The sequence below is a fragment of the Cervus elaphus genome, chromosome 25 (genome assembly GCF_910594005.1).
Source record: "Cervus elaphus chromosome 25, mCerEla1.1, whole genome shotgun sequence".
Taxonomy (NCBI): domain Eukaryota; kingdom Metazoa; phylum Chordata; class Mammalia; order Artiodactyla; family Cervidae; genus Cervus; species Cervus elaphus.
This window is the reverse complement of record NC_057839.1, coordinates 60,382,351-60,454,439: the sequence shown is the minus strand read 5'-3', so window position 1 is coordinate 60,454,439 and position 72,089 is coordinate 60,382,351.

Genomic DNA, 72,089 nt, shown 5'->3' with positions numbered 1-72,089 from the left:
ATTTTATTCATATTTCATGAAACTTTATTCATAAAATAAAAAGCAGAGCAAGTGGGACTGAGCCTGTGGGCTCTACTTGGCTATCCCCAATCCATGGAAAATTTTCCAGAGCATACTATTAATACCAAACAACATGCTAAAGTTATGCCTATGCTCATCACCAAGGAGTCGCATATGATAGATTTAAATATTCATGATGCTCTTATTGGCACCACTCACCATAATTCTGTACATCTCTACTTAAAAGTCTAAAGCAACCCCAGAGACCACATTATTTGTCCTTTTTCTTAAAGGAAATGAGCATCAAATCTTAGTTTTATTCTTTCACTTTACTAGAGAAATACTATAACTGAATAAAAATGCAAGTTTCTGAGAAATTTTTAGAACATCGCTGTTCAGACAGTGGACTTCCTGAGGGTGAATGACACTCTGGTTTGCTGCTGTTCTGAATACTGTTTACGGTACAGTGTTGCTCACCTAGCGTATAACTGGGGTAAAAAGACGGACTCAGTCAGACATGACTGAGCAACTAACATATGCACGAAGTGTACTTTTAGCTATTTCCTCACAATAATCCTGTGAGTTAATCAAAGCAGTGTTGTTACCCACAAACAGCTGACATTTTTTTGTCTTCATATAATCCAGTCAATCAATCATTAAGGGATAAAATGGAGACTAAGTGTGCTTAATCTAGACTAATCTATGGATCTATACTTTATTGTATGTATATTCATTTTTAAGCTTTTTAAAGTGTGTTGTTTTGTTTTGTTTTGTTGTTTGGACTGGGACATTTCCCTGGTGGCTCAGATGTATAAGAATCAGCCTGCAATGAGGGAAACCTGTGTTTGATCCCTGGGTCAAGAAGCTCTCCTGGAGAAGGGAATGGCCACCCACTCCAGCATACTTACCTGGGTAATCCCATGGACAAAGGAGCCTGGCAGGCTACAGTCCGTGAATCACAAAGAGTCAGACACAACTGAGTGACTAACAAACACAGTGTGTTTTTAAGTGTTTTCTCACAATCAGCCTGTGTTAGCCAAAACAGTGTTCTTACCTCTCAAATTTTAAAAACTCAAAATCAGATTCACAAAGTTTGAAAATCATATACCTAGCAAATAGCACCGAAGAATTGATATTTTTGAACTGTGGTGTTGGAGAAGACTCTTGAGAGTTCCTTGGATTGCAAGGAGATCCAACCAGTCCACCCTAAAGGAAATCAGTCCTGAATATTCAATGGAAGGACTGATGCTGAAGCTGAAACTTCAATGCTTTGCTTACCTGATGCGAAGAACTGACTCATTGGAAAAGACCCTGATGCTGGGAAAGATTGAAGGCAGGGGGAGAGGGGGATGACAGAGGATAAGATGATTGGATGGCATCACTGACTTGATGGGCAAGAGTTTGCACAAGCTCCAGGAGTTGATGGTGGACAGGGAAGCCTGGCATTCTACAGTCCACAGAGTCTCAAAGAGTTGGATACAACTAAGTGGCTGAACTTAACTGAGCAAATAGCAGAGCTGAAATTTAAATTCATGCCCTCTGCAGTACTTCACTGGTAGTAGTCTGATCTGAATTCACCACAATCTTGATCTGTTTCTTTTTCTGGCCTGGGGAAAATCTGGGAGATTTGCAGAATGATCCAGTTGACATTAGAATGTGTTTTTAAAACATCCTTCCAAAAAAACAGACCTCATGTTAACTTTCAGATAAGAAGCCATTACTGCAGAGTTGGAAGGAGTGAACACAGTTCACTGATTCTCTCAGCTTCCAAGGCAATGTCTATGAAGTTAAAATCATCATCCAATTATTTACTTCTAACTAGAGTAATTTTACACATAGTTTCAGCTACAGTCTATTCCACATATTAGATTAAATAACACATCTCTTCTTTACTCTGTTGTTGTTCAGTTGTCTGTTGTGTCTGAGTCTTTGTGACCCCATGGGCTGCAGCATGCCAGGCTTCCCTGTCCTTCGGAAGTTTGCTCAGATTCATGTCCGTTGAGTTGGTAATGCTATCTAACCATTTCATCTCCTGCCGCCCTCTTCTCCCTTTGCCTTCAATCTTTTGCAGCATCAGGGCCTTTTCCAATGAGTCAGCTCTTCTCAAGTGGCCAAATATTGGAGTTTTGGCTTCCACATCAGTCCTTCCAATGAATGATCAGAATTGACTTCCTTTAGGATTGACTGGTTTGAGCTCCTTGCATCCAAGGGACTCTCAAATTTCTTCTACAGCACCACAATTCAAGGATATCAGTTCATCAGTGCTCAGCTCTTCTTTCATAGTAACTCATAATTCAATCCTTTCCACTTCCACAAAAGTTGTTTAAAGATATGGAATATAAATCTCAGAAAAATTAAAATGAATAGTAAGTAATCTCAATCTTACTTACTTGATGGCAAGTAAGTGATGGTGACTACAGCCGTGAAATTAAAAGACACTTGCTCCTTGGAAAAAAGTTATGACCAACCTAGACAACATATTAAAAAACAGAGACATTACTTTGCCAACAAAAGTCTATCTGATTATGGATTTTCCAGTAGTCATGTATGGATATGTGAGTTGGACCATAAGGACCAAACTGACCACGAAGAACTGATGCTTTTGAACTGTGGTGTTGGGGAAGACTCTTGAGAGTCCCTTGGACTGCAAGGAGATGCAACCAGTCCATCCTAAAGGAGATCAGTCATGAATATTCATTGGAAGGACTGATGCTGAAGCTGAAACGCCGATATTTTGACCACCTGACGTGAAGAACTGACTCACTGGAAAGACCCTGATGCTGGGAAAGATTGAAAGCAGGAGAAGAAGGGGATGACAGAGGATGATTTTGTTGGATGGCATTACTGACTGAATGGACATGAGTCTGATAAAGCTCTGGGAGTTGGTGATGGACAGGGAAGCCTGGCGTGCTACAGTCCCTGGTTGTTGCAAAGAGTCGGACACAACTGAGCGACTGAAATGAACTGATAAATAGTTTGCAGCAGTCATTTCCATAGGATCCATGCAATACATATTTGTTACATGATGAAGGAAATAAATGATTTTTATTTAATATGCTGCTGCTGCTAAGTCACTTCAGTCGTGTCCGACTCTGTGAGACCCCATAGACAGCAGCCCACCAGGCTCCCCCGTCCCTGGGATTCTCCAAGCAAGAACACCAGAGTGGGTTGCCATTTCCTTCTATGATGCATGAAAGTGAAAAGTGAAAGGGAAGTCGCTCAGTTGTGTCCAACTAGTTGCAACCCCATCAACTGCAGCCTACCAGGCTCCTCCATCCATGGGATTTTCCAGGCAAAAGTACTGGAGTGGGGTGCCATTGCCTTCTCCATTTATTTAATATGAATGGAGACAAAAAGAGCACAACATTTTAAATATGATCTTATGTTTGAAAGCAAACATTGGAAGGAGTGATGGCAATAAGAAAGGAAAAGAGAAAGTGAAGAGTGAAGGAAAGAAAATACATGCATTAGAAAAATGGCAATAGGGAATATAACAAAATGCTAAATGTCAAAACACTGTGTGGTGACAATGAAAGAGAACATTGCTCTCTTTCTTATGGTTTTCTGTATTTCTTGTTTGTTTGTTTTTTCCTGATGTCTTTTTTTTTCTAATCACTTTGCATTTAAAATTTTAAATATTTTTCCAACTCTCACAATCAGTATAAGTTTCACATATATGTGTTAATATGTGATATTTGTTTTCTCTTTCTGACATTTCATCCTGAGTGACAGTCTCTAGGTCCATCCATGTGTCTGCAGTTGGCACAATTTTCCCGTTTTTACAACTGAGTAATATTCCATTATATGTGCCACATCTTCTTTACCCATTGACTGTTTAGCACAAAGAACTCTACTCCGTGCTCTGTGTTAACCTAAATGGGAAGGAAATCCAATAAAAGAGGGAATATATGTATATGTATAGCTGATTCCCTTTGCTGTGCAATAGAAACTAACACAAGATTGTAAAACAACTATAGTCCAATTAAAAAGTTGTAATTAAATATCAAAATTTTCAAATTGAAAAAACTCAATATAAATTTTTGAAGACTAGTTTTGATTGTCAAAAAACAACAGCAACAACAAAAATTTTATTATTTTTATTATCTAAGTATCTGGCATGCTGCTGCTGCTGCTGCTAAGTCGCTTCAGTCGTGTCCGACTCTATGCGACCCCATAGATGGCAGCCAACCAGGCTCCCCAGTCCCTGGGATTCTCCACACAAGAACACTGGAGTGGGTTGCCATTTCCTCCTCCAATGCATGAAAGTGAAAAGTGAAAGGGAAATCTCTCAGTTGTGTCCAACTAGTTGCAACCCCATCAACTGCAGCCTACCAGGCTCCTCCATCCATGGGATTTTCCAGGCAAGAGTACTGGATGGGATGCCATTGCCTTCTCTGAAGTATCTGGCATAGCCAGAGGCAAATAGAATCAGTTTTACCTCTGTGACTCTGTAAATAAATCACATTTTTTATTCCACTCTGCTGGCTGTTTTCCCATAAATTTAAAGAAACATAATAGCAGCTTGCTTGTTATATTGATTTTACAACCTTGAATGTGTTTTTAACCTTGGAAAAAATAAACCTTCATTAACAAGTTGTCACTTTCACAGCAGATAATTTCTAAATTACAAGATTTCATTAAGAAAGGAAAATATCCCTTTCCAATAATATGAAGTGATTAAATGTTCTTTGTGTAGACTGATGAGTTTTAATTTTCTAAAACTAAGCATTTAAGAAGTTTGCTTATTTGCATTACATATTTTTGGAGGTTATTTACTTGAAATTCATGTTTACCTATATGTGCTCACTGAGGAAATCATGCCTTTTATCTTCATACATTAAGTCAAGAAACAGTTACAATAGAAATAAGGGAAAATGGCAGAGTTGCATAAATAAAGGATGCATTAAAAGCGTAACTTCATAGGGCTGAGTCAATTAATCCTTTCTGATTTAGATATGCTATAAAATACTAGTCATCTAAAGAAAGCTTTTTCTAATTCTGTCCTTGGCTTTTTCCTACTTTAACCAGATATCTGTGTGGCTCAATTAGATCAGCCATTCCTCAGTATCCAGGTAACAGGATTCATCAATGTTCTGCATCTACTGAATGGACTATGACTGGGTAGAAAAAAACTGCTAAATTCAGCCTTGCCTTAGTGTTATTAATTCAAAGACCAAAAAAAAAAAAAAAAAACACAAAGAAGAGGAAAAAAACAAACAAAAAAAAGGTTATACTCTCCCTCACAGAAAGCAAATGCCTTCTAGAGAGGCTGAAATTCACTCCTATCATCAAACATAGTTTAGGATACCAAAACAGTTGTTACTAAGGAATGTTCCTGTCCTAGAATTTTGGAAAATAAGATCTGAATCATGGAATTGGATCCTGAACTATTGTTTTGATATCTCAAATCATGGTTGATCATAGGAAGAGAGAATTTCAATCTTGCTCCATGATATAAATGAAATTTCATCCAAAATTGTGTTTGGAAGGCAACTTTTTGAAAATGCTAAGCTGTGCATTTATTTCTATTCACTGTGAACCAGTTACCTGGGTGGCCATCCCACATTACACACCAGGGAAAGAGGTAGAGAAAATGCCTCTTTGAAGATATGAAAGCCAGGTCATGCCAGACCGAAAGAGAACCTAGGGACAGGGAGATCAACACAGTGGCCGGGAACAGCAGACTGCAGTCACAGCTCTTCAAGCTGTGGCCCTGGATGGTGCAGTTGAGTTAGGATGAAAGAAAAGCAAAAAAGGGAGGTGGTGAGAGGCTGAGGGTTCTCTATTCCCTAGACCCTATCATTCACTCACACATATACATTTTGTTTACCCAAAACTGCTATAGGATATCAAATTGGCAAGGAATCTGGAATAATTAGACAGAAGGAGAATCTGATTTGGGCTTCTAAGGATTTTCTTTGGGTTCTATGTAGAAAGGAGGATACCCAGGAGCTGCATTCCCCCAGCACTGTGAGAGGAACCTAGAAGTTACTAAAGGTGCTGACTGCTGAATTTATCAGGGATGTCATGGTTGGATTTGAGTGATGTGAGAACTGGGGCAGCAAGACCAGAAGGTAGGAGTATGCCCAAGGCCAGTGATACTAACTGGTCCCTGGGCAAGTGACAGATGGTAAAGGGAAATCTGACAAACCAGACCATCTGAAAGAGATTGAGTCAATTAGTAAAATGAACTCAGTTTACTGAGTAAATATTTCTCAGCTCCTTGTTTAGGGGCTCCTGGGATGGGATAGAAGTAAACAAATGAACATTTAAACTGACATGTCTTTGTATGTGTGAGTGTAAGTGTGTACTTTTGTCTTTACACTACTTTTCAAATAAAGGCTGGCTCAAAATTTTCTTTGGAATAAAGTTACAAATTCTAGACCATCTGTGTACCACCACTTTAGGATGTGGAAGAGCTGGTGAGATGAAATAGATTAAAATAATTCTAATCCCTTATGTGGATAAAATAAAATATGTGAATAAGAAATTTAATTTCTAATACTTTGAACTAATACATCCATGTTATGAATCAGCTCAAACAATTTACAAGACCACTAGCATTTTTACTAACAGAAAAAGATTATATCTTTGAGATAATTTTAAGTAAAGCTGAAGGAAAACATTCTTGGTTGTACCTTAATGTTCTTAGACTGCATTATCTTTTAAGTACTCACTGGAAGAACATAATGGAATAATTATTTCTCAAAAAGAGGACATGACTATTTGGGTAAAAAAAAAAAAAGAAAAAAATGAATGTTTGGGGAAAGCATCCTCAAGAGTTATTTTTGTTCTTTTATAAAGATAAGCACTGTGCTTGTCAGTATTCACGTAAAAGTATTTCATGACTATTGTTGATAAGGGAGGAAAATATTTCTGGGATTTTAATTCTTTAGAAGACTGAAAGAACTTTTCAAAAATAATTCTGACTGTATTCGGATCCCAGAATCTGGATGCTGGGCTGACATGTGTTATCTTTCATGAAAACAGTTTAATTCCTTAACCAAATAATTATTTCCCCTATTAGAATATTTTATATCTAACCATTCATGCTGATAAGTGATAATCTAGCATAATAGGAAGTATGTACAATGAGATTTAAATCACAATCATATAGCACCTACTTTCTATATCTCTGTGTTTGCATTAAGGGTCAAACAGTAAATGTCATACAGAGCTTTCTAAGTATTCCTTCCCTTGAACTTCCTAAACCCTTTCATGATTTATGAAGAGCAAATGCTCAAAAGCATAGTCTATTTTGCTACAAATACTGCAGTATACAAAAGGGAAAAGCAATAGTATCATAAAATTAAACCATGATCTATTAAACTATGTCTATCTAAAGAAAGAACTTGCCAGTGTAATGTAATAAAGTTTAGCATTTTTAATTGAAAGAGCAATTTACAAATGAAGATGTGTGCAAAGGTAAAGAATAAAATGCTACTTCAGTACTTGTCCCAACTTCTCTCTGGTATTCAACATTTCGTTGAAACTTTCCATAGTTGTAGAAAAGGCCCCAAAAGCACCACAAAAGAATGAAGGCAGATAGGATAAAGATGAAGAGTACGTTTTATTGTTTCAAAGTGTTTATATTAATAGCATACTCTTCAACTCTTAAATCAAAAAGGAAGCTCCATTGCTTAAAGATTTACTATTATTAACAAGTTATTACTCACATGTTTATAAAACAAAATTAAAAATGACATACACATTTGGTGCCAAAGTTGGCACATCCAGACTAATGTCAGTACAAAAATAAACATTCAAGTTACATGTGTCTTTATAAAAGGAAAGAAAGAGAGAAGGAAGCTGCTTTGACGGTGACCAGTAATTTTTTAAGCTTGAACCCTGAAGAAAAACAGAAACTGTTGTTTGTCTTAACTCCAAATATTATGTTCATTTCTTTTTGGTTTTGATTTTGGGTATAAAGCTAGCAGAAAGTGATGGTACGAAGAGAAAACAAAATCTCGTGCGACATGGCATTGGATTTCAAATCTGACTTTGTCTATTACTAGCCATTGACTCTTGAGACAATTATGTGAGGCAATCCTGCAAGCTGTGTTTCTCCCAATTTCCGTCTGCAAGCTGGAGACCCAACAAAGCAGATGATGTAGTTGGAAGACCTGAGGGCAGGAGAGTCAATGGTGTAGATTTCAACCTAAGTCTGAGCCTGAGGAACAGAACTGAGGGCGGGGGAAGGTTAATATCCCACCTGAGAAGTCACAGAAACTTCTTCTGCCTTTTCATTCTATCCTGGGATCAAGAGGTTGCATCAGGCCCACACACATGGGCAAGAGCCACCAGCTTTATTCAGTCTATGAATAAAAGTACTAAGGAGCACCGTCAAAGACACACCCAGAGATAATGTTTAACCAGATTCTTAGACATTCCATGAACCAACCAGTTGGACACATGAAATTAATTTTCATTTTCACACATGAAATCAATTCATTCCTGTAATTGTTGGTGTCACGGACAAGCAGGTCTAATCACACTGACTCTCTAAAGTTGTGAACTTCAATATTTGTTCAAGAGACAGATGTGACTGCTCACATTTAAAACAGAATTATTTTTTTGTTTGTTTGTTCTTGATGGATTTGAGTCCTTGTTTGTTTTCTACTTATTGGGCATATAAGGTGCATGGACATATCAAGACTGACCCCCATCAGTCCACTGAGGTTAGACATACTCTTCCTTACCTCCATTGTACTGGACCTGGGATTGTTCCTACAGATGACAAGCAGAGGAGCCGAAAGTCACAACATAGTGATGCTAACTTTAGTTTTGGGGAAACATTGGCTCTGCCGCCAACCCTGCCCTGGTAGACATGCTCTCACACAGCCCTCAAGCACCAGAACAACTGGCGGAGAACCTGCAGCATATCTGGCACAAGTGAGTAACTGAATGGTGATGAGAAGGTTTACCCTCTGTCCACACTTTGGTTATTGGAGCTGCTTATTCTAGACATTGACAAACAGAATTCTATACTAGATTTTTGGTCACAGTATCCCAAAGGGTGGAGCTCGAACCATTGCAGTGTGTTGCCCCAAACTGTCGTCTCTGATAAGCATTAAATAAACCTTTCCATTATTCTGCATGCTGGATCTCTTCCAATGGACACCTACCTGTATTCCACTGATTCAGAGTTGCCGTTGGAGAATGGCCTGCAGAAACAGAGGGGGAAGGGGAGGGTGGAACTAACTGAGACAGTAGCATTGGCATATATACATAGCTAGCTATGTATGCACTATGATGACCTAGCGGGGTGAGATGGGGGTGGGGTTGGGAGGGAGACTCAAGCGGGAGGATATATACATTTGCCTAGAGCTGATCCACTTTGTGGTATAGCAGAAACTAAAAACATTGTAAATACATTATATTTCAATAAAAATGACTCATATCATCAGAGAAGTTATAAATTAATTAAAAAAAAAACAAGAGTTGCCTTTGGGAGCATAAAACCTCATGCACTTCTGACATGTGCATAAGCATGGCTGTCCAAGTATTTATGGCTTTGCATATAGTCCTGGGTCACTCAAACAAGATTGCCTATGGTTGATGTTGGAAACTAGCTAAGTAAACAGAATGTTCCCATAGAGCTGACCTGAAAAGTGGTAAGCCCCAAGTACATGAAAGTGTGTGTCAAAAGTGCTTTTATAGTATATATTTATTTTGTCTCCTCCTCTGAATATAAACCTCACTGTCTTTATCATGCTCAGTATTACACCCAGCAAGTACCATGCAGCTTGGCAAATGGTAGCTCTCCAAGAGGATGTACCCTTTTCAATGCATCAATGAAGATGCATCAAATGTATGACTAAATGAATGTGTTTATTTGGTGAATAAGTATATGACTCCCCTTGGAACCAGCACATTATTAAGATTATTAAACGATCAAGTGTAACCTCTCCTAAGGTAAACATTAACATTTTATTAAATGAAAAGTTAATAACGTTGTAATTCACTTCACTAATTTATCCCCAATGATACTTTTCTTTCCCAGCAGTATATAGGAGGGAACATAAATATGGGAGTTCATATTTATGAAATGGAGTTTAGCATTAACCTTAAGTTTATTGGTAGATTTAGATGCTTTCCACATAATCAAGAAGTAGATAAATAATAAATAAATAAGTTGCTCAGTCATGTCCAGCTCTTTGTGACCCAATGGACTATACAATCTACGAAATTCTCCAGGGAAGAGTACTGGAGTGGGTAGCCTTTCACTTCTCCAGGGGATCTTCCAAACTCAGGGTTCGAACCCAGGTGTCCCGCATTGCAGGGAGATTCTTTCAGTTCAGTTCAGTTCAGTTGCTCACTCGTGTCCAACAATTTGCAGCACCATGGACTGTGGCAAGCCAGGCCTCTCTGTCTATCACCAGCTCCCGGAGCTTACTCAAACTCATGTCCATCGAGTCAGTGACGCCATCCAACCAACTCATCCTCTGTCATCCCCTTCTCCTCCTGCCTTCAATCTTTCCTAACATCAGGGTCTTTTTAAATGAGTCAGTTCTTCACATCAGGTACATTTTGAAGTTTCAGCTTCAGCATCAGTCCTTCCAAAGAATATTCAGGACTGATTTCATTTAGGATGCACTGGTTGGATCTCCTTGCAGTCCAAGGGACTCTCAAGAGTCTTCTCCAACACCGCAGTTCAAAAGCATCAATTCTTCAGCACTAGCTTTCTTTATAGTCCAACTCTCACATCCATACATGACTATAGGTAAAACCATAGCTTTGATGATGTGGAACTTTGTTGGCAAAGTAATGTCTCTGCTTTTTAATATGCTGTCTAGGTTGGTCATAGCTTTTCTTCCAAGAAGCAAGTGTCTTTTAATTTCATGGCTGCAGTCACCATCTGCAGTGATTTTGAAGTCCCCCAAAATAAAGTCTCTCACTGTTTCCATTGTTTCCCTATCTATTTGCCATGAAGAGATGAGATGGAACCAGATGCCATGATCTTAGTTTTCTGAATGATGAGTTTTTTTTTTTTTTTTTTTAAATTTTTTTATTAGTTGGAGGCTAATTACTTCACAACATTTCAGTGGGTTTTGTCATACATTGATATGAATCAGCCATAGATTTACACTTATTCCCCATCCCGATCCCCCCTCCCACCTCCCTCTTCACCCGACTCCTCTGGGTCTTCCCAGTGCACCAGGCCCGAGCACTTGTCTCATGCATCCCACCTGGGCTGGTGATCTGTTTCACCATAGATAGTATACATGCTGTTCTTTTGAAACATCCCACCCTCACATTCTCCCACAGAGTTCAAAAGTCTGTTCTGTATTTCTGTGTCTCTTTTTCTGTTTTGCATATAGGGTTATCATTACCATCTTTCTAAATTCCATATGTATGTGTTAGTATGCTGTAATGTTCTTTATCTTTCTGGCTTACTTCACTCTGTATAATGGGCTCCAGTTTCATCCATCTCATTAGGACTGATTCAAATGAATTCTTTTTGACAGCTGAGTAATATTCCATGGTGTATATGTACCACAGCTTCCTTATCCATTCATCTGCTGATGGGCATCTAGGTTGCTTCCATGTCCTGGCTATTATAAACAGTGCTGCTATCTTTGACAAAGGAGGCAAGGATATACAATGGAAAAAAGACAACCTCTTTAACAAGTGGTGCTGGGAAAACTGGTCAACCACTTGTAAAAGAATGAAACTAGAACACTTTCTAACACCATACACAAAAATAAACTCAAAATGGATTAAAGATCTAAATGTAAGACCAGAAACTATAAAACTCCTAGAGGAGAACATAGGCAAAACACTCTCTGACATAAATCACAGCAAGATCCTCTATGACCCACCTCCCAGAATATTGGAAATAAAAGCAAAACTAAACAAATGGGATCTAATGAAACTTAAAAGCTTTTGCACTACAAAGGAAACTATAAGTAAGGTGAAAAGACAGCCGTCAGATTGGGAGAAAATAATAGCAAATGAAGAAACAGACAAAGGATTAATCTCAAAAATATACAAGCAACTCCTGAAGCTCAATTCCAGAAAAATAAATGACCCAATCAAAAAATGGGCCAAAGAACTAAACAGACATTTCTCCAAAGAAGACATACAGATGGCTAACAAACACATGAAAAGGTGCTCAACATCACTCATTATTAGAGAAATGCAAATCAAAACCACAATGAGGTACCATTACACGCCAGTCAGGATGGCTGCTATCCAAAAGACTACAAGCAATAAATGCTGGAGAGGGTGTGGAGAAAAGGGAACCCTCTTACACTGTTGGTGGGAATGCAAACTAGTACAGCCACTATGGAAAACAGTGTGGAGATTCCTTAAAAAACTGGAAATAGAACTGCCATATGACCCAGCAATCCCACTTTTGGGCATACACACTGAGGAAACCAGATCTGAAAGAGACACGTGAATGATGAGTTTTAAGCCAACTTTTTCACTCTCCTCTTTCACTTTCATCAAGAGACTTTAGTTCTCCTTCACTTTCTGTTGCTAAGTCGTGTCCGACTTTTTGCAACCCCATGGTTGCAAATGAAGAATTATTGTGACAGAGGCAGTCCAATTAGGCAACTTAAATATGCAAGTCATAACTCTGCTTCATTTGGTCATTAATTTCATATCACTAGTTGAAATACTAAATATCCTCAGTTCATTAAATCTTAAGTTTAGACCCATACAGAATTATTTTCTAAAAGACTTATCAATGATCTCTATTTTCAGCTCTTCGATAGACACATTGAATTTCCAGTTCGGTATATACATAATTTTGGGGGTGTCACAAAAAGACCCTAATTCATTTATCTTTGGTTCAAGAATGGGAAATTGAACTGTAGTACCAAGTGACTGGAATTTATGATGTAAAGATGGATTTGTTGCATCTCATCTTGAAATGGCATTGAACTATATTCACCCTTACAAGCATCTCTACTTGCTCACAAATATGAACCAGTCACATATCTCTTCTCTGACAACAAGAAAGAATGAGATACAGCAATAATCGTAATGTACAAGCAGCAGTTGCTTCTGAGCCAAGAAACACATATATAAAGTAAGCCTTTTCTCAGAGGTTTCTTTCTCATAGCCTTCTCTCATACGCTTCTAGAATTTCAGAGTTTGATTACCCCAGTATATATATATTTCTACTTATTTTTCATCTTTCATAGTGGTTATTTGTTCTTAAATAATATACTTCTAGTATAATTATTACCTACCTAGGAATGACATTAAATGATTTCCAGTAATGTTGCCCTTCATTTATCATATAATTTTATACATGTGTATAAATGCTTTGAAAAATTTATCTCTAGAATTGGAATTTATGTTTGAAATATTCATGCATTTGTCATTTTAATACAAATCTCCAAAATTTCTTAGAAAAAGACTTTGCTCATGTGCGCATTCACCAGCAACATATGAAATTCTCATTTCCCCAATACCTTGCCGATACTAAGCATTGTTGAGCTCATTTAAAATGTTGGTTATGTAATAGGTTAAAAATATAATTTAAAATAAATTTAATTCCATTGATTAATGTGTAACTTTAGCACATTTTTCTAGTATTATTGGTGGTCACTGTGACCATTCAGTGAAAAACTGTTTTTTTACGACATTTTTACAGACTCTAAAGTATACAGCATGTTTATTTTTCCAGTACAGTACCTGGAATGTATCTCAGTCTGGTTTTGTTTTGTTTTTGCTGGCACTTTTACTTAATTCAAATTCTTCTCATTTCCTATACTCTTTAGCTGTCACTTCTGTCTTCTCTATGGTGACCTGACTACTATTTTTCTCAAATTAGGAATTATAGTAAGATGGTAATGTAAAATTTCATCTCTGAAAACTGATTTCAAATGAAATTATCAAAAGATTTTTTTGACATACCAGAAATGTCAACATTTTAGCCAAATATAGTACAAGAAGTATCATACTAATGAAAGAACAGACACATGTTATTTTGCTTTTCTCTGAAAATTCAACATGACTCTGCTACATCTAAAGAAAATTAATATAGAATCTCTGAGTGGTCTGAATAGGAAGCAAGACAAGATGTGAACATAGTAGGAAAGAACTTCATGTCCTCTAATGCCACTAGTTGCCCCCATCCACACAGTTTCCTCCATTATCAAGATCCCCTAACAGAGTTGTACCTTGGTTACAATGGATAAATCTACAATGACACACAATTTTCACTCTACATCCAAAATTCATGTTAGTGTCACTTTAGTGTCATACAGACTATGGATCTAGACAATTGTAAAATAGTATTGACAATTATAGTATCATACAGAGTGGTTTCACTGCCCTAAAAGTCTTCTGTGCTCCACACATATACTCCTGCACCATCGATCAAGCAACCATCGATCTTTCTATCATCTCCACAGTTTTGTCTTTTCCAAAACGTCATGTGGTTGGAATCATACAATGTGTAGCCTTTTCAGATGAGCTTATTTCACTTAGTAATATGGATATAAAGGGTCTCAATATCTTCATTGCTTGATAGTGTACATCTTTTTAGCACTGAATAATTAATTTTCTGGATGTACTACAGATGATTTATCCATTACCTACTGAAGTACATGGGATTCCCTGATAGCTCAGTTGGTAAAGAATCTGCCTACAATGCAGGAGACTCCAGTTTGATTCCTGGGTTGGGAAGATCCCCTGGAGAAGGGAAAGGCTACCCACTCCAGTATTCTGGCCTGGAGAATTCCATGGATTGTATAGTCCATGAGGTGGCAAAGAGTTGGACAGGACTGAGCAACTTTCACTTTCAGTTTACTGAAGTACATCGTAGTTGCTTCTAAGTTTTAGTAATTATGAATAAAACTACTGAATATCTGTGTGAACATATGTGGACATAAGTTTCAACTCCTTAAGGTAAATACCAAATTGCTGAATCCTATGAAAAGAATATGCTTAGTTTTGTAAGAAAATGCCAAAATCTCTCCTAAAGTGGCTGTCCCCTTTCGCATTCCCACCAGCAATGAATTAGAGTTCCTCTTTCTCTACCTACTTGCCAGTGTTTGGTATTGTCCGTGTTCCATATCTTGCCTTTCTAAGAGGTGTGTAGTTTTAGCTCATTGTTTTAATCTGCATTCCTCTGATGGACCTATGTTTATTTGCTATCTGTATATCTTCTTTGATGAGATGTCTGTTAAGAACTTTGGCCCATTTTGTAATCAGGTTATTTTTCTTATTGTTGAGTTTTTTGTGTTCTTTATATATTTTGCATAGCAGTCCTTTATTATATGTGTTTTTAAAAATATTTTCTCCCAGTCTGTGGCCTATTATGTCACCTTCTTGATTATTTTGTAAAATAAGTGACAAAAGAGATTGCAATACTTCTCTAGGCCATTGTTAGCATTGTATAACATGCTGTAGAATTTCTGGATAATGCAAGAACAGAGGAAAAATTAAGCAAACTCTATTTTTTTTATTTTTTATTGGTTGGAGGCTAATTACTTCACAACATTTCAGTGGGTTTTGTCATACATTGATATGAATCAGCCATAGAGTTACATGCATTCCCCATCCCGATCCCCCCTCCCACCTCCCTCTCCACCCGATCCCTCTGGGTCTTCCCAGTGCACCAGGCCCAAGCACTTGTCTCATGCATCCCACCTGGGCTGGTGATCTGTTTCACCATAGATAATATATATGCTGTTCTTTCGAAACATCCCACCCTCACCTTCTCCCACAGAGTTCAAAAGTCTGTTCTGTACTTCTGTGTCTCTTTTTCTGTTTTGCATATAGGGTTATCGTTATCACCTTTCTAAATTCCATATATATGTGTTAGTATGCTGTAATGTTCTTTATCTTTCTGGCTTACTTCCCTCTGTATAATGGGCTCCAGTTTCATCCATCTCATTAGAACTGATTCAAATGAATTCTTTTTAATGGCTGAGTAATATTCCATGGTGTATATGTACCACAGCTTCCTTATCCATTCATCTGCTGATGGGCATCTAGGTTGCTTCCATGTCCTGGCTATTATAAACAGTGCTGCGATGAACATTGGGGTGCATGTGTCTCTTTCAGATCTGGTTTCCTCAGGGTGTATGCCCAGAAGTGGGATTGCTGGGTCATATGGCAGTTCTATTTCCAGTTTTTTAAGAAATCTCCACACTGTTTTCCATAGCGGCTGTACTAGTTTGCATTCCCACCAACAGTGTAAGAGGGTTCCCTTTTCTCCACACCCTCTCCAGCATTTATTGCTTGTAGGCTTTTGGATAGCAGCCATTCTGACTGGCGTGTAATGGTACCTCATTGTGGTTTTGATTTGCATTTCTCTGATAATGAGTGATGTTGAGCATCTTTTCATGTGTTTGTTAGCCATCTGTATGTCTTCTTTGGAGAAATGTCTGTTTAGTTCTTTGGCCCATTTTTTGATTGGGTCATTTATTTTTCTGGAATTGAGCTTCAGGAGTTGCTTGTATATTTTTGAGATTAATCCTTTGTCTGTTTCTTCATTTGCTATTATTTTCTCCCAATCTGAGGGCTGTCTTTTCACCTTGCTTATAGTTTCCTTTGTAGTGCAAAAGCTTTTAAGTTTCATTAGGTCCCATTTGTTTAGTTTTGCTTTTATTTCCAATATTCTGGGAGGTGGGTCATAGAGGATCTTGCTGTGATTTATGTTGGAAGGTGTTTTGCCTATGTTCTCCTCTAGGAGTTTTATAGTTTCTGGTCTTACATTTAGATCTTTAATCCATTTTGAGTTTATTTTTGTGTATGGTGTTAGAAAGTGTTCTAGTTTCATTCTTTTACAAGTGGTTGACCAGTTTTCCCAGCACCACTTGTTAAAGAGGTTGTCTTTTTTCCATTGTATATCCTTGCCTCCTTTGTCAAAGATAAGGTGTCCATAGGTTCGTGGATTTATCTCTGGGCTTTCTATTCTGTTCCATTGATCTATATTTCTGTCTTTGTGCCAGTACCATACTGTCTTGATGACTGTGGCTTTGTAGTAGAGTCTGAAGTCAGGCAGGTTGATTCTTCCAGTTCCATTCTTCTTTCTCAAGATTATTTTGGCTATTCGAGGGTTTTTGTATTTCCATACAAATTGTGAAATTCTTTGGTCTAGTTCCATGAAAAATACCGTTGGTAGCTTGATAGGGATTGCATTGAATCTATAGATTGCTTTGGGTAGAATAGCTATTTTGACAATATTGATTCTTCCAATCCATGAACACGGTATGTTTCTCCATCTGTTTGTGTCCTCTTTGATTTCTTTCATCAGTGTTTTATAGTTTTCTATGCATAGGTCCTTTGTTTCTTTAGGTAGATATACTCCTAAGTATTTTATTCTTTTTGTTGCAATGGTGAATGGTATTGTTTCCTTAATTTCTCTTTCTGTTTTTTCATTGCTAGTATATAGGAATGAAAGGGATTTCTGTGTGTTAATTTTATATCCTGCAACTTTACTATATTCATTGATTAGCTCTAGTAATTTTCTGGAAGAGTCTTTAGGGTTTTCTATGTAGAGGATCATGTCATCTGCAAACAGCGAGAGTTTCACTTCTTCTTTTCCTATCTGGATTCCTTTTACTTCTTTTTCTGATCTGATTGCTGTGGCCAAAACTTCCAACACTGTGTTGAATAGAAGTGGTGAGAGTGGGCACCCTTGTCTTGTTCCTGATTTCAAGGGAAATGCTTTCAATTTTTCACCATTGAGGGTGATGCTTGCTGTGGGTTTGTCATATATATAAGCAAACTCTTATAATATCAAAACGATGTCTTAATTCAATGAATGTGTGCATTTATAACTACACGTGCGCTTGCTGAGTCACTTCAGTCATGTCTGACTCTTTGTAACCCTATAGACTAAAGCCCACCAGGTTCCTCTGTCCAAGGGATTTTCCACACAAAAATACTGGAGTGGGTTGTCAATCCCTCCTCCAAGGGATCTTTCTGATCCAGGGACCAAACCTGCATCTCTTGTGTCTTCTGCATTGGCAGGCAGGTTCTTTACCACTAGCACCACCTGGGAAGCCCTATTTATAACTAGGGGAAATAAAGTAAACCACAATAGGAACTGCTCTGCCTTCAGTGTCTCTCTACATGAAGAAGCTGTTCTTTATCATTAAAATAATGGTTAACAGGAATATCGAGTGACAGTAATTATTTTACAATTGAGAAAAATCATTCAGTTTAGAAACAAGATGGAAACAAGAAAAGAATGGAGGTAGAGGGGATAGTTGTAAGAGCATCTACATAATTCAATTGATGTAATAATTAGTAATTATTTAAAGGATTAATTACATTATTTAAATAATCACAAGACCAAATAAAAGCATTAACTCTGGAGATGATTAAAAATAGATAAAGTTAAGAAATAGTGAGACATTTGTATCAAATGATTTTGTGTGTATGTGTATGCTCAGACTCTTTGTGACCCCATGCCCACCAGGCTCCTCTCTCTATGGATTTTCCAAGCAAGAATACTGGAATGGATTTTCGTTTCCTCTTCCAGGGGATCTTCCTGAACTAACGATCAAATCTGCATCTCTTGCATTGGTAGGTGGGGTTAACTGGTAAATAGAAATGCAGATTTCAATTATTGGTGAATAGAAGTACAGTTCACAGGGTCACAAAGGGTCAGATCTGACTTAGCAACTGAACAACAAATAGAAACAAAGGAGAAAAGGAAAAGGAGGAAAGAAAGAGAGAGAGGAAGTGAAAGAGAAAGAAAGAGAAAGAAAGAAAGGTGAAAGGGAGTGAGGGAAAGAGGGAGGAAGGAAGAAAGAAATCTCCCCAGTGTTTTTCTCAGGTATTTGAGAACATGGTATTTTCAGTTGCAGAGATAAGATGAGAAAAAGAAAACCATTTAAATGACATTGATAAGTTAAATGGGAATGTGCAGCATCACAGAACAAATGAAGATATTAGAACTGTAATAAGGTGCAATGATGCATGGTTTGAAAGGTATATGGAAGAAACACTAGAAAAGAACTCAGTAGAAGTGTTGGTGTGTCTTTTTGTGAATTTCACGTTTGGTCTTAAAGATATCAAGTAAACTTTTCAAGTTCTGAAGAATAATTTATTGTCACATGTATACAATCCTCATTGATCTTTTGTAAAAGAGTTGACTTCATTAGTGCTATTATGAGTTAAAATGTATATTCTAGGGTCTGTGGGTCAGAGGTTGAGGTGTAACCAAAACACCAGATGCCTGTTTTAGTTCAATGAATAATTTGAAAGACAGAAACTAAGAAAATTATACCTTGTACTTCTAAATGATAATAAAGTAGCACATTAATATAAATGAAATTTAAGGGTGATCAGAAACAAACAATGAAATTTAGCATTTAATGATATTTTTGCAGCAGCAGCCTTGCATTTTAAAGGCAAATGAACCTAGACACGTGAAAAATATTCTGACATCATTAAGACATAAAATGTTTTAGAATGTCTGTAGCTAATATTGCTTCTTTTTCAAAGTAATATGTTTACAGACTGACATTTTGTACTCATGTTGCAATAACTTTGGGACCAGGAGGTATGAACGTCACACTACTTTCTAAATGAATTTTATAAACACAAATCCTTGGGGCAGAGGGGATCCAAAACAGCCCTTACTCTATATGTCAATCTTGATGTTCCAGTAAATATACACTTCTCATGGAAACCCCAGTGACCTAAAACGTGTCTTTCATAAAAGAATTCTATAATGAAATCTTTTGAAGTTGAACATGATGAAAAACTCAGAATCATATTAAAAACAAATTCGATTTAATTTAGCAAACATCCAATGCACAGTATCAGCTACCAACCGCTATTTCAGGTTTCAGGAATAATTAAGCAAGAAGCAATTAAATATAAAATAATGAGACAAAAACACAATAGTGGTATCTATAATTTGTTATGAAGTGGTTATTTATGGAAAGTTGCTGGGAAATTTCTTCAAAATTGTATGATTTTTACAGTATGCATGAAAAAAAATTATCTGTATTATCTGCCTCCAGGGGCAACTTTTTTGAGTTAGCAATAGATTGTCAAAAGCTTTGCACTGATTTGTAGTTTGGATCCCAGAGTAATTTTTCAGAGCCTTTGAAGATGATCTCTCTACTTCCAGAAGACCCTTTATAAACAAGTAACAGCTGCTCCCAACTCTATAGAAATGAGGGTGGCTGAAATAGACCCAGATTTTCTCAAATGCCTCAAGATGTCTAATATGGTACACTCCTCAGAAACCACAGTAGTCCCCACTTAGCCTCTGTTTCTGTTTCTGTAGTCCCGGTTAGACTCTGTTTCCTTTTCTGAAGTTCCTGTAAACTGCAGCCAAGTGAGGTCCAAAAATAGTAAATAAAAATTCCAGAAACAAACAATTCAAGTTTTAAATTGTGTGCCATTCTGCCGGTGTGATGAAATTTTAAGCCATCCCACTCCATCCCACCCTGGATCTGAATCATCCCTTGATTCAGCAAATCCCACCAACCACTTAGTAGACACATGGTTATCAGAGCCACTGTTGTGCTTTCACAGCTTTTGTGTTCAAGCACCATTGTTTTACCTAATATCCATCCCAGAGTGCAAGACTGGTGATGATTATGACACTTTGGATATGCCAAAAAGAACCCATAAAGTGCTTCCTTTAAGTGAAAAAGTGAAAGTTCTCAATAAGGAAAGAAAAAACTCTACTATGCTGAGGTTACTAAGATCCATGGTAAGAACTTTTTTGTGTGTGTTAGATTCGGGTGTACGACAAAGTGAATCAGTTATACATATTTATATATATCTACTCTTTTTTAGATTGTTTACCCATATAGGTCATTACAGAATATTGAGTAGAGTTCCCCATGATTTAGAGTAGGTCTTTAGTAGCTATCTATCATATATATACCAATGCACATATGTCAACCAATTTCTTACATTATCAGCCTCCGCCTCCTTTCCCCTTAGTAACCATAAGTTTGTCTTTGTTATATCTTGACTCTATTTCTGCTTTGCAAATAAGTTCATTTGAACCATTTTTTTAGATTCCACGTATAAGCAATTTCATATATGTGTCTTTCTCTGTCTGACTTACTTCACTCAGTATGACACACTCCAGGTTCATCTGTGTTGCTGCATATGGTGTTATTTTGTTCTTTTTTCATGGATAATTAACACACACACATATATATAATATTAATATATATAACTTTGGGGTCACAAAGAGTCAGACACGACTGAGGGACTGAACTGAACTGATATATAATATATATATACTGCATATCTTCTTTATCCATTCCTTTGCTGATGGACGTTTAGGTTACATCCATGTCCTGGCTATTGTAAATAGTGCTGCAATAAACTTTGGGGTGCATATTTTTTCTGAATTATGGTTTCCTCTGGATATATGTCTACGAGTTGAATTGCAGGATCATATGGTAGCTCTATTTTTAGTTTTTAAAGAAATCTCCATACTGTCCTCCAGACTGGCTGTACCAATTTACATTCCCTCCAATAGTGTAGGAGGGTTCCCTTTACTCTACACCCTCTCCAGCGCTTATTGTTTATAGGTTTGGTTTTTTTTTTTTTTTTTTGATGATGGCCAATCTGCCCTGTGTGAGGTGATACCTCATTATAATTTTGATTTGCGTTTCTCTAACTATTAGTGTTGCTGAGCATCTTTTCATGTGCCTTTTGGCTCTCTGTATGTCTTCTTTGGAGAAATGTCTATTTAGATCTTGTGCCCATTTTTTATTAGGTTCTTTGTTTGCTTGTTTTTTCATATTGAGCTGCATGAGCTGTTTGTATATTTTGGAGATTAATCTTTTGTTGGTAGCTTCATTTGCAAATATTTTCTTCTGTTCTATGGGTTATCTTTTTGTTTTGCTTATGATAAGAACAAATCTTAGTCTATTCAAGAAATCCTGAAGAGGGAGAAATAAATTTGTACTAGTTTTGATGTCACACCTGCAACTGCAGTAATGACAGTCACAGCACGTGATAAATGCTTAGTTAAAATGGAAAAGGCTTTAAATTTGTAAAACAGCACCTTTTGAGAGACAGAGAGAGAGATTACATTCACATAACTTTTATTACAGCATTGTTATAATTGTTTTACTTTATTATTGGTTATTAAAGTTTTACTGGACCTGATATAAATCAAATCTAATCATAGGTACAAATGTATAGGAAAAAACGTAGTGTATATAGGATTTGGTAGTACTCACAGTTTCAGACATACACTTGGAGTCTTGGGACATATGCCTCTTGGATAAGGGGCGGAACACTGTCTCAGCATCATTCCTGAGTGATATAACTTTCATCATAATCATACAGGATGTTTTTTTCCTAATTTACTTGTTACAAAGTTATTTCCACGCTCTCATGAAGTTCTAGTTATAAACATTACAAACCATATAATATCATATATTATACAATAAGATCCATCTGTAGATACATCCTTGAGAAACTGGTATGTGTTTTATTTTAAGTAATGGTTGAAGGAAACCATGTCATAAACTTGGCGTTTTCTACATATGCAACACATATAAATTCTTGAGTATAGTAAAAGGAGGGGAAAACTGCTAATAACCATTTACCTTCACTGTAGCTTTAAAAATGTTTAATTATCCTTATGTAATTATTGCAGCCTGAAAAAAATAATTCATCATTTTTTAAAGTTATTTTTTTGTTTGGGGATTTAGGGTAAAAGCTTAACCACTAAAGGAATCATATACTAGGACCTAATTAGTTATTACACTGGGACCCTTGGTAATTTTCATAGTTTAACCATAGGATAGAAACATAGACTTGGTCCCTAGATTACGAATAACTCTTCTTCCTCCCAACATGAAGTCAATGGGAAAAAATTTTAACATAGTGCATGTGACAGCGGCTAGGGAAACTGTCATGTTTATAAGCAAGTCTTGAAAGCAATTCATGCAAATTGCATAGCAGATTATTGTCATTGTATCTTGCATGCTGTGGGCAAAGAGCTCACAACAATGGAACTGACAGGTTGCAAAGAAAAAACAACAACAAAAAAAGGGACAATAGGATGAAAAAAAGTATTTTAGAGAATAAAAGTGTAAACACATTTAGAGTTAGACAAACATAACTTGCTAAAAATAATTTCAGTCTTCCAAAAAACTAGAAAAACACATTCATGAAGTGATAGCTGCTGGGCAGATAAAATTTAAAAATTAAAAGTAAACAAGAAACCTTATCTACATGTAGAAGAAATGATCAGAAAGGATTATATGATTAGTGAAAATGTGGTGGGGAAAATCTTTGAAATTAAAATGAATGTGAAGGTTTAAAGGCTCAATAAATTAATCCATTATCTGCACACTAAGTAAATAAGCCATGAACTTAATCATTTATGAACATAGTTGTCATAAATTTATATTTCACTGTAACTCACTGTAATATCTCTGTTTCTTTTGAGTTTTTGTTCTGGAAAATTGTAGAATGAATTGTAGAAAGCATCATTTCCTCGAAAATAAAACACTATGTCCCTGGAGAATGCAAAATGGAACTTCTTTGAAGTCTGAGTGGGGGGGATTGAGTGGTGAGTTTTCTGAGACAGGAATCTATTTGTTTTGTTTTTCTTCTTAACCCAGTAGTGCTCCAAAATTGTTAAGCAGATAAGAAGGTTTCTTCACCTGCTAAGTCCTAATGTGTGCCCAGAAAAAGTGATATACAGCTGGCCCTGCTTATCCTTGAGTTATGCATCCATGGTGTCACCTAATGTCAGATCAGATATATTTGGGGAAAAAATTATCTAGAAAGTTCAAAAAAACAAAACTTGAATTTGCCACATGATGTCAACTATTTACATCATGTCTGCATTGTGTTAGGCATCATATATGATCTATGGATGATTTGAAATATATGGGAGGATATACATATTTATATGTAAATAGGATGCCATTTTATATTATTATAAAGACTTGAACTTTTATGGATTTTGGTAACCTTGGCAGTCCTAGAACCAATGAATGTTCCATGAGTTCCCAGGGACAACTCTATAGGTGTGCTTTGAGAATAAAGCTCTGATTAGAGCTTCAAAAAGGCATTAGTGTGTCCCATAAACAGAGTTAAGAAAGTTTCTAAATCAAGAAATCTAAGATAGAGGCACAAGAATAAGGATGCTACCAGAAAAAAATGGTGAATCTTGGAAACTAGAAATGCACCTCTCCTCCTCCAATTTTACTTTATTTAATTTTATTTTTGTAGTACAGAATGATAAATATGGTACAATTTATCCTAATGTCTCAGTAATATTATATGTTGAAGTGTTGTTAATTAAATGATGTTATACTAAAAAGTCTAGTCAAGGCTATGGTTTTTCCAGTGGTCATATATGGATGTGAGAGTTGGACTGTGAAGAAAGCTGAGTGTTGAAAAATTGATGCTTTTGAACTATGGTGTTGGAGAAGACTCTTGAGAGTCCCTTGGACTGCAAGGAGATCCAATCAGCCCATCCTAAAGGAGATAAGTCCTGGGTGTTCATTGGAAGGACTGATGCTGAAGCTGAAACTCCAATACTTTGGCCACCTGATGCGAAGAGTTGACTCGTTGGAAAAGACCCTGATGCTGGGAGGGATTGGGGGCAGGAGGAGAAGGGGACGACAGAGGATGAGATGGCTGGATGTCATCACTGACTCGATGGGCATGAGTTTGAGTAAACTCCGGGAGTTGGTGATGGACAGGGAGGCCTGGCGTGCTGCGGTTCATGGGGTTGCAAAGAGTCGGACACGACTGAGCAACTGAACTGAACTGATACTAAAAAGGGGCCTCCCTGGTGGCTCAGATGGTAAAGAATCCGCCTGCAACGTGGGAGACCTGGCTTTGATCCCTGGGTTGGGAAGATCCCCTGGAGGAGGGCACGGCCACCTGGAGGTCCATGGCCATTCTTGCCTGGGGAATTCTCATAAACAGAGGAGCCTGGCAAGCTACAGGCCATGAAGTCACAAAGTCAGACACAACTGTGCAACCAAGCACAGCACATACTAAAAAAAAAAAACCTACAGATGGCCCTGCTGCTTATTCAGATATTGACATTTTCAGAACAAAATCCAAGAAGAGAAGGCTACTTACTGTATATCATCCCGGAATTGCATATATATTACCAGTGTTTTTTCAAAAGATAAAAGTGGGATTTTCCTGGGGTCCATCATTTAAGACTTTGGCTTCCAATGCAAGAGGTGTGGGTTTGATCGCTGGTTAGGAGCTAAGATCCCACATGCTGCACAGCCAAAAAACCAAAGTATAGAACAGAAGCAATATTGTAACTAATTCAACATGGGTTTAAAAATTGGTCCACATTAAAAAAAAAATTTTTTTAAGTGACTACTTTAATATTCTCGTCGTTCAGTTGCTAAGTCATGGCCGACTTTGTCACCCAGTGGTTAGCCAGACTCCACTATCTCCCGGAGTCTGCTTCACCTCAGGTGGCCAAAGTATTGGAGCTTCAGCTTCAGCATTAGTCCTTCTAATAATATTCAGGGTTGATTTCCTTTAGGATTGACCAGCTTTATCTCCTTACTGTCCAAGGAGCTCTCAATAGTCTTCTCCAGGAACACAATGCGAAAGCGTCAATCCTTTAGCACTCAGGCTTTTTTATGGTCCAACTCTCACATCCATACATGACTACTGGAACAAACATAGCTTCGACTATATGGACCTTTGCTGGCAAAATTATGTCTTTACTTTCTAATATGCTGTTTAGGTTGGTCATAGCTCTTCTTCCAAGAAGCACACTTTTTCTAATTTCATGGCTGCAGTCACCTTCCACAGTAATTTATATGTATATATGTATATATATATAACTTTTTCTCAATTCACATAGAATAAATAAATGCATAGTCATCCAAACAGCAAATATGAAAATATTCTCTCATCAAAACTTCTGTACCTGGTGTGTGCAAGGTAATAAGGCTACCAGGAAGAAGCTGAAAGAAAAGTGTTATGTAAATATTATTATAATTGATGCTGTTGTTTTAATTAGTGGTGGCAACAGCAGTGTCAAAATTTTTATATCATGTGACTTTTTTTCCTCCCTATGATTTGTTAATCCTCATCCAATACACTGCATTTCAGAAAATTAGGAGCAACATTCTGCATTAATTCTCACTTACCTTTTTTAAGAGACCATAGCATCTACAGTAATCCTCATGATATAAAGTCATGGAACAAGTAGATGGGCATGAATCACTTCCATCTCCCAGACATTAATAATACATTAATAATGTGTCACGGTCAACAGATTAATCAAGTCTTCTTGGTTTTTCATGTAGTTTATTGATAGATTATCACTTATTTATTCCTTTACTCAATAAGTGTTTCTTGACTCCTATTAGAGTTACTTGAGATACAGTAATAAACCAGAGTCCCTGTCTTAGAGTAGGTAAGTCATGATTCATCCCTTATTGAAAGAGCATTCTATGCTGTGTGCCACATGACTGTATCATCCATCATAAATGTATCATGAGTTAGTGACAGCAGAAACCCAAGACTTTTCAGAAGTTCATGGTGTGGGGAATAATCTACACCTGACTTGCTGTGATGGGATTATCTGGGCTTTTAGAGAACTGGTGTCTTTGAGTTACATTCTTTTTTCCTATGTGTCTTTTTAGTGGTATACCTGCTCCTTTTGTCCTTATTTTGTTCTTTGGTACAAGCATCCCTAATGTATCTCCTTGGCACTTTCAAACCTGTTGAATTTATTTTGCTTTATTTCTTGTTAGTGTTTTATCCCCTTTAAGTGAGATAGCCTTGGAGGTGAAGCCGTAGTAAGAAAAACGCCCTTCCCACAATTAGCATAAAACTGTCAAGTATTTTCCCTTAGAATATAGATCTTCATTATGAAGAAGCCCTAAATCTATTTCAAAATGATTTTTCCCTGCTTCTTACCCTGTCAGATACATGAGAGAATTTTTCTCATTCTGAGTGAGAAGCTTATGATGTGAGTCAAGTATATTGAAGGGCAAGGACCCTTTAAGAGTGCAGCTCCCAGAAACTTCTCACATTCACCTATTTCCACACTCTGTCTCAAGCAGTTTTTCAAAGTACCATTTTTGAGTTCCTTCCAGTTTTAGATTCAGCAACTTTTCTTCAGGGAAGCAGCAACTTTTCTTCAGTATGTGTCTCTAGATGATTCTATCTCCAGATTAACAGATGACAGTTTCCACTGAACAGAGTTTTCTAATGGGTCACAGATAAGTCATTGTTGTTCGATTTTCCCAGTCTCTGTCTACTGTAATGATGAAAGTGAGATATGCAAGCTCTTTATTGTTGGTGCTGAAATTGGAGCCTCAAATATTACTATTATTAACCTAGCTATTTCAGTGATATATCATTCCATTCCAGACTTTATATATTAGAACAATGAACATGGTGTAAGGGGCAAACATAATTTAACCACAGCCATAAATGAAGGGCTTCCCAGGTAGATCAAACAATAAAGAATCTGCCTGCAATGCAGAAAACCAGGGTTTGATCTCTGGGTCGAGAAGATGCCTGGAGAAGGGCATGGTAACCCACTACAGTATTCTTGCCCAGAGAATCCCATGGACAGAGGAGCCTGCTGTGCTGCAGTCCATAGAGTTGCAAAGAGGTGGACATGACTGAGTGACTAACACATACACGTAATGTACAAAACCATGGATATAAAACTTACCTCAAGGGATGTAACATAGGAAAAGGAATAAAATATCAATCATACTCTGATACAGATAGTCTAGATAAAGAGCAAAGGTGTTACATGGAGCCAAAGCTTTCTCTAGCAGAGAAAAGCAAAGAATTAAAAAGCGTGAAACAGGATGCAAAAATTCAGAAAACATCAATTTGAAGTTTAGAGGTTCACAGACATTTTTTTCATGAATGTTTCTGAAGGTGCAGCTTGTGCATGGAAAGAATCATAACAGAGATGAGACCATTTCATTTGGAATAATGTCAAATTATTGAAAAATAAGTTTATTTTTATTTTCGAGAATATCTACAAGGAGTAGATCTCCTACAAGATGGTAGAGTAGAAGGACATGTGCTCATCTTCTCCTGCGAGAACTCCAAAATTACAACTTGCTCCTGGACAACCATCTACAGGAGAATGTTGGATTCCACCAAAAAAGATATCCCACATCCAAGGGAAAAGGAGAAGCCCCAGTAAGGTGGTAGGAGAGGTGAAATCTCATTTATAATCAAACCCCATACCTGCCAGAGATGCTCAGAGGGCTCAATCAAAACTTGTGTGCACCAGGACCCAGAGACCCCACAGAGACGGAGCCGAAACTGCGTTTGAGTGTCTTCTATGGAGATACGGATCAGGAGTGAAGTGCTGCATGGGCAGGGGGTCTGGGTGCGCTAGACCTGGGCATGGCATAAGCCCTCTTGGAGAAAGAAGATCACCATTAACCCCACCACAGAGCCACCAGAACTTACACAGGACTGGAGAAACAGACTCTTGAGGGCACAAATAAAACCTTGTGTATACCAGAACCCAGGAGAAAAGAGCAGTGGCCCCACAAGAGACTGACCCAGACTTGCCCTTGAGTGTCCAGGAGTCTCCAGCAGAGGCATGGGTCAGCAGGGGCCTGCTGCAGGGTCGGGGGAGCTGAGTGCAGTAGTGTGTGCATGGGACCTTTTGAAGGAGGGCAACATTATCTTCATTACCTCCACCATAGTTTGGCCTCAGGTCAAACAACAGGGGAGGAACACAGCACCACCCCCCCATCAACAGAAAATTGCATTAAAGATTTACTGAGGACAGCCTTGCCCATCAGAACAAGATCCAGTTTCCCTCTCAGTCAGTCTCTCCCATCAGGAAGCTTCCATAAGCCTCTTATCCTTATCTATCAGAGGGCAGACAATGAAAACCACAGCCACAGAAAACTAAACAAACTGATCACACGGTGTCAGGCTCTTTGCAACCCCCTGGACTGTAGCCCACCAGGCTCCTCTATCCATGGGATTCTCCAGGCAAGAATACTGGAGTGGGTTGCCATTTTCTTCTCCAGGGGATCTTTCCGACCCAGGGATTAAACCCAGGTCTCCCTCATTGAAGGCAGATGCTTTAACCTCTGAGCCCCCAGGGAAGCCCACAAGGACCACAGCCTTGTGTAACTCAATGAAACTATGGCTCATGCCCTGTAGGGCCACCCAAGACTGATGGGTCATGGTGGAGAGGTCTGACAAAATGTGGTCCACTGGAGAAGGGAGTGGCAAGCCAATTCAGTATTCTTGCGTTGAGAACCCCATGAACAGTATGAAAAGGCAAAAAGATAGGACACTGAAAGATGAACTCCCCAGGTCGGTAGGTGCCCAATATGCTATTGGAGGTCAGTGGAGAAATAACTCCAGAAAGAATAAAGAGATGGAGCAAAAGCAAAAACAACACCCAGCTGTGGATGTGACTGGTGTTGGAAATAAAGTCCGATGCTGTAAAGAGCAACATTGCATGGGAACCTGGAATGTTAGGTCCATGAATCAAGGCAAATTGGATGTGGTCAAAGCAAGATAGCAAGAGTGAACATGCACATTTTAGAAATCAGTGAATGAAAATGGACTGGAATGGGTGAATTTAATTAAGATAACCATTATATCTACTACTGTGGGCAAGAGTCCATTAGAAGACATGAAGTAGCCCTCATAGTCAACAAATGAATCTGAAATACTATGCTTGACTGCAATCTCGAAAAGGTTAGAATGATCTCTATTTGTTTCCAAAGCAAACTATTCAATATCAGAGTAATCAAAGCCTATGCCTCAAACACTAATGTTGAAGAAGCTGAAGTTGAACATTTCTATGGAGTCCTACAAAACTTTATAGAACTAACACCAAAAATGATGTCCTTTTCATTATAGGGGACTGGAATGCAAAAGTGGGAAGTCAAGAGATACCTGGAGTAACAGGCAAATTTGGCCTTGGCATACAAAACGAAGCAGGGCATAGGCTAATAGAGTTTTGCCAAGAGAACACACTGGTCATAGCAAACACCCTCTTCCAACAACACAAGAGAAAACTCTACACATGGTCATCACCAATGACCAATCCCCAAATCAGATTGATTATATACTTTGCAGCCAAAATGGTGAAACTCTGTACAGTCCGCAAAAACAAGACTGGGAGCTGACTGTGGCTCAGATCATGAATTCCTTATTGCCAATTTTAGACTTAAACTGAAGAAAGTAGGGAAAACCACTAGGCCATTGAGGTATGACCTAAATCAAAATCCTTACGATTATGCAGTGGAAGTGACAAATAGATTCAACAGATTAGATCTAATAGAGTGCCTGAAGAACTATGGACAGACGTTCCTGACATTGTACAGGAAGTAGTGATCAAGACCATCCCCAAGAAAAAGAAGTGCAAAAAGGCAAAATGGTTGTCTGAGGAGGGCTTACAAGTAGCTGAGAAAAGAAGAAAAGCTAAAGGCAAAGAAGAAAAGGAAAGATATACCAGTTTGCATGCCAAGTTCCAAAGTATGGCAAGAAGAAATAAGAAAGCCTTCCTCAGTGATCAATGCAAAGAAATAGAGGAAAACTATAGAATGGGAAATGCTAGAGATCTCTTCAAGAAAATTAGAGATACCAAGGGAAAATTTCTTGCATGGATGAGCACAATAAAGGACAGAAACTGTATGACCTACCAGAAGCAGAAGATATCAAGAAGATGTGGCAAGAATACACAGAACTATACAAAAAAGATCTTCATGACCCAGATAATCAAGATGGTGTGATCACTCACCTAGAGCCAGACATCCTGGAACAGAAAGTCAAGTGGGCCTTAGGAAGCATCATTACAAACAAAGCTAGTGGGGGTGATGGAATTCCAGTTGAGCTATTTCAAATCCTAAAAGATGATGCTGTGAAAGTGCTGCACCCAATATGCCAGCAAATTTGGAAAACTCAGCAGTGGCCACAGGACTGGAAAAGATTAGTTTTCATTCCAATCCCAAAGAAAGGCAATGCCAAAGAATGTTCAAACTACCACAAAATTGCATTCATCTCACATGCTAGCAAAGTAATGCTCAAAATTCTCCAAGCTAGGTTTCAACAGTAAGTGAATCGTGAACTTCCAGATGTTCAAGCTGGATTTAGAAAAGGCAGAGGAACCAGGAATCAAATTGCCTGCATCCTTTGTATAATAGGAAAAGCAATAGAGTTCCAGAAAAACATCTACTTCTGCTTTATTGATTACACCAAAGCCTTTGAGTATGTGGATCACAAAAATGGTGGAAAATTCTTCAAAAGATGGGAATACCAGACCACCCTACCTGCCTCCTGAGAAATCTCTATGCAGGTGAAGAAGCAACCGTTAGAATTGGACCTGTAACTATGGACTGATTCCAAATTGAGAAAGGAGTATGTCACAGCTGTAGATTGTCACCCTGAGCTGTGTTGCTGGAGTAGACTTGAGAGTCCCTTGGACTGCAAGGAGATCAAACCAGTCCATCCTCAAGGAAATCAGTCCTGAATATTCATCCTGATGCTGAAGTTGAAACTCCAATGCTTTGGTCAACTTATGCAAAGAACTGACTCCTTGGAAATGACCCTGATGCTGGGAAAGATTGAAGGCAGGAGGAGAAAGGAACAACATTGAATGAGATGGTTGTATGGCATCACTGACTTGATGGGCATGAATTTGAGCAAGCTCTTCGGAGTTGGTGATGGATATGGAAGAATGGTGTGCTGCAGTCCATGGGGTCTCAAAGAGTCAGACACTGCTGAGGGACTGAATTGAACCGAACTGAACTGAATTGGCTTTTTGGGAAAAACTATTTCTGTTTTCAGTAATTGTTTCTGATATTACAATATGCAAATCTAATTTTTCACAAACTACTTTGCTGTTGTTTCTCAGTCAATAAGTCCTGTCTGCTTTGCGATCCCATGGACTGCAGCATGCCAGGCTTCCCTGTCCTTCACTCTCTGCCTGACTTTGCTCAAACTCATGTCCAGTGTATCAGTGATGCCATCCAATTATCTCATTTTCTCTTGTCCCCTTCTCCTCTTGCCCTCAGTCTTTCCCAGCATCAGGCTCTTTTCTAATGAGGCAGCTCTTCACATCAGGGGACCAAAAAGGTGGAGCTTCAGCCTCAGCATCAGTCTTCCAATGCATATTCAAGGTTGATTTCCTTTAGGATTGACTGGTTTGATTTCCTTGCTGTCCAAAAACTCACAAGAGTCTTCTCAAACACCATAGTTCAAAAGCATCACTTTTTCAGAACTCAGTCTATTTTATGGTCCAACTCTCACATCTATTCATGATTACTGGAACAACCATAGCTTTGAATAAGTGGACCTTTTTCAGCAAAGTGATGAAATTTGAAGAAATGTTTTGAAAAAATAGAATTTATCAAGCTGATATAAGAAGAAAGAGAATATAAGTAGTTCCATGTCTAATACAAATTCAAAAAGCTTTAAACAAAAACACTCTAACCAGAAATCTTCAGGCAAGATGATTTTTACTGGAGAATTAAATATTCAAGTAGGAACAAATACTGATTTTAATTAATTTGTTTATTTATTTATAAAATAAATCATTGTTCTACTCATTTTTTAAAGCCAATATATAGATAATGCCGAAATCTGTAAAAGCAATTGTGGGGGGTGGTTTAATAAAGGAGGAAAGAAAAACAGTGACAGAGAGAGTTGAGAAATGGAGATAACGTGGAAGGAGAGAAAGAATAAAAGAAGAAAGGTAGAGAAAATAACATGTCACTACTATCTCTCATTCAGCAAATTGAATTCACCAATGTACACAGAGGGCTTCTCAGCTGGCACTAGTTGTAAAGAACCCACCTGCCAATGCAGGAGACATGAGACATGGGTGTAATCAGGAAGATCCCCTGGAGGAGGGCATGGCAATCCACTCCAGTATTCCTGCCAGGAGAATCTCATGGATAGATGAACCTGGCAGCTACAGTCCATGGGGTCACAAAGAGACATTACTGAAGTGACTTAGTACATGTGCATACAGAGGAGGACCTATTATAACCAAACTCTTTCATCTCAGAAATTCAAGGTATTATTTTTAAGTAGCTTTACTGATTTATAATCCATGTATCATAAAATTCACTTGCTTAAAGCATACAATTTGATGGATTTTAGGATGTTTACCAATATATGCAACTATCACGATGGTCAATTTTAAGTTTGCATAACTTCAGAAGGTAACCTTATATCCTATAACGACTGCACGCTGAATTAAATTTGCAAACTGACATAACAATGGTTGACAGGATCATACTCCCTCTGAAGACACTAGGGAATGATCTTTCCTTGTCTCTTAACTTCTGTGCATTATTGCTGATGCATTTTTGTGCTCTATTATTAGGTGCATACGGGCTTCCCTGTTGGCTCAGATGGTGAAGACTCCCCTTGTAATGCAGGAGACCTGGGTTTCATCCCCGGATGGGGAAGATCCCCTGGAGAGGGGAATGGCAACCCACTCCCTCCAGTATTCTTGCCTGGAGAATTCCATGGACAGAGAAGCCTGGCAGGCTGCAGCCCATGGGGTCACGAAGAGTTGGACATGACTGAGTGACTAACACTTTCACTTTTTTTCATGAGGTCCAAATGTGTTTATAACTTTTATATTCCTGATGGGTTGAATTTTAAGCATTATGAGATATTTCTCTTTTTACCTAGTAAAAATAGTAAAAGAGTAAAAACATTGTTTTTTTTTTTTGTCTTAAATGCTTACCTAAAACACTTGATGTGCAGACCATTATTTTTTTTTTAAGATAAGTTGGTTTCCCTCATGTATATTTAAATTCGGGGAACCAGAAGGCAGACAACACACAGGGAATGACTTTCTAGAAGTAAAAAGAACTCTTGAAATTTAAAAAAAAAAAAAAACTCAATGTAAGTGGTCAAAAAGATCTGAATAGACATCACACTTAAAAATATATATGAATTGTTGATAAACATATTGGAATGTTCTACATGTTTAAGGTATATAAAAATGAAAATCATAATGAAATTCAATTTTATATCCATCAGCATTATGAAAATGTGAAATAGAAAATCAAGTGCTGACAAGCATATAGGGCAACTGGAAGCCTCCTATACTGCTGGTAGAAATGTAAAATGATTAGATCTACTTTGAAAACCAAATCTAAAAATTTTAAACATGCATTTGCCATAAGTTACAACAATTCAATTCCTAGATGTGTACTTAGGAGAAATGGAAACAGCCACATACAGATTTTTATGCAAAAGTTTATAAAATGTAATGTGTAATAACAATTGGAAATCAAATTATTACAAACAGAAGAATACTGGACAAACAATTTGTGCTATATCCATACATTAGATAACTTCCAAGCAATAGAAAAGAATGAACTACTCACGAGGCAGTACAGATAATATCAAAATTATTACACTTAGTGAAAGAAGTCATACAATACTGAGTACTTACTGTGTAAACTCATTTAAGTAAAATTTCAGAAAAATGAAATCTAATTTAGGTAAAAGAAAGCAGATCAGTGAGGAAGAGCAGTGGAGAAAAAGAAAGATTACAAATAGACACAAGGAAACTTTTGGGGATAAAGAAAATGTGCCTTATTTTTACTACACTGATGGGTTCATAAAGTGCATCCATACATCAAAACACAGCAAATAATGTACATTTAATAAGTGCAGCTTTTAATGAATCAACTACCATTCTATGAAGTCATAAAAGCAGCATATTTCCAAACACATTTTCATTGGTTGTGATATTTAATTTAATCTTAAAACATTCTCCAGCATCTAATCAGAATCCAGTTCAGAGATATGGCTTCAAAAGTGACCATGAAATAATGCTCTTTTCCCTTCCTTTATTAAAATTAAGTATAAATGGAGTGGAAGAAAAAGATGAACAGATACAAGTATTCTAAATGTAAAATACCATGGTCTGGATCAAACTTGAGTAAGTTCCCAGCAGTAGAAATAGCCTGCATTTTAGCTTAGGGTGAGATTGGAAGATTTTTATAGAGGGGAATGTAAGAAATGGAACATTTTCATTTTTCACTTGTTTCAACTTTTTATCAGTCCTTTTCATGTCTCTTGTCTTTTTCTTTTCCCTCTGTTGCTTTCATTTTTCTTATTTCTTGTCTACATACTTTTAATTTTATATACTGTATTTACTTTATATCTCATTTCTGTCTATTTGTATCCAGACAAGATTCAACTTTAATATTTTATTTTCCACTTTTTTTTCTTTCCATTTATTGCTTCTATAATAAAGTGTGCCTTTATGTTTTATTTTCATTTCCTTCTAATCATCTTAATTATACACCTCTGAAAGATAATTTTATTAAATCTATTAGTGTAGCATTATTTCTTGCATTTCTATTATATTTAAATTTAAGAGCAATTATAAAAAACTTAAAATCACATGTGGGAGCAATAATGCCTAGTGAAATTCATTTTTATAATTTTCTGTAAGTAGCAATTAGTTGAGCTATGATTAAATCCCTGGTGTTTTCATTTCTTATTTACTATACCACCTAGTTGGCAAATCTTTCCATATCCTTCCATGCTGATAATCACTTTACTATATTATGCCTAACTAATTTAAAATTCCAGCAGCAGTTCTGCTTTTGATTAACTAGAGTGTTATTTCTTTGGGTCGGTACTGGGATGAGAAAGTATGTTTGTAAGTATGTTCATAAATAATGGAAAACATAGCTTGCACTATCAGATATCAGAAGTATCATAATAGAGTAACAAGAAATAAATTTTCACTTGGCAGTGTCAAACACATAAATACATGGTCTATGTAGAATTCCAACGTTCCCAGATTAACATTAATACTTTAAAAAGCTTTTATTTTCTTTTCTTGGAGACTTGTGAACAGAAGTAAAATAGTATATGCCATAAAGCAATCATAAATAATATTGGAAACATGTCTTAATATATAAGGCTACTAGAGTATGATATTTTTTTTATTTAGAATACAAAATATAAAGATGCATTTTAAAGTTTTTTTTTCACATAGTAATGCATTTATAAAAAAGTAGAAATATTGAAAATGAACTGTGTAACAAAGTATTTGGGAGGTTAGATCAGTTATGGCCTCAAAGATTTACAGTAATAGTTTTAAAAACCAGACCTCAGATATATATATATATATATATATATATTGAGTTATATAATTTCAATGTATTGATTCTCAATAAAAGAAACATGCAGTAATATTTAAATTACTACTTACACAAATATTTTATGACTATTAATATTTACCTTAATAAATCATGTAAGCCTTATAGATAATCACACCCAATTGCTTAATTTCAATTTAACATAATATTTAGGTCATCAAATAACTTTAAATTTTTTTTTAAATAAAAAGAAAATTGAAGTCTATATTAACTTTGGTCTAGGTCTTGGATGAAATCAACAACACATAAAAAATTTCTGTCTTAGCCATGAGAACCTAAAAATGAATACTAATTACAGTAAAAGTTCTGGACTTCAGCCGTTATTACTTTCACAGCACGTTAAGACAGATTCCCCTCAATTGACCAAAAGCTGGCCCAACCTCCTGATTCTCAGACTGCCTGTTTGTTCCTTTTTCTTGAAACAAAAAAATTATAGGTTATTAAATATTTTAATTATCTTAATTAAATATCAGTATTAATTTAAATCAATGTGAAACATTGTATTGATTTGGGGAATTTCTTCTGCTTATTTCCTTTTATGTCAGGATATACAAAATGGAAAGTTATGCTGCCTCAGTAATGTCCCCAGATTAGAATCATTATAGGTACAGAAGTTAAGAGGATCTTCCCTGCTGGCTCACATGGTAAAAAATTTGCCTGCAATGCAGGAGACCTGGGGTCGATCCCTGGGTAGGGAAGATTCCCCAGAGAAGGGCATGGCAACCCACTCCAGTATTCTTGCCTGGAGAATTCCATGGACAGAGGAGTTTGGTGGGCTACAGTCCATGGGGTCGCAAAGAGTCAGACACAACTAAGCAACTAACACACACACACGCAGAGTAGTTAAGAAGCCCAAGGAGGGTATAAAGAGGCCAATTCCTTCAAGGAAATTAATTGTGTGTAGTGTATCTTGTCTTACAATAAGGCAGTGTTCCAGTTAAGAACACTGGAAAAAGGAAGATGTTTCAAGTTCAAGCAAAGGCAAACTTGGAAAAAGATACAACTTTTCTATCTCCCAGATTTTCTAATTCGATTTTGATGTATTTTTCTTGTCTCTTAAGAATTAGGAACTTGTCAAATTCCCTTTTGCATATTATGGACAACTATTATTTCCCCAAACCTGTTCTCTCTTCTGGTATAATGCCCTCCTACTCCTGGGAAATTATCTGATAATAGCCATGTGGGACAAATGCAGGACATAGCTGTTTGACTGTGTGTCATTTCATCCTTGAATATTTCTACTTAATTCTTTTGTGTAATTATGAAATAAATAAGTTTATTCTCTCAAAGTAAATTAAGTCATACAAATTATTTGAGCAGGTGACTTTATAAGATAAGAAGCAATTATTGATGCATGAACATTGGTTGAATTAAATCATAATGAGAGCTGTTTATTAAAGGTCTTATTTCAAAGAATTTTTAAGAGTCCCAGCAATTTTTAAAAACAGTCATTTTGACTCAGAAGTGTGTCCAAATTAATTAAAAGTAGCATCAACTATTTTTAAAAATTACAACAGATGTGTCAAGATTTATTTACTAAATTGTGTTGATTAGATACAAAATATTTGTTTTTATTTGCATCGTATTATTGAAGATTTATAAACAGATTTTAATCAGGTTGATTAAAACAATTCAGTAAGTCAACAGATGCTCACATATTACTGCTATGACCCAGTAGAAGTTCAGGAATTATTTTTTTCTGGAGTTGGACATAGCTGATACAGGGTACCCACTTCTGATCTCATATGCAGATATCAAAGTTGCTGAAGCTTACTGCAAAGTTTGTGATGTGCCAAATCATTTCAAAAGTGACACAAGGAAAATAATCATGTTCAAAATGAATATGGGCTTGTCATCATCTACCTTGCAACACATTTTGAAATGAAGACATGCTCACTCTTCTTGAAAAACCTAACCTTTTTGTTTATTATAGACTTTAATAATTTATCACCAAAGAAACCAAACTGTCAACAATCACTGAGCCAGAACTGGCAGCCTGGCAGTTCTCACTGCCCAATGAAAAAAGCGCAAACAGACACAATCCATCAGAGACCACACAGCTCCAGGTATCAATTATTATGATGCTTCGTTTCAAAGTATTTTCCAGAGTCATCTAAATGAACACTTGCATACCTTAGAAAATAAGTATGAAGACTCTTCATTATGGCTCTTCAATATAAATTAATTTATGTTATGAATCTATCATTTTGATGACTTTGATGTCTATACGGAAGAAAGAACGAACTTAAAGTGATGATTATTTTCCTAAACCATTAATAGGAAGCAGGTAGTTATAAATCATTGAAGCTTCCTTCTATAAATTAAATTTTATCTGCATACTATGTTTTCATATTCTTCTGCCTTAAATTCTCACTAAGAGTTCCAGATTGACTCTAGATGGCTTTGACAATGTATATTTTGCGGTCTCTGGTTAGTCACTAAGTTGTGTCCAACCCTGCATTCCCGTGGACTGCAGCGTATCAGGCTTCTCTGACCTTCACTATCTCCTGAAATTTGCTCAAACTCACGCCCACTGAGTTGGCGATGTTACCCATACATCCTACCCTCTGTTATCCCCTTTTCCTCCTGCCTTCAGTCTTTCCCAGAACAGGGTTTTTTCCAATGAGACTGTATATTTTGAGAGGATGACAAATAATTACCCTTCAATAACAATAAGCTTTTTCAAATCTGGAAACCCTAATAACCAAGGTTTAATACTATATTTTAATTTAAAGAGAAAAGAAATATCCCTTTCTCGGCAGTCACAGTTCCCCTCTTCTTCACTGCTTTTACGCAGGAAGTAATAGTGTACTTAGAGCAGCGAAGCCCCGCACGGGATCGCACAAACGCAGGTGGTTTGATGATTTATGTAAAAAGCGTACACTTGCACACAATAGACAAGGTGAAAGTGCTGCATCCATTACAATAATGATTATTCCTAAATAGCTCGTTGGGACGTCCCTGGTGGCTCAGTGGTAGAGAATCTACCTGCAATTCAGGAGATGCAGGAGACATAGATTCAATCTCTGAATCCATCCGAAGATCCCCTGGAGAAGGAAATGGTAACCCACTCTAGTATTCTTGCCTGGGAAATCCTATGGACAGAGAAGCCTGGCTGGCTATAGTCAGTGGGACTGCAAAGAGTGAGTTACAACTAACCTACTCAGTTTACGTATATATATATATGTATGTATGTATATATATATATATATATATATATATATAAATACTTTTCCAGAGCAAACATATTTTTTTAAATTTTGAAAATTGATGGTAGGTCTTTAAGAAAGAGTTTTTATTTGAGTGACATATATAAGATCATAGTTATTAATGTGTTTTTATGCATTAAATAGTTTAATCAATGTTATTAAACATTATGATAAGGTTTTCACTACCATTTTACTGTGTGAGGATTTAGTTTGATTATGATTACACGAGTTACTGTAAATAAAATACACCTTTTCAAATGTTCAATGTGCCAAAATCCAAAATATGAATAGTACCAAATTCTAGCCAAACAGCAGAGCATTAATTTCTAGCTGGAATACAAAATGATGCAGCCAGTTTGGAAGACAGTTTGGAAGTATTTTACAAAACTAAACATACTCTTACTATACAACCTGACAATTTGTTATTTACCTAAAGGTGTTGAAAACTTATTTCCACACAAGAACCTGCACACATATATTTATGGCAGTTTTATTAATGATTGCCAAAACTTGCAAGCAACTAATATGCTCTTTAGCAGGTAAAAGGATAGGTATACCGTGATGCATCTAGGCAATGAAATATTATTCAACTCTAAAAAGACGTGAGCTATTAGTCCATGAAAAGATATGGAGGACACTTAAATGCATACCACTAAGTAAAAGAAGCCAATCTAAGAAGGCTGCAAACTGTATCATTTTAACTATATAACATTCTGGAGAAGATAAAACTGGAGTCAATAAAAAGATCAATGTTTGCCAGAAGTTGGGTTGCTGGATAAACAGGTGAGGACAGATTTTTAGGGTAAGAGAAATGATTCTATAGGATGCTATCACGGTGGATGGATTCACGCCACTATGTTGTTGAGTCGCTCAGTCATGTCCAAGTCTTGGCGACCCCATGGACTGCAGCATGCAAGGCTTCCCTATTTTTCACCATTTCTCCTTGAGTTTGTTCAAACTCATGTCCATTGAGTCAGAGATGCCACCCAACCATCTCATCCTCTATCAACCCCTTCTCTTCCTGCCTTCAATTTTTCCCATTATCAGGGTCTTTTCTAATGAGTCGGCTCTTTGCATCAGGTGGACAAACTATTGGAGCTGCAATTTCAGTATCAGTCCTTCCAATGTATTTTCAAGGTTGGTTTCCTTTTGGATTGAATGGTTTCCCCTCCTTGCTGTCTAAGGGACTCTCATTCTACTATACCTTTGTCTAAACCCATAGTTTGTGTTACTACAAAACCAAGAGTTAACCCTAGTGAAAACCATGGACCTTGGCTGATCATGTTGTGTCAATATTGTTGTTGTTAAGTCACTAATTCTCACTATTTGGGACCCCATGAATGGTAAGATGCCAAGCTTCTCTGTCCTTCAGCATCTCCTGGAGTTTGCTCAAATTCATGTCCATTGAGTCAGTGATGCTATCTAACCATCTCATCCTCTGCCGCCCACTTATCCTTCTGCCTTCATCTTTCCTGGCATCAGGGTCTTTTCCTTGTCATCTTTCACATCTGATCACCAAAGTATTGGAGCTTTAACATCAGTCCTTCCAATGAATATTCAGGGTTGTCAATGTAGGTTCATCTATCGTAATTAACATAACTTTCTGGTGGCGATGTCAACAGGGAGAGGTTTGGCTTGTAGGAACAGGAGGCAAATAATAAATCTCTGTATTTTCTGTTCAATTTTGCTATGAACCTAAAATGTCTCTTTAAAAAGCAGTTTATATTTTTTCAAAAGTTCAATATTGCTACTAGTTCATACTCTATTTCAGGGTGCATACTACTTAATATGTTAAACATCATGATTAATTTATGATTTTTTGGAGTCCCTATGAAATGGATAATAATCGGTGGAATTTGAGAAGAATTTAGATGGGAGAAAGGAAGGACAAAATAAATTAGGAGAAATGGACTTTTCTCATTCTGTTAGAAACAATACAGATGGCCATAAACACCCATTCAGAAAATAAAACTCAGGGGAAAAAAAAAGAAAAAAACAAATTTAAACTGGAGTTCTATGTATCACCAGTGACATTGCACTATGATTCTCGGTCTTAATGCATTTTTCCACCATTGTTTGTCAAAAATAGATGATATGCTGCTGGTATTAGCCAACTCTGTGCAGGAAAATAGACAAAATATCAACAGTGTCTTCAATAGCTCACAAAATCAGCCTGCACTTTTATATATTATTGAATTCGTCTGATTCAGGAAAAAAAATTTGAGGGGAAAATGTAACAAATTCCCTCAGAGTGAGAAGTCATATTTTCTTCTAAAACAGGTAGCACAAGACATATCAAGGTTTTAATATGAGTAAGTACACTTTGTAGTTTCAGAATGTTTTCAAAACTCTTAGAAAGTAGTAAAGTTAAGAATATTATTTTATGAATAAAACTTTATGGGATACAATAAAATTATGTTTTCAAAATAAACTTTCTTCAGTAAATGAGATACTTGACTTTTACCCCCCAATGAAAATAGCAATGATGTGTCCAGCCTTGAAAATAGATTCCACATAAAAACAACTCTATTAGAGAAGTCATAAGAATTGGAAATTTTTTAGTAATGACTAAGGTTTCTCAGGTGCCGCTGGTGATAAAGAACCTGCCTGCCAATGCAGGAGACGTAAGAGATGTGAGTTTGATCCCTGGGTTGGGAAAATACCCTGGAGGAGGGCATGACAACCCTCTCTAGTGTTCTTACCTAGGGCATCCCATAGACAGAGAAGCCTGGCAGACTATAGTCCATAAGGTCACAAAGAGCTGGACATGACTGAAGAACTTAGCACACACCCAGGAAAAATGCAATACTTTTATTAGATTTATTGTACGTTAAATTGTATTATCACAAAAATGCCTCACCATACTTGGAATGTTTAATAAGAATTTGTAATCATTTATTTCCAATCATAAAGGTGACCTACTGAAAATATATTTAAAATAGCATGGTCAAAAATGTATCTAAATAAATCTGTAGAACATCTTTATCCATTCATCTGTGATGGACATCTAGGTTGTTTTCACGCCCTGCCTATTGTAAATAGTGCTGCAATGAAGTTTGGAATGCAATGTCTTTTTGAATTATGGTCTTCTCAAGGTCTATGCCCAGTAGTGGATTGCTGGGTCATATGATAGTTCTATTTTTAGTTTCTTAAAGAATCTCCATACTGTTCTCCATAATGTCTGCGTCAATTTACAGCCCCACCAACAATGCAAAAGGATGCCCTTTTCTCCACACCCTCTTCATCATTTACTGTTTGCAAATTTTATGACATTGGCCATTCTGATTAGTGTGAGGTAATACCTCATTGTAGTTCTGATTTGTTTTTGCTAATATTAGTGATATTGAGTATCTTTTTATGGGCTTCATCTTTTCATGTGCCTCTTGGCCATCTGTGAAGTGAAGTGAGGTGAAGTGAAGTCGCTCAGTTGTGTCTGACTCTTTGCCAGGGATTCTACCCCATGGACTGTAGCCTGCCAGGCTCCTCCATCCATGGGATTTTCCAGGCAAGAATCCTGGAGTGAGGTGCCATTTCCCTGTCCAGAGGATCTTCTCAACCCAAAGGGATCAGACATGGGTCTCCCACACTGCCGGCAGACTCTATACTGTCTGAGCCTCCAGGAAACAACCCGGTATCATGAAAGAAACTTTCTGCCTTGGCACAAGAATATCATGGTTTGTGTCTTTCTTTTCTATCTTTTTCATCATGGGCATTTGTCTAATCTATCTATACAATTCCTAAATTGTTCAAGCATAATAAAAATAAAACCTTCATCATGAGGCTATTCTATTGGAGAATTAACAGAGATTATGTATAGGAAAATGCTAAGCAAACTATAATATGTTTATGTAAAATTTAATTATATCAAGTCTGCTTCTCATACTAATTACCATGCTGTTATATGACAGTAAATCATCAAAACACTTTCATCATAAAATGTAGCATACAAAAATGTACATCATGTACATGTATATTTTTAAAGGATAACAATTTTCAAAACACATTGTTTAAGATAAAATATTGTCTACATGTTGGATATCTCCTTTTGCCCTTCTTGATAATGTCTCGTCACACACTTTGAAATCCCAAAAGGTAATCACTTCTCTACACCTTGTGATAATCATCCCGTCTGTCTTCATAGATTTACTATACATCACGTGCGTGTGTTAAGTTACTTCACTTCTGTGCCACTCTTTGAGACTCTATGGACCATAGTCCACCAGGCTCCTATGTCCATGGAATTCTCTGGCCAAGAATACTGGAGTGGGTTGCCGGGTCCTCCTCCAGGGGATATTTCCAACCCAGGGATCGAACCCACATCTCTTATGTCTTCTGCGCTGACAGGTGGGTTCTTTATCACTAGCACCACCTGGGAAGCTATATATCCCTAAATACATATGTCTCACATTGGCTTGCTTAGAGAGTTTAGGGGCATTTAAAATGATTAGCTTAGGATTCCTCATGACATGGCAGTGAGATTCCAAAAAACAGCATTGCAAAAGGAAAATGCCCAGTGGGGAAACATTCGTCAAACTTTGTTTTCAGTATGTTTGCAAAAACCCTATTGGCCAAGCTCAGAGTCAGCGGGGGAAGGTACTTCACAAAGACATGAATTCTAGAAATTGTGACTCGTTTGGAACAATCAAGACCATAGACTACCAGAGAGATCTAAGCAGGTAGATTGACAGTATTATAGACATATTTATACAGGTGCACGGGTGCTCAGTTGCTCAGTCTTGTCCAGGGACTGTAGCCTGCCAGGCTCCTCTGTCCATGGAATTTTTCAGCCAAGAATACTCAAGGAGGTTGTCTTTTCCTTCTCATTAAAGTAATTAACTAAATTATTATATCATATAATGGAATTTGACTTGTATTATAATAGTGTATTTGTATAATGGCTTTTGATCACTTGTATTACTATTATTTCATTATAAAATAGTCAGAATATATAATTTGTAATCAAAATTAAGAGGCTAAAAAAATCTAAAGAAAAGTAATTTCAGTACAAATTTGCTTTTTCCCTAGAGTGATCAGTTCTGCATCTTGATAAAAAAATGTAATGTGTCATATTTTGAAAATCAGACATTGGATTTAAATAGGAAATGTGTGGCACGTCTATTCTTGTTTCAATCCCTTTATCTCTTTATTTGAATCTGATAAGTCAAATTAGCAAACAACTCTTCAGACAAAGAACAGGACATGTGCCTTATATAAGTGTTCATAAGTTTTCATCTTTCATAAGTTTTCATAAATCATGAAGCTAAGATCCAGGAGAGACTGATACTTAAAAGTTTCTGCTTGTGGAGTAACTTCTCTGATTTTGCCATGGTCATTTTGCATTTTCTTCAAATTCTGGCAGGTATGTGATAGTCCATGCAGCAGCTTTTGAAGACAGAATTTGAATGATAAATTGTTGCCAGGTGATACAAAATTGAGAAGAGTTTATTTTTTTAATTTCAGAGACAGTCAAATTAAGCTGACTGATGTTAGAGGTTTAAGATAAAAAAGGTAATACAGGGATTGTGGGTCACAATTAAACTGTATTATTTCAATAAACTTAAATTTTATTCATATGTTATATGAAATATAAAAATTAAGCAACCAGCAACATACTTGATGTATTGATACAAATGAAAGGTATCATATAAAGAAATTTATCTGACAGAAAATATAAAACACATTTGTTTCTCTCTAAATCAGAATTTAAAAATTATTTGTGTTTTAGTAAGTTTCCTTTTCCCTTCAATAAAAGTTATCTTAAAAGTAAATTGCAAAGATATAATTAGCTAAAGAACATTCAAGTTTAAGAAAAAAAATTTTATTCCAAACAAGATATCTAACCATTAAAATGGCATAAGATTTAATTATAAATATTACATTTTTCTCAATAAAACATAATGAAAAATCTGGGAAATAGTAAGTATACATACTTTGATTCAAAGAAATAAATTTGAATTAAAATGTTTTTATATAAAAATCTATATATATTGTTTTTGATTTACATATGTCATTATTGTCTATTAAAAAACAACCTCATCTTCCCCCAAAAATCCTGAAAGTAATAAACAATTATAACAATGTGCAGTTAAACAGTCAAAAGTCAATTGCTTTCCTATACAGCACAAATGAAAATTCGAAGTTTGAAATTTAAAAATAGCATTTACCTAAGAAATTTACACCTAAGAAAGTGAAATACTTAGGTGTAAAATCTAATAGAAATTTGTTTGTATGCAGAAAAGTATAAAACTCAATATCTTGAGCCTTATGATCCATGAAAACTAAATATCTCATCATTTATTTAGATTTTTTTTTTTTAATTTCTCTTAACAGTTTCACAGGATCCAGAAATTCTACTCCTGGGCACATTGAGAAAATTCAACATAATTCAAAAAGATATATGTATGACCATGTTCACTGTAGCGTTATTTATAATAGCTAAGACATGGAAGCAACCCAACAGTCCATCAAGAGGAATGAATAAAGAAGATGGGACACATATATGCAATGGAATATCATTGGCCATAAAAGAATGAAATAACGCCATTTGCAGCAACACAGATAGACCTAGAGATTATCATAAGTAAGCCAGACAAAGACAAATATGATATGTTATCACTTATATATGAAATCTAAAAAAAGATACAAATGAACTTATATACAAAATAGTAGACCCACAGATGTAGAAAACAAAGTTATAGTTACCAAAGCAGAAGGGGGGAGGTATAAACTATGAATCTGAGATTCACATGCACACTGCTATATATAAAATAGATAACTGACAAGACAGATAACCTACAGCACAGAGAACTGTATTTAATATGTTTGAATAACCTATATGGCAAAAGAATCTGGGAAAAAAATAGATATCTATGTGTGCATAACTGAATAACTTTGCAGTTAACCTGAAACCAATGCAACATTTTAAGTTATATACTTAAATGGACAAATAGGCAAATGTTTAAAAAGGCTCAATGCTATGATGTGAAATGTTCACAACTTTTGGTGGTCCAAACTTATGGTGGCTGAAAAATACAATATCTAAAATGAAAATTACACTAGAAGGAATTAACATCAGAATGAGCAATACAGAATAACACAAGTGATCTGTAAGATGGAATTGTGGAAATCATCCAGACAAAACAGCACAAAGAAAAATATTTAAATATTAGAATAGATACACATTTAACTCGATATTTTTGTTAAATAGGATTATTTTCCATGTAGACAGATTTTCACTAACAAAATTGATGCCTTAAACCATTAAAGGATAAACATAATAAAGCTTTGTAGTCTCCTACTTAGTAACATTATTAAATGAAAAATGTGTTTGAACAGCTGAAGTCTTCTATGATGTTGAGAGCTTACAAAAGCCTTATCAATGCTACCAGTCAATGCCTTGGACTATAGAATAAATGCTATTAAGAATTTTTCACAGGTGCCTTATGCCAAGTCCTTTAAGTAACTTATTTACTCTGAAGCCACGTTAGCTCAGGAGTCTAAGCATTTAGCAATTCACATTAAACAGTAATAAAAATAATACCAGCAATCTGTACCAACTGAGCTATCAGGGAAGCTCCCAATAAATAATAACTCAATATTCAGTAACTAGAAATTTCTTCAAGAAAATTAGAGATACCAAGGGAACATCTCATGGAAAGATGGGCACAATAAAGGAAAGAAATGGTATGGACCTAAGAGAAGCAGACGATATTAAGAAGAGGTGAAAAGAATACACAGAACTATGCAGAAAAGATCTCAATGACCCAGATAATTACGATGGTGTGATCCACTCACCTAGAGCCAGACATTCTGAAATGCGAAGTCAAGTGGGCCTTCAGTTCAGTTCAGTCACTCAGTTGTGTCCAGCTCTTTGCGACCCCATGTATTGCAGCATGCCGGGCTTTCCTGTCCATCACCAGCTCCCGGAGCTTACTCAAACTCAAGTCCATCGAGTCAGCCATGCCATCCAACCATATCATCCTCTGTTGAGGGCCTTAGGAAACATCATTGCAAGCAAAGCTAGTGGAGGTGATGGAACTCCAGCTGAACTATTTCAAATCCTAAAAGATGATGCTGTGAAAGTGCTGCACTCAATATTACAGAAAATTTGGAAAACTCAGCAGTAGCCACAGGACTGGAAAAGGTCAGTTTTCATTCCGATCCCAAAGAAAGGCAATTCCAAAGAATGTTCAAACTACTGCACAATTGTAAACATCCCACAAGCAAGCAAAGTAATACTCAAAATTCTTCAAACTAGGCTTTAACAATATGTGAACCTGGAACTGCCAGATGTTCAAGCTGGATTTAGAAAAGACAGAGATCAAATTGCCAACATCTATTGCATCATCAAAAAAGCAAGACAATCCAGAAAACATCTATTTCTGCTTTATTGACTACGCCAAAGCCTTTGACTGTGTGGATCACAACAAACTGTGGGAAATCCTTAAAGAGATGGGAATACCAGACCACCTTACCTGTCTCCTGAGAAATCTGTATGCAGGTCAAGAAGCAACAGTTAGAACCAGACCTGTAACCATGGACTGATTCCAAATTGGGAAAGGAGTATGTCACAGTTGTATATTGTCACCCTGCTTATTTAACTTATATGCAGAGTACATCATGTGAAATGCCAGACTGGATGAAGCACAAGCTGGAATCAAGATTGCTGGGAGAAATATCAATAACCTCAGATATGCAGATAACACCACCCTTACGGCAGAAAGCAAAGAAGAACTAAAGAGCCTTTTGATTAAGGTGAAAGAGAAGAATGAAAAGGCTGGCTTAAAACTCAGCATTCAAAACATGAAGATCAAGGCACCTGGTCCCATCACTTCATGGCAAATAGATGGGGGAAACAATGGAAACAGTGAAAGACTGTATTTTGGGGGGCTCCAAAATCACTGCAGATGGTGACTGCAGCCATGAAATTAAAAGATGCATGCTCCTTGGAAGAAAAGCTGTGACCAACCTGTACAGCATATTAAAAAGCAGAGACATCATTTTACCAACAAAGATCCTTCTAGTCAAAGCTATGGTTTTTCCAGTAATCATGTATGGATGTAAGAGTTGGACCATAAAGAAAGCTGAGTACTGAGGAACTGATGCTTTCGAACTGTGGTGTTGGATAAGACTCTTGAGAGTCCCTTGGACTGCAAGGAGATCAAACCAGTCCAATCCTAAGGGAAATCAACCCTGAATATTCATTGGAAGGACTGATGCTGAAGTTGAAACTCCAATACTTTGACCACCTGTTGCGAAGAACTGACTTATTTGACTCTAATGCTGGGAAAGATTGAAGGCAGAAGAAGGGGATGACAGAGGATGAGATAGTTGGATAGCATTACTGACTCGATGGACATGAGTTTGAGCAAGCCCTAGGAGTTGGTGATGGACGGGGAAGCCTGGTGTGCTGCAGTCCATGGGGTGGCAAAGAGATGAACAGGACTGAGCAACTGAACTGAACTGAAATTTTCAATGATGATGAATTCTATTCACTTCTCTAAAACAGTTGTTCTTTAGACTTAAAAAATAAATATTTTATAGAGAAGAATACACAGCCAGGGTTTCTCTGATGGCTCAGTAGTAAAGAATCAGCCTGCCAATGCAGGAGACCTGGGTTCAGCCCTGACCTGGGAAGATCCCACATGCCTCGGAGCAACTAAGCCCATTTGCCACACCTATTAAGACTATGCTCTAGAGCCCAGGAGTGGCAACTACTGAACCCACATGTCACAGCTACTGAAGCCCAGGCACCCCAGAGCCCATGCTCTGCAACAAGAGAAGTCTCTGCAATGAAAAGCCCAAGAGTAGCTCCCTCTTACGGCAACTAGAAAAAAGCCCATGCAGCAATGAAGAGCCAGCACAGCCCAAAATAGATAAATATTAAAAAAAAAAAACACACAGGCATACAGGATTTAAGTAAGTTGCCACATGCCCTCACTATACAGTAAAGCTGAGATTCAAACTCAAAAGTAGAGTGTTCAAGACATAGAAAGATGACGTGTGGTTGCCAGGGGGGAAAGGGGTAGTATGGGAAGGAAGCATTGGGAGTTATGGATTAGCAGATGCATACTATTACATATAGAATGGATTAGCAAGAAGGTCCTACTGTGTAGCACAGAAAACTGTATTCAATATCTTATAATAAGCTATAGTGGAAAAGAATATGAGAAAGAATGCACATACATTTGTGTGTGTGTGTCTATAACTGAATCACTTTGCCGTATAGCAGAAACTAGCACAATACTGTAAATCAACCAGACCTCACTAAAATAAAATAAGAGTTTTCGATAAGATTTTTTTCTGTGCATGATGTGTCTAGAAAAAAAATGTATGTATTTGTCAAGGAAAGCAGCAGGGAATGCCAACCTGTAGGTATGGGGAGCAGACATTTCTCTACATAGAGAAATGCTTGGAAGTTGCAAGGCTCATGCTATCCAGAGGGTAGGGAGATAGATCAGTTTATGGATTTCATCAATAACAGCAAATTCTTGATGTAAATGGCCAATAACTATCAACCCAGAGTTTGATGTACAGCTAAACCTTGAATAAGATTTAAAATGAAGCAGCATTTTTTGTTTGATTCTATGTTTGTTATCATCTATGGACAATCTCCAATTGAGCCAGGCATATGTTCCTAGCTCCTTGATTAGGGCTCCAACCTTGTTCCTGGTGGTTGTTCTCTCTGCCTCTTGGACTCTGTTCTCTGAGCCATCTTTTTCCATGAAAAGTAGCTCATGTCTTCAAGCAAGCAGCTTAGATATTTCTGAGGTCCTAACTCATTGTTTTGCATCCCATCCTTAGTTTTATCTTTATCATATTTTCCCTGATAGTAACCTAGATTAGATCTTAGCCTGAGAAGCTGTTATTTAATTATGGAATTCTCTGCCATCTGAGGACAATGGAAATGAAAAAGAGTTTTATTTCTTAATTTAAGAAATCCTGACTTTTTTTGTGTTTAGCTCATCTGTCTGTGTCCCTATCTTTCCTACACAGAAAAAAGAAGTTGATTCTGCCTGGAAATCTTAGCTACATTCCGGTTCATTGGGTAGATATTTTATTTTTCATGTTACTGCATGTTACAGTGTTACCAAAATATACCATGAAATAGTAAAGATCTTCTTTTCTCCAGCTTCCAGTTTACGTTCTTTCTTTCATTCCCTCAACTGAGATCCCCCTCCATGCCCTTATGCTTTTTATACTCTGCTTGCAGTCTTTGCAGGTTTTACTAATCCTTTCTTCAAGTTTTCTCAAAACTGTATGGGCTTCAAGTTGAATTTAGTCTGAAATGCAGTGCTATATATGTCAAAAAATTAGCAAAATATATATTTTTTCCTGGATAATATATTTTTAAATCTTTTTTGTGTCATATCAAATTTTGATCTTGTTATTTTAGCCCCTCACAGAAATATTTTAATTGAATTGCATTTTATATATTACCTCAACATAGGTATACAAACCTAAGGAATGATAAGAAAATATTTTGAAGAATTTATGGTAATAATATGCATGACTTAAACATCTTTCCCAATACCTCATATTGTATACATCTCACTGAGTGACATCCATGTGAAAGAACTGGGTAAGAACTAATTTATATTTCATCGAATACTGTAGCCTTTTTTTTCTTTTTAATTTAGAATCTAGGAATCTTGATTGATAAATTTTCAGGCAACTTCTAAGAACCATTGAAGTTTTTAAAGGATAGGTCATTTCCCAAATAAATTTTCTCCCAGACTTGATTATTAACTAATTCCTATATTTATTTTCCGTTTGTTTTAGTTTTCGTAAACATCTTTTTGTTCCATTTGCAGAATATAGAATTATGTAATCTACTTCAAGTGATTTTAAGAATAAGGTTTGCTCTACACAGGAAGTCACATATAGAAGTTTAGAAAAAATTATACCACCTGTAAAAGTATATACTTTCTTTTAAAATGACTCTTTGTTTTATGAGATTTCCGGGTAGTACTTTGGAATTAACACTAAACTGTATTTTTTAGAAAAAAATTTTAAGAATCAAGGTAACAAACTTCCATTTAATATAAAGTTAACATAATTAAAGTTTAATCATATAAAAAAACAAAATAATAATATACTCTTTATGCCTTTGATACATTGAGATGAATTGCTACATTATCCAAGTTCTTCCATTGTTTCATTTCTTGGTGAAAATTTATTAGTATTACAGATGGCTGTTACTACTCTGTTCAATGCAAAGATCAATGACCCTCACTCATGCCCCACCTACTTTCAGAGAACAATCTTAATTAAATCTTTCTAAGTGTGATTTGACTACAGTGCTATAGATGTATGTTTCTCTCAGTTGTTAGTATGACTTGCATCTGCATAAATCCCCTTGATCAGATTGATCCAAATCAACAAAGTCTCATTCCAAGCCCCTCTAGCTAAAGTATATTTTAGCATGTTCTAGACTTGAGATTAGGGTACTAAAAACAGGTTATACATACAGAACATGACAGAGGTCTAAATTCAAACAATGAATTCTTAGCTGTTACAGAGCTACACGAAGTCAGCACTGCTCTTTATTTATGCCAACCTAGATAGCATATTAAAAAGCAGAGACATTACTTTGCCAACAAAGGTCCATCTGGTCAAGGCTATGGTTTTTCCAGTGGTCATGTATGGATGTGAGAGTTGGACTGTGAAGAAAGCTGAGTGCCAAAATATTGATGCTTTTGAACTATGGTGTTGGAGAAGACTCTTGAGAGTCCCTTGGACTGCAAGGAGATCCAACCAGTCCATCCTAAAGGAGATCAGTCCTGGGTGTTCATTGGAAGGACTGATGCTGAAGCTGAAACTCCAGTACTTTGGCCACCTCATGCGAAGAGTTGACTCATTGGAAAAGACCCTGATGCTGGGAGGGTTTGGGGGCAGGAGGAGAAGGGGACGACAGAGGATGAGATGGTTGGATGGCATCACCGACTCAGTGGACATGAGACAAGTGCTTGGAGCTGGTGCACTGGGAAGACCCAGAGGGATGGGATGGGGAGGGAGGTGGGACAGGGGTTCAGGATGGGAAACACATGTAAATCCAGAGCTGATTCATGTCAATGTATGGCAAAAACCACTACAATATTGTAAAGTAAATAGCCTCCAACTAATAAAAATAATTGGGAAAATAAATAAATAAATAAATAACAAAACCAAAACTATATAAAAACAGAAATCATACAAATTAACTTATTTACAAAACAGAAAAATAACACAAAATAATATTTTAGGGCATTAGAAGATACTTGTTAATTTTTTCACTATTCAACAACTAGAACTGTAGCAAAAATTACTTGATTTTTGCTGGGTTTTTTTTTTATCATAATCATCTCAAAAGGTATATTTGAAGCTTTCCTTGCCTTCACAGCTGTATAATGTCTACATATACCAAAACATGCAGTTAGCAAGAATTTAGGCATGTTAAAATTATAAATTTGTTTCCCTCCCACTAAATTACAAAATATCTGAAGGAAGATACTAAATTTTACTACATTTTCACTACATTTAACACAGTGCCAAAAAGTTATGTAATTAATCAATTAGTTCTTTGCATTGCTAATGACTGTGTAATACAGTGAGGGTGAAAGAATACAACAGGAACAAATACATAACACAGAGAGAGTAAAACTTACCACAGATACTGAAATATGAAAAGAATGGAGAAATCTAAGAATTTTAACATCTTTGTCTTTATAACTTGGCACACACTTTTGCATTCAACGGTGATTAACTTTCACAGGCCAAGTCTCCATGGAATCACTCATCATTTTGATGAGTTACTAGATGGAATTATTATTTACTCCACTAGTACAGTCAATCAGCAACACTCATTCTTTACCCAAGTCGTAACTCACACATTACCATTTCCACAGCAAACATTAATCAGCAGGTATTCAACGATGTGCCTGAGTACCATGAGCTAAATTGTGCTGAATTATAATGCACATTAATACAGTAGATCTCTCCAGAGACTTCTGATATATGGCAGTTGTAATTCCACTTTTACTGATCATACATTAAATTGTATTAAGGTGAGAAACACCCCTTAAATAAATAAATGAGCGCTTACTCTGCTTGAATAATTTCAATTTAGGAATTAATGTGTTAACATGGCCTGTGAGTCACTGCCTGTCTTCTCCAAGTAAACTCTAGTGATGGAGGCAGAAGTGTTCACTTTATATTCTACTGCCCTCTGGCTGATAAAACTTGCTGCCAGAATAAGAGATCAGTTAACATTCAACATATGTTAATTAATGTAGTTTATTAAAATGTGTTATTGTTGCCTTTATTCATTCTTAGTACATATTTCATTGCTGTAAGGGATATAACTATTAGGGCTTTCCAGTCATCAAAACCTCACACAGCTGAGTTAGATTTTGAATAGTAGGATTCCTTTATTCACCTCTTGCAGCTTAAAATATTTTTTCTCACTGTGAGGCAAACCATAATTCAAAAGTTTATTATACCAAGTGAGTAAGGAGAATTCATTTGCAAAACATGTGGGAGGTTTATCCCAAGAAACTCAATTGAATATGTTTAAAATACTCACTTAAGTAGACTAAATCTTGTAAATCTATGAATTTGGGAAAGCCATTTAAAATAATAATGGACACACTCAGGCATACAACAGAACTTTCATAATCTATATAGTTCATTCCTTCTACAAAACAGGATGTCTAGTGCCTGGGTGGGCTGAGAAGTTTCTTTTAATGGGCTACTGTGAAGTGTGATGACATACATGTATTCCCACCAGGTGAACTAATACGTTTAACAAAAGTTAACTGTATTAGCTTCTAATCTTCTTATATCAATTCAAGCTGGGCAATCTTTGCGGAAACAGCCCTAAAATCTTAACGCATGTATATTCAGTCGTGTTCAACTCTTTGCAACCCTGTGGACTGTAGCCCACCAAGCTCCTCTGTCCATGAGATTTTTCAGGCAAGAATACTGGAGTGGGTTGCCATTTCCTCCTCCAGGACATCTTTCCAGTCCAGAGATCAAACCCGCATCTCCTGTGTCTCATGCGTTGCAGGCAGATTCATTACTGCTGAGCCACTGGGGAAGCCCAAAATCTTAAAACAAAAGTCTTTTGCTAATTTATTCAAGATCAACTGCATGTTATATGACACTTCAGTCAGCTCTACTCCATCAAAAATCTGGATTCCACCAAAATAGCACAAGTTGCCATCATGTCATTTGTGTTGTCTTTTCAACATATGCATTTGATATTCTTGAGGCAAGGAAAGAGAAAATGTGGAGAACAAATAGAGGAATAAGGAATAAAGGGGAAAATATATGGAAAGTTCTTATAGCACATAGATATTACTGGATGCATGTTAGCCATCCTTAGTATCATCACGATTTTAACTGACTTATTTAATTAACCATGGTTTTTCCAGTAGTCATATACAGACATAAGAGGTGGACAATAAAGAAGGCTGAGTGCTGAAGAATTGATGCTTTTGACCTGTGGTGCTGGAGAAGACTCTTGAGAGTCCCTTGGCCTGCAAGGAGATCAAACCATCAATCTTAAAAGAAATTAACCCTGAATATTCACTGAAAGTACTAATGCTCCAATACTTAGGTCACCTGATGTGAAGAATCAGCTCATTGGAAAAGACTCTGATGCTGGGAAAGATTGAAGGCAAAAGGAGAATGGGTGACAGAGGATGAGATGATTGGATGGCATCAATGACTCAATGGACATGAATTTGAGCAAACTCCAGGAGACAGTGAAGGACAGGGAAGCCTGACATGCTGCAGTTCAAAGAGTTGTAAAGTGCCTGTAAGACTCAACTTAGTTTCTGAACAACAAATTAATTAACAAGCCAAATTCTAATATGATTTCCACTGGAGAATAAACCTTTCATTTCTAAAGTTTAAATTATATTTAGCTTTATTGCATTTCAGTATATGTACTTTGAAAGTTAGCACCTTTTAGACATTTTAAATTTTAATAAATTTAGTATTTTAACACATGTATATGGAACCTAGGATGCCGATGAATCTGTTTGAAGAGCAGTGGAGTTGCAGACATAGAGAGCAGACTTATGGACAAGTGCCAGGGTGAAGAGGGAGAGGGTGAGAGCAGCATGGATGCATATACACTAACATATGTACATAGACAGCCAATGGGAATTTGCTCTAAGACTCAGGGAACTCAAACTGGGGTTTATAATAACCTAGAGAGGTGGGAATGGGCAAGATTTGGGAGGGAGACTCAAGAGGGAGGGGATATATTCAAGAGGGAGGGGTTAATTCATGTTGATGTATGACAAAAATCAAACCAATATTGTAAACCAATCATCAATCAATTAAAAATAAATACATATTTTTAGAAAATCTAACTTGAAAAAAAATTTATTTTTAAAATATAGTTTCCAAAGAAATTTGACCTTTAAATTTTGAATAATTTATTAACTTCTTAGCATCTTGTTTTTAAAAGAAAGCTAATGCTTGAATTCCAAGCAAGGGAAGTCATCTGCCGTAAGGTTTTATTTCAACTCTAAAACCTGACTAACATACATAAAAGCATACAATCAAACACTATTTTCAATCCATCTGTCACCATTTGTAAAGCATTTGACTGTCAGTAGTGAATAAACCTAAAGAGAATAAACAAGCAAGAATTTAAAATAAAATTTGGAAATTTAAGTGATTATACATTCTTAGTAGTACCCTATTTTTAGTTGTTTATTTTTGAGTGATCCAGCTTTTTTTTTTTTTTTAAGTCTTAACACTGGAATTTAAAAAACACACAGTACAGTGCCATGATATACTCTATTACATGTTTAAAATAAATTCATATGTTGACATTTATAATGAATAGATCTTATTAACCTATATTACCACCAAAAGGTATGTAAACATACAAGTTATTTTTTTAAAATGGACCTGCAAACATAAATTTCTCCTTAAATAAATGCCCAGAAGGATGTAAATTTTAAATAAAATACAACAATACTTTCCTTTCAGCTTTGAGTTCTTTTTCATTTTCCTTTTTCAAGCTATGAGTGCAAAAATATGTTAAAAAACCACTTTTGTAAATATTTGGAACAAAAATTGAAAAGGCACAAAATATTCAGAGTTTAGTTTGCTTTTCTCTACTTTGAGCCAAATTGCATGAAATGATAATTGTTAAAGTAATTTGCCAATGACCTTCATGTGTCTGCCAGTGCACTCCCTTTTATCAAGGAAACCAATCTACCAAGTTCTCTCCATTCTATTCAAATGCAAATATTAATCAATCAGGCCAATTTCATCATATTCAAATTCTACCTAGAATGAAGATCATTTGAATTTCAAATAGGATTTGGAATACACAGTCAAAAAAAAGTTGAATTTATTTTGATCTCAACAGATTCTTGGGTCAGGATCAAACATCCTGCCAAGAAGAGATAAAACCTTCAGCTCCATTTCTTTGATGGAAATCTCTCTCTCTCTCTTCTTCTTTTTTTTTTTTTTTGTAGTGTGAGAGGAAATATTCACTTCTGAGAGAGAATGAATAGTCAACCAAGATCAATAGCTGCTCAGTGCTTGGAGTTTGTAGCTGCAAATTCATAGCCTCTGTAACTTTGATGGGAAATTTTGAACTAGAAATATATTATGCACTGTGATTTTATAATCCAACAAAAGAAACATGCTTGCAAATAAATGAGGTAAACATCACTTGCTGGACATGGACTGAAGGGCCAAATAGATTTAAACAGAGCAGCTGCTGCCTGAGCGGGATTCCCCTTGGTCCTGTGGATAGATCTGTTCCCAATGGTTAGGAGAGTTTCTTTTTATTGTTTCTGACAAGCATAGCAGCCTGGTCACAGGTGTGGAAGACAGTTTGTTTGTTTGTTTGTTTGTTTGTTTTTTAAAGAGAAGAAATACCCAAATTTTTACTGACATGTAGGTTATATTTAGGGAACGCTCACATAAGATACAAAGGCATAGTAAGTCCAGGTGAAAGTGAAGTGAAACTCACTCAGTTCTGTCTGACTCTGCGACCCCGTGGACTGTAGCCCACCAGACTCCTCTGCCCATGGAATTCTCCAGGCAAGAATATCAGAGTGGGTTTCCATGTACTCCTCCAAGGGGTCTTCCTTACACATTAATTGAACCCAGGTCTCCTGCATTGCTGACAGATTCTTTACCATCTGAGCCACCAAGGGAAGCCTGAAAGTTTAATGAAAGACTTATTATTAAGCCATATACTGCATTGATTTGGTACTTTGGGGAATTTGATATACTCCTTTAAAATTGCTTTCAGAATAAACAGGAAGTACAGCAGGTGGAATGAGTAAAACATTTCCATCATAAAATCACACATTCTCACTATGCAAAAGGTTTACCTCTGGTAACCACTGGCTCCTTTGCAGTTCCTATGGAAGTATTTATTTCTCATTCCATGAATTTTCATTTCAACTGAAGACTATATATTATTCAGATCTAGTATTGAATTCATTATCTGTGGCTATCTCTGTCTCCATGGAGTAGTATAAAACTTTGTGTATCAAAATAATTTAATCCTCCTCTTAATTTCCATTTTGATGGCATTTCAGAGTCTATAATCTAGCCATTCCTAAATACCCCAAAAAAGCTGAAACATGAAAAAGAGACCATAATTAGAGAAAAGCATAAATTTGCTCCTTTATTGAAAGGTGTTAGCAGATATGTAAATTTATATACTGCAGAGATTACAAGCATAAATATTTTAAAAATCAAAAACGTGAACTCTCATAAACTCACAGGGTTCCCCAGGTGGCACTAGGAGTAAAGAATCTGCCTGAATGCAGGAGACACAAGTGATGGGGATTTGTTCCCTGGGTCAGGAAGGTCTCCTGGAGTAGGAAATGGCAACCCACTCCAGTATTCTTGCCTGGAAAATTCCGTGCACAGAGGAGCCTGGCAGGCTGTAAACCATGGGGTCACAAAGAGTCAGATATGACTGAGCACATGGAAACAAAAATCACAACAAACACAAATGCACAAAATATAAGTCACTAGCAATTGTTCATAATCTATACTGTAATATAGACTTACTTAAAAATTAGAGGCAAAATTTTCACAAATTATAGCTATCTGAACCCTTGCTGGCTGAAGCTGTCTCATGAAAATCATATGCTGATAAAAACTCTAATAAGCCTAAATATATTACGTTTATTTTGATACCTCACTTTGGTGTGGTGATTGTTGGGATCCTACTCAACTCTGCTCTCACATCACCAAATTTGTCATTAAGTTGTGCTGCTCCTCCCTGCCGGAAATGTGTTTTGATGTTTACAAAGTTAAGTAAAATAAAAATCTTGTTTCTTCCTCTCTGGATGCTGAGAACATTGCATATAAAGCAGACTAGAAGCATTATGTTTATTCTAAGGCAGGGTCAACACACTTGGAAAGTCAAAATATTGAAATAAACAGTGCTTCCTCATTATTCTGATTTCCAAGTTCATTCTATTTGCATGACAGTCGGATTAAATTTATGTTTTGAAGTCTTTTGTTTTCTGACATTTTGTGTTCTTAAAAGTTCTTAAAATGTTTTTAGTATTTGTAAAATATAAGAAGTAATACATAATAGTCAATATCAATGCTCCATTATATTTGATTATAAATGAATTATAAGAAACCGTAATCATTTCAGAAGAAAATGGTAATGAATTACAGACTCTTCAGAGTTTAGAAAAAACAATGTGGGAAAGAAGGACTGGTAGTGATTTAAAAAAAGAAAGGAAGAAAGCTTCTAAAGATGAAAAGAAAATGTATATAAAACCAGAGCGCAATGATACTTTTAGTAAATCAAATTATTTGGTATGATTAGAGGATTTAACTTTATTTTGCAGAAAGACCAGGTAATTTTCTCTTCTCATTTAATGTTTTTGTCCATTTTTATTTTTTCTGTTTGGTTGTCATTGAGGCACAAGGTAGTGAAAGGTACATTTTTGTACACTGCAAAATTGGAAGAGAAAAAAAATGGCCCTATTTACCTGTGACTATGATATTTTGGATTAGAAACAAATATAATGATCACTAGGAAAGTTGTATAACTCAATTTCTAGAGAAAGTTATCAATCCAGTCATTAGCAAACTTAAATACTAGACAAATCTAAGTTCTTAGATAAATCTTTGAAAGGAAATCAAATGAGAAACTTAAAAAATCTCTTCTGAACCATTTAAAATATTACTAATTGACTCAGAGAATCATCCCAGGAGAGAAATTAAAATGCTTCTCAGGTCCAAATTTTAAGAGTTTCTTTCGATTCTTTTAAACTTTTTCCACTTCCCTCCATTCCTCCCTGATGCATGCTGATTTGCATTGTCCCACAAAAATTAAAACATCATAATCACAGATAAAGGCAACATGCAGTAGTTTTTGATGGTATTGGTGCTGTGACTTTTAATATTGAAATTGGAAAACCAGCCGTCTTCCTGCCAATAAACACAAAACTGATTTACAGAAGGTTCAGAATTAGGAAGTTTAAAGTAAACAAGTGAAGAAATGTCCTGGATTCTCTACCTCTTGTTTGACCAACAATTCTTTAAATATTAAAAGCAATATTTAGTTTCACTATGTCACACAAAATATCTTTGTTTGACTTAGATTGTTGTGTAAGATAAAATTTTGAACACTCTCAGAACATTTTTGCTCTGTGTGAACCTTAAGCTTCTATTAAGGGGAAATGTGCACAAAACCAAATTTATTCTTTTCATCAGAGTCTACCCAGGAGCTGACCTCTACCCAGGAGCTGACCTCACACCTTTGGTGTGAACAGTCACACCAAAGTACCAGTCAATATTTATCTACTCATGTATGTTATGTTGCTTCAGTCCTGTCTGACTCTTTGCAACACCCTGGACTGTAGCCCACCAGACTCCTCTGGCCATGGGATTCTCCAGGTAAGAATAGTAGAGTAGGTTACCATAACCTCCTCCAGGGAATGTTCCCAACCCAGAGATTGAACACACATCTCTTACGCCTCCTGAATTGGCAGGTGGGTTCTTTACCACTAGTGCCATGTGGGAGCCATAAATCCTATTTGTAAAACGTTCCCAATATGATTTGAATGAAGTTAAAAAGAAAAGTTAGAAATAACATCTCTTCTGGAAATTGTATTTTGGCAATTTTAGGCCTCAAATCTTTGGCTTTGCTTTATTTTCCTATAAGCAGTTAAGGACTAGACAGATGCGTTCAGTAGCAATTTTTTTTTTTTCTTTCATAAATGAAAATACCAAAGATTTGTAATTACATTTTTTGTAATAACATTTTTGAGAGCAGACAATCTTCTTTTAGTCCATTTGAAAACAATAGAATATGCATCAAAATAGACAGGTCAATAAGCATGCAGGACTGCCTGCACAGAGAATTGTGAGTTCTGACTTAGCTTCAAATGCTGTGAATGGATGTATCCCATTTTATTATCACCCAAATTCATCTTGCTTCAGTAATTTTACATTTTACTTTCTAGTTCCAGTTTGGAGGCCTTGAATAAACTAAGATCCTGCTCATCCACAGACAGTGTTACTTTTATATGCATTTCCTATATAGGCTTGAAGGATAAATTCAACACCTTCGCATATAAGAGTCAACAGGGTTCAACCACCTCTTCAATGCTGTTTATAGTCTTAAGAACATTGCCTAGGGTGTTGGAAATCCATTTTGAAGAGGAGAAATTGTCAAATCAAATAGGTTTTCATAAAAAAGTAGGCAACAAGAAAAGTAAAGGTGACTACTTAAACCGCCAACAGTATGAACTTATGCCCTTTGGCCCAGGAGAATTTAAATGCTTGACAATATCTATCTTCAGCAACATATGACCAGAAAGTTAGTACTGAGTGAATTTGTCAAAAGACATGAGAGATGCAGAGTGGTTGTTGAATTCCAAGAAAAAGGAGTAGGAGGAGGAGAAGTGGAAGTGAGAGGAAGGGGAAGACGAAAAAGAAGAAAATGTTATCTTCACATGCCTGTACTTAAAAATGTGGCCTTTAGTTGTCATTCCCTGTTCATTCCTCTCTCTTCACTGCTGTAGGATGTGTGGCCCACACTCCAGAGGAACTTCTCTAACTTAGTACCAGGGCTTCCCTGGTGGCTCAGAGGTAAAGAATCTGTCTGCCATGCAGGAGACGTGGGTTCGATCCCTGAGTCAGGAAGATACCCTAGAGAAGGAAATGGAAACCTACTCCAGTATTTTTGCCTGGAGAATCTCATGGATATAGGAGCCTGGAGGGCCACAATCCATGGGGTCGCAACAGTTGGACACAACTGACTGACTTAACAGCAGCAAGAGCATCCTTCTTGTATTTCTCACCAGAACTCTCTCCCTTTTTTGACAGTGTTGACTGGCTAACTCTAATTGATACATCCATCTTCTACCCTCTGTAACAACAAACTTTTGTGGATTCCCTCCTACCTATAGGCTGCAGAGTCTCAGTATCCTTGTGACAGGATATTTATGTTTTTCATTTCTTTTTGAAGTAAACAGCAAGTGCCAGGTACATCAAATCTATCAAATCAACATTATACTGGAAAAGTAACTTGGAGAGATGTGTAAACCCAAACATATTTCACAGGGATTTTAAACCTATCAAATATTATATGTAGTCACTCTAATACATATCTTATATTCAATTAAGTCTGTGAGTTTCAAAAATTTTGGTGAAAATAATTATAACTTTTTTTTGCAGTGCTACATAATTTATCTGGCTTTTTCACTATACACTTGTAAGTGCTAAATATTAAAGTGACTGTTTACATTTCCTAACCAAAGTAACTAAATTTTGCATATTAAAAAAGTAGTCTCAGAAAGATTGTTACTAGTGCTAGTTTAAGTATCTTCAACACTTGCAAGAGTTGAGTCAAATGATCTTAGCTGATATAGTGTCTATAAATAGGAAAACAGAAGATCAAATTTCATTATTCAGCTCAGCTCAGTCACTCAGTCATGTCTGACTCTGCGACTCCATGAATCGCAGCATGCAACTCATGCCCATAGAGTCGGTGATGCCATCCAGCCATCTCATCCTCTGTCCTCCCCTTCTCCTCCTGCCCCCAATCCCTCCCAGCATCAGGGTCTTTTCCAATGAGTCAACTCTCCGCATGAGGTGGCCAAAGTACTGGAGCTTCAGCTTCAGCATCAGTCCTTCCAGTGAACACCCAGGACTGATCTCCTTTAGGATGGACTGGTTGGATCTCCTTGCAGTCCAAGGGACTCTCAAGTCTTCTCCAACACCACAGTTCAAAAGCATTAATTCTTCAGCGTTCAGCTTTCTTCACAGTCCAACTCTCACATCCATACATGACCACTGGAAAAACCATAGCCTTGACCAGACGGACCTTTGTTGGCAAAGCAATGTCTCTGCTTTTTAATATGCTATCTAGGTTGCTCATAACTTTCCTTCCAAGGAGTAAGCGTCTTTTAATTTCTTAGCTGCAGTCACCATCTGCAGTGATTTTGGAGCCCAAAAAAATAAAGTCAGCCACTGTTCCCACTCTTTCCCCATCTATTTCCTATGAAGTGATGGGACCAGATCCCTTGATCTTAGTTTTCTGAATGTTGAGCTTTAAGCCGACTTTTTCACTCTCCTCTTTCACTTTCATCAAGAGGTTTTTTAGTTCCTCTTCACTTTCTGCCATAGGGTGGTGTCATCTGCATTTCTGAGGTTCATTATTGGTAGCACGTAAAAACTAAAACTTTCAAGAGCTACGATTTAAGACCTAATGTTATAATTGCATATTAACAAGACATTTTAAAATTGATTTATTTTTCTTAAAGATTCCAAAATGTTAGTTTTCTGAAAAATGTAATCAAGTAAATGTGTTAGAGAAAAACATTGTTATCTATTGTACTTGTGATAAAGTATGTCAATTGTACGTATCCTTTCTATGGTATGATGGAAACAGAAACTGACTACTGTGGTCTTCTTCCCATAAATCATGTATTACTAGTTAAATCTTGGGGAAAGCATCAGACCTATCCCAATTGAAAGATCGTCTACATATCTGTCCATTACTCCTCAAAATTGTCAAGATCATTAACAGCAAGGAGAGTCTGAAAAACTGTTTCAGCTAAAAGGAGCTTAAGAAGTCAGGTAAACTAACCACAGTATGGTATCCTGAATGGGATTCTGTAACAAAAACATAAATAAATAAATAACTATGTCAATATCGCATTCATTAATTGCAACACATGTACCTGACTAAAGATGTCAGTACCAGGGGAAACTGAGTTTGAGGCATATGGAAACCCTATACTTTCTTTGCAGTGTTTCTGCTAATCTTGAATTGATTTAAAATAAAAATTTTACTGAAAAAGAAGCACTTAAGCATACAAGTACTTTTTCCGAGTAGACTGACAGTATAAATTTCTACAAAATAATCTATATGAGAATGTTCGTAGTGGTTTTATTTGTAAATGTTACACATTCAAAAAAATCTGAATGACACTTCAGCTTGGAAATCAACAAACAGGTAATTCTATTGTGAAACAGTACTCAGCAATGAGAAGAAATGGGCTATTGATAAACCAACAACTTGAATGAAGCACAAATGCATTATGCTTATGGAAAGAAGATAGATTTGAAAGGCTACCTAATGCTTTTCCATTTACTTGACATTCTTGCAAATACAGAATTGTCAGGACATATAACAGATCACTGGTTGCCAAGAGATGGGAGATGAGTATTTTGCAAATATCAGGCTAGGGAAAATGTTTGGTTATTGGAACTGCTCTTTACTTTGATTTGTAGTATAGTGATTATACAACTGATACATTTTTTAACTCACACAAAGATTTGCTACAAGGGACAAATTTTATTGTATATAAATTATACCTGAACAAAAGTAACAAAAAAAGAAAAATATGGTGGGTCAACATAATGTGGCAACTTAGGTAATATAATATAAAAGTAATGTCTGGAATCATAACATGAAAAGGCTAAAGTACTGTTAGTCAAATCTTTAGGCAGCCTTAACAATAGAAAAATGGGCTTCCCCGGTGGTAGTAGTGGTAAAGATTTAGCCCTCCAATACAGGAGACTCAAGAGATGCCCCTTCAATCCCTGGTTTGGGAATATCCCATGGAGCAGGAAATGGCAACTCACTCCAGTATTCTTGCCTGGAAAAATTCCATGGACAGAGGAGCCTGGAGGGCTACAGTCCATGGGGTTGCAAAGAGTCAGACATGACTGAACAACTGAACACTCACCCACACAGTAAAAGAAAACAGCCATGACAACTGTGGGCTAGTGTATATATAGGGGAAAATTTGGGGGAGGATTTTAAATTGGAGCCATCATCATGGGAAGGATAAAGATCTGATATGTATTGGGCAAATTGCCTCCATGAGTGTTAAGGATCAGAGTGTGGTTGTGAGGTTATTCGAAGAGACATCAAATTACACTTTTACATAAATTCTGAGAACTAAGCATTAGAAAAAGAAGCAGTAAGAATGGGGAGTCACACCATATTTCATAGTTATCCACAAAATAATAACCTTGTTCACGTAAAAGATGAAGCACCTCATTTTGACTTTCTGTATAAAGCTACTTTGCCAGAAAAATGAGTAGTTCTTCTTAACATTTTCTATTAAAATCTACATGAATATTTTCCCAATTCAATATTATATTGCAATTTGTTTACAAGCACATGTGAAATATTTTCTTGTCATAAGCACAAGAATAAATAATCTTTGTTGATTTAAAAAAATAACCAGAGCTCCTGAAAATGAAGATAGCAATCAAGGTATAACATATTTAATAATGCCTCACTGATGTATGCAATTCAAAATAGCATGAGGAATAAAATTACATTCTCATCAGTCAAGGAAGAATAATCTCAAAGTATTATTTAAGATTCAAAAAAAGTTTAAAATGGTAGTAGTCTTATACCACTGATGCTAAAGCTGAAGCTCCAATACTTTGGCCACTTGATGCAAAGAGTCAACTCATTGGAAAAGACCCTGATGCTGGGCAAGATTAAAGGTGGGAGAAGAAGGAGACGACAGAAGAAGAGATGGTTGGACAACATAACCAACTAAATTGACATGAGTTTGACCAAATTCCATGAAATAGTGAATAACAGGGAAGCCTGGTGTGTTGCAGTCCATGGGGTCGCAAAGAGTCAGACACAACGAAGCAACTGGACAACAGACTTGTAGAGCTCATTAGGTTACAAAATTTGCTCTAAAGGAATGTGAACTCAGGTATGGTTATTATAATGAGAAAAAAACAAAAAAAGTTAAACTACTGACCCTAAGAGGTTAATGATATATCAGCCCAGCTAATACTGACCAGGGTTCTTGGCTTTCCCCAATCCATAGAAATTGACTAAGGCTTCCCAGGTGGCTCAGTGAGTAGAGAATACACCTACAGAGCAGGAGATGCAGGACATTCGGGTTTGATCCCTGGGTCTGGAAGATCCCCTGGAGGGCATGGCAACCCACTCCAGTATTCTTGTCTGGGAAATTCCATGGACAAAGGAGCCTGGCAGGCTACAGTCTATAGGGTCACAAAGAGTCAGACATGACTGAAACAAATGATTAAAGCCAGTAGCACAGATGCCAGAGAACAAATTCAGGCAAGGTTTTATAGGGACCCCTGCTGCAGCAAGAGGGAGCAAGAACAACAGTTTTCCTTCCTTGCTTCCTTGCTTGGAGGTGGGGAAGGCAAGCATGTTCCTTATATGGGGTGAGGGTAAGGGTGTGTACAGGGGTTGAAGCAGAAGCGTGGCTTAGGTGTTTTCCCCACCCCTCTGATGGTGTTGAGTGCAGGGGGGCATGCTCAGTACCCTACTTTTGCTTCCAACACCTTGTTTTTGCTCTATGCTCTTCAAAAATGGCCGTTGGGTTTTCTGATATCTTTGTCCAGAATTTAACCCAATTGCAGCATGCATCCAGTTATTTTTAGTTCCACATACTTTCTTTGTGTTCTGTTGCTGGAGTAGAGATGTGTCCAGGTGCAAGAACTGTAGCCTTTCAGCAAAGGGTCCCAGATCACAGTCTGTCTCACACCCTCTTGTAGAATCAATTATTTATTAAATATAAATATAAAAACTTTGATTATAACTGGAATATAAGAAATATTTAAAAGTTAAAATGGAATTAATAAAGAGAAGGAAAAGTAACTAGAACTGGAATGAGAAACTGCTAATTGTTTTTCATCCAGTAGTAATTCATGTAAGGCAAGTTAAAGCATCTTATCATCAAGTAGTATATTAGTGTGCCTGACATTTATTAGGAATTACATACAGTTTGTCCCAATTAATCTCCAAGTTCATAAAATGAGGTGGGTTCTCTATCATTATCCAAGCTTTACAGTTGAGAATATCAATCTGTTATGTCTTTCCTTGGGTCCTGATATCTGAAAATCTCAAAATCTATGCTGTTTGGTCCTTTATGGTTTAGATCACTTTGCATCCAGAAAAACTTGTACTAAACTGGTGTGTGGAATCCAGTGGAGATTATAACTCTAATTGGTTTAGTATAGTCAGTGTTAGATGTGATTCAATTTCCATCTTGTTTTCTATTTCATTAAACTTTTATTTAGCTCTACATTGTCTGAAATGAGAGTATAGAATAGTGACTAAATAGGACAATTTCTTAGGTTGGTCTGCTCAGGTTCACAAATGTGAATCATAGAGACCTATCTTACAAAAGCTTAAATGTTAACATACACACATGTCCTATATCTACATAAGTAGTTCTGATTTATTTGGATTCATTTTGCTACTATTTCCTTATAACACCTGGAGCTAGATGCTTTGATCATCAATTTTCACATTTTATTCTTCTCTAGTTTAATAATTTAAGACAATAATTTTCCATCTAAGTATCATTTTGGCTGCATGATACAGGTTTTCACAAGAGCAATTTTGGCATTGATGTCCAAAAATTTTCTAATCACACTGTAATTCTGTATTTGATCCAGGAGTTATTGATCATTGGCTTATTTTTTCCTGAATTTTAAAACATAGTATTTCCCTAGGTCTTTTTTCTTTTTGTTTTTTAAGCTATGTATTGTAATCACAGAACATTTTACTCCTTAAAAATATCTGAGACGTGCTTTTAAGTCCTAGGATGTGGTCAGTTCTCACATATGCTGAAGGTGTATGTTTATTTAAGATATCTGGCTTGTATACTGTTTTATTCAAACTTTTTAACCACAGTGGTATGATCACTTACCTAGAGCCATACATCTTGGAGTGTGAAATCAAGTGGGCCTTAGGAAGCATCACTACGAACAAAGCTAGTGAAAGTGATTGAATTCCAGCTGAGCTATTTCAAATCCTAAAAGATGATGCTCTTAAAGTACCACACTCAATATATCAGCAAATTTGGAAAATTTAGCAGTGGCCAAAGGACTGGAAAAGATCAGCTTTCATTCCAACCTAAAAGAAATGAAGTGCCAAAGAATGTTAAAACTATAGCACAATTCCACTCATCTCACCCACTAGCAAAGTAATACTAAAAAGTCTCTAAGCTAGACTTCAACAGTACATGAACCAAGAACTTCCAGATGTTCAAACTGGATTTAGAAAAAGCAGAGGAGCCAGAGATCAAATTGTCAACATCTGTTGGATCATGGAAGAATCAAGAGAATTTCAGAAAAACATCTATTTCTACTTCATTGACCATAATGAAGCCTTTGACTGTGTGGATCACAACAAACTGCGGAAAATTCTTAAAGAGATGGGAATACCAGATCATTTTACCTGCCTCTTGAGAAATATATATGCAAATCAAGAAGCAACAGTTAGATCCATATATGGAACAGCAGACTGGTTCCAAATTGGAAAAAGAGTATGTTAAGGCTGTATATTGTTATCCTGTTTATTTAACTTACATGCAGAGTACATCATGTGACATGTCAGGCTGGATGAAGCCCAAAATGGAATCAAAATTGCATGGAGAAATATCAATAACCTCAGATATGCAGGTGACACCACCCTTATGGCAGAAAGCAAAGAGGAACTAAAGAGCATCTTGATAAAAGTGAAAGAGGAGAGTGAAAAAGCTAGCTTTAAACTCAACATTCAAAAATCTGATGGTATCTGATCCCATCACTTCATGGCAAATAGATGGGGAAACAATGGAAACAGTAACAGATTTTATTTTCTTGGGTTCAAAAATCACTGCAGATGGTGACTGCAGCCTTGAAATTAAAAGACACTTGCTCCTTGGAAGAAAAGTTATGACCAAGCTAGACAGTATATTAAAAAAATAGAGATATTACTTTGCCGACAAAGGTCCATATAGTCAAACCTGTGGTTTTTACAGTAGTCTTGTCTGGATGTGAGAGTTGAACTATAAAGAAAACTGAGCACTGAAGAATTGATGCTTTTGAATTGTATTGTTGGAGAAGACTCTTGAGAGTCCCTTGGACTACAAGGAGATCCAACCAGTCAATCCTAAAGGAAATCAACCCTGAATATTCATTGAAAGCACTGATGCTAAACTGATGCTCCAATATTTTGGCCACCTGATGCAAAGAGCTGACTCATCATCAGAAAAGACACTAACGCTGGGAAAGATGGAAGGCAGGAGAAGGGGACACAGAGGATGTGATGGTTGGATGGCATCACCAACTTAATGGACATGAGTTTGAGTTAGCTCCAGGAGCTGGTGAAGGACATGGAAGCCTGGTGTGCTGCAGTCCACAGGGTTGCAAAGAGTAAGACACTACTGAGCGACTGAACAACAACAATGATTCTATTGATATTTTCAGTCTCCTTTTTCCTACCAGTTATTAAGGAGTCGGTTGCCATTTCTTTCATCTTGGGATATTCTTGACTCAGGAACTGTACCAGCATCTCCTGCATTGGCAGGCAGATACTTCACCACTATGCCACCTGGGAAGCCCTTATTATTAAGAGAGTAAGTCAAAATTCCCTCACTGTGATTGGGGATTCATCAATTTACTTGTTTTCACAAATTTTGTGATATGTGGATAAGCTATGTTCTTAGGTAAGAACTTGCTACATGTTTCTGATGAAATGAAACCTATTGTACACTGAGTTTTTTGTCTCCAGTGATGTTTTTGTGCCCCAAAAGTCACTTTTTCTCATAGTTTTGTCAACATTCTTTTGTTGTAAAATTGATCATTATTTTCCCTGTATTTTTTTTTCAATTTATCCAATAGATTCACAAATATGTTCTTGTTTCCCCACTCAATTTTCTTTTTTCACTTTAGGCACTCCATATAAGATTAGTTTCATTTCTACATTAAGTGAATTACTTAAATTTTCCCCTAAACAATAGAATGGGAAAGACTAAAGATCTCTTTAAGAAAATTAGAAATACCAAGGGAACATTTCATGCAAAGATGGGCACGAAAAAGGACAGAAATGGTATGTACCTTAACAGAAGTAGAAGATATTAAGAAGTGGTGGCAAGAATACAAAGAAGAACTATAGAAAAAAAATCTTCATGGCCCAGATAATCACAAAGGTGTGATAACTCACCTAGAACCAGACATCCTGGAATGTGAAGTCAAGAGGGCCTTAGGAAGCATCACAATGAATAAAGCTAGCGGAGGTGATGGAATTCCAGTTGAGCTATTTCAAATCCTAAAATATGATGCTGTGAAAGTGCTGCACTCAATATGATGGAAAATTTGGAAAAATCAGCAGTGGCCACAGGACTGGGAAAAGTCAATTTTCACTCCAATCCTAAAGAAAGGAAATGCCAAAAAATGCTCAAACTACTGCATAATTACTCTCATCTCACACACTGGCAAAGTAATGCTCAAAATTCTCCAAGCCAGGCTTCAGCAGTACACGAACCATGAACTTCCAGATGTTCAAGCTGGATTTAAAAAAGGCAAGGGGAACCAGAGATCAAATTGCCAACATCCCTTAGATCATTGAAAAAGCAAGAGAGTTCCAGAAAACATTTATTTCTGCTTTATTGACTATGCCAAAGCCTTTGACTGTGTGGATCACAACAAACTCTGGAAAATTCTTCAAGAGAAGGGAATACCAGACCACCTGACCAGCCTCTTGAGAAATCTGTATGCAGGTCAAGAAACAACAGTTAGAATTGGACATGGAACAGACTGATTCCAAATTGAGAAAGGAGTACATCAAGTCTGTACATTGTCACCCTGCTTATTTAAGTTAAATGCAGAGTACATCATGAGAAATGCTGGACTAGATGAAGCACAAGCTGGAATCAAAATCACATGGAGAAATATCGATAACCTCAGATATGTAGATGCCACCACACTTACGGCAGAAAACGAAGAACTAAAGAGCCTCTTGATGAAAGTGAAAGAGGAGAGTGTAAAAGTTGGCTTAAAACTCGACATTCAGAAAACTAAGATCATGACATCCGGTCTGATAACTTCATGGCAAATAGATGGGGAAACAATGGAAACAGTAACAGACTTCATTTTTTTGAGCTCCAAAATCACAGTAGATTAGACTGCAGCCATGAAATTAAATGATGCTTGCTCCTTGGAAGAAGAGTTATGACCAACCTAGACAGCATATTAAAAAGCAGAGACATTACTTTACTGACAAAGGTCCATCTAGTCAAAGCTATGGTTTTCCAGTAGTCATATATGGGTGTGAGTGTTGGACTATAAAGAAAGCTGAGCACCAAATAATTGATGCTTTTGAACTGTGGTGTTGGAGAAGACTCTTGAGAGTCCCTTGGACAGCAAGGAGATCCAACCAGTCTATCTTAAAGGAGATCAGTCCTGAATGTTCATTGGAAGGACTGATGCTGAAGCTGAAACTCCAGTACTTTGTCCACCTGATGTGATGAACTGAATCACTGGAAAAGACCCTGATGTTGGGAAAGATTGAAGGTGGAAGGAGAAGGGGATGACAGAGGATGATCTGGTTGGATGGCATCACCGACTCAGTGGATATTAGTTTGAGCAAACTTCGGGAATTGGTGATGGACAGGGAGCTTGGCATGCTGCAGTGCATATGGGATGGTAAAGAGTCGGATATGACTGAGTGACTGAACAGAACCGAGAGAGGGTTTTGTGGTGGTAAACACTTAAAGCTTTTTTTATGTCTGAAAATGTGTTTATGTTGTTTTCATTTGTGTTAGATATTTTCAGTTGATACACAGCTCTGAGTTCTGCTTTTTCCCTCCTCTAAGCACAGTATGACTTTTTTCTCACTGTTCATTTTTATTGTTGAGACAATGTTTGTTGTGTGGTTCAGCTGTCAGGATAATATGTATGCTTTTGAAAATAGTCTGTCTTCTGGTGATAGATGCTTTAAGACTTTAGTTATCTCAGTGCTGATCCGAATTTTACTTGACATATATTTAGGAGAAGTATTCTGTTTACTTGTCCTGCTTGCTATTCTTGGGTTTTCCAAAGTGTGTATATTGGTTTATATAATCAGTTATGGAAAATTCTCATTTACTTCTAACTTTGCCTCTTCCCCACTATCCATTTGTTTGAGAACATTGGTTAGATATGCTATATTTCTTATACTTTCAATTTTCTTGATTTTTTAAAACTTTTTATCCCATTGTATTGTATTCTGTATAATTTCTTTAGATCTTTAAACTCATTAACATCATCTTCAGACATTCCTAATCTTCTATTAAGCATGTACAATTACTGATTTCTTTCTTTCTCTTGAGTTTCTTTTCAAATCCACTTGTTTTATATAGGCCTTGCCATAAACATACTTTCAATTACTTTTATTTTTTAAGCATTTTATATGATTTTATTTCATCTAGTAATTACAATACCTGATCTGTTATAGACCTCATTTTGTTTCTAATTTATCTTCTGGTTCTGAATAATACCATTTACTCTTTATCTTTTGTGTTTTGTGATTGTTCACTTAGTATAT